Source organism: Lactuca virosa, chromosome 4 (genome assembly GCF_052849685.1).
Source record: "Lactuca virosa cultivar CGN04683 chromosome 4, Lactuca_virosa_CGN04683_v6, whole genome shotgun sequence".
NCBI classification, from domain to species: Eukaryota; Viridiplantae; Streptophyta; class Magnoliopsida; order Asterales; family Asteraceae; genus Lactuca; species Lactuca virosa.
Genome location: NC_136429.1, coordinates 35,177,753 through 35,249,841, shown reverse-complemented (window position 1 = coordinate 35,249,841; position 72,089 = coordinate 35,177,753). Strand labels below are relative to the sequence as shown.

Sequence of the window (72,089 nt, the reverse complement as noted above, 5' to 3'; positions counted from 1 at the left end):
TAATGAGAAACAAAGTTCATTGCTATAATTAATAAACAAGTGTGTTGCTATAATAAGTAACAAGTTTGTATGTGTATGAGCAAACAATGAGTTCCCAACCAAGCCTATGACTGATGCCCTATCAAGATCTATGCTTATCGTTCCATAGATTATATGGTATCATGCACTCAAGCAATCGGGCGAGTGAGGAGTTGTCAATTCCTAATAGCGCTATCCATAATGACCATTGGCTCAAAGAGTTAATGGTTGGAGTAAAGTATAAGGGAAGGGACTTAAGACGATAAGTTCTCATGTTCCGTGTTGCAGAGACATACATAGCAGAATATAGCAAATTATAGCAAAATATAGCAATCGAGTTTGATACGAATCAATTTAAATACAACGAACAATAAATAGTTTTTCGGACATGCTTTTCCACCCCAAAACATAAAAACCGAAAATAGGGGAGTGCGTGAATACTCACAATGCATTGAGATGATGCAAATGGTGCCTTGAACTACGTTCCACGTGTACCACTACCGATTCCTACAATAATGGTATTCGCTAGTGAGTCTCTAATCGAAATCTAACACTACTATACTTACTACTACAATAGAATTATGCCAATATTGTGTCAAAATTTAATATTGATAAGTTACAAACATTTTTCTGTGAAAATTAAATTTCAATGGATCAATTGTTATATAACAATTTAAGTGGAAAATTCTCATTATTGAAATGTTAATATTTAACATTTTAAGAGGTGTTCTAATGATTAAATATTCAAAAACTAAATAAATTTAGTTCTAAATTTCCCAAACTTTGTATTTCAGTTTTAATTGAAGTCAAAGACCTTAAGATAAATTTTCTTGAATTTTTGATTTGTCTAACTATTTCACCATTTAATTCCTTGAATAATCATAAAATCATGAAAAAATAGTAAATTATCATGAAAAATTCTTATAATTTTTGTGTAACTGTTTTACAGTGTACATAATCTGGGAAAAATATTAATATGTGTTTTCAAAAAGTTTAACACAATTTTTCTGATTTTTGTGTATTTATTCTATAAAAATAGAAATAAATAGATAACAGTTTCAAAAATTCACAAAACCTTTTTACAAGTGTTATTACACATACTTAAGCTGGGAAAAATATAAAAATGGATTTATAAACTGTTTAACCCAATTTTATGATTTTTGTACATTTAAGTGTATTAAATCTTGGGAAAATAGAAGAAAAATAGAATACAGAAGATAAAAATCATCAAAAATTTTATGTATCATCCTAACATATTATAAGAGTTTCTGGTAAATTGTCATGAACTTTGGATGAGTAAAACTATTTTTCCTGTTTTTAATCCATTATAAACACAAAAATCATGGAAAAATAGATATACATTTTGAAAAATTCCCAAAATATTTTTCTGAGTTTTAAATACAGGGTACAAGCTGCGAAAAAATAAGAAATAATATTTTCACATTCCCTAAAGTGGTTTTATGATTTATTAGAGCTAAATAAAAAAGAAAATTAAAAACCATACTAAACAGTAACAAAAATCGATGAAACTTCATGAGAGATGTTTATTAACTTAAAGGGACATCCACAAATATTTCCAGAATTTATTTACAAGTGTAAGTATTTAGATATCAAAATAAATAGAATATTTGAGACTTTAAATTATCTTATGGTATTATAACTCTTTTATAGTTATAAATAAAGTTTGTAGCTTATTTTATTGGTTTATTGGCATTCTATGCAGTGGTTTCGAGATTCACGCGAAATTAAAGAATCAAGTATACTAGTCTTAGTTTTCAACTTTGACTTAAGTTCCGACGAGACTCGGACCTAATTTCTATTACTAGGTCAAATGCATGATGTGTGTATATGATTCATGAAAATGTGTTCGAGTCAAAGAGTGACCCGAATATGGATAGTCTCTACAGTTAAGTAGTTGTAGAATTCACATACCAATGTGAAATCTAAGTACACTATCATTCGATCCTACTTGTTTCCAAGTTTCTAGTAGGTTATAACTTAGCTTTTAGTTACTAAGTCTATTATGTGTCGTGCCTATATGTGCAACTAAGTATAGTCAAATCTAGAACCAAATCGAATTTTGATGGTTGTCACATCTAAGGGTTTTGATCAACGACAATCGCACCCAGTTTGAAGGAAGTCCCTTCAAAGAATGGTGTGAAGAAAAACAGATCCATCGTCGGTTTACCTCAGTAGCACACCCCCAAGCCAATGGCCAGGCCAAGATATCAAACAAGATTATTGTCAATGGCCTTAAAAAATGCATGATGAGGTCTAAGGGGGCATGGGTAGAAGAATTGCCCAAAATGCTCTGGTCATATCGCACAACCTCAAGGTCCAACATTGTAGAAACACCATTTAGCTTAACATATGGCACGGATTCAGGTCTCCCACCTGAGATTATAATAGGATCACTATGAGTGACAGACTTTGAAGCAAACACCAACGAAACATGGCGACATCAAGACCTAGATATGCTTTACGAGAAACGCGAGGACACCCAGCTCCGTCAAGCTACCTACAAAGGTCGCACCGAAAATTAAAATAATAGCCATATGCGAGTGAAGAACTTTGAGGTAGGAGAATGTGTGTTGAGAAAGAACGAGTCCAGTCATGCACAACTTTATCCAGATGTAGATAAGAAGCAAAGTCTGTCTCCCTTGATATAAAAGATACCTAAAAAAGGCTTTAAAGGCTCATAACCTTTCCCTTGATATAAAAAATGCCTAAGTCCTAAACGCCTCGAGGTGACGATCTCTGTTTAACTTAGACAACTAGGGCCAGAGTGTAAATATCTTTAGCCCAAGACTTAGAACAAAGTCTTGAAAGGGTAATTGCAAACCTTACTAAAAAGGAATACCCTAACAAAACATGAACTAGTCAAAGTTCATATGCAAAGTCTAGCCAAAGCCTTGACCTAAAAATATAGGCCCATGACTCAAAATAAGAACGATACCCGAGTTTATTAGTGCGAACTCCCGGGCCAAAGTCAAAACATTATGGCTAAGAATAAACAACTCTTATTAACCAAAAGAGAGTATTCTTTGAGTCCTAAAATTTTTCCAAACAAATGGGAATCACACTCAACAAATTCCTAATGAGCTTTTTTTTTAATTCCCAGTGGGAAGAAACCATAACATATGCTACCTCAAAGACCAACACTAACCTTTGAGAAGAATTCAAACCTAGAATGGCCAACATAAACCCCTTGGGATCAGAAGCAAAGACACTTTAAAATAAAAGAAGCCATAACATAAGCACCATCAGTAGTGTATTGGTTGTCGGACATTTCACAGACTTAAACAAGACCACGCAGGTCCATAAACCAAACCAAGAATTATTCAAATGTTTGTTTCTTAAGCGTCAACCGAACAAGAGGATGGAAGAGATAACTTACCAAGTGGATTAGAGGAGGGCCCAGAGTTAGAGGAACTACCTTCAGGTTGGTTCTCCTCAACGCCAGAATCGCTGCATAATTGGCGAAGGCCTTCCAAATCAAGTTCATCTAGATGAAGATAAGAAGCAAAGTCTGTCTCCATGAAGGCTTTCACAGAGACATGCATTGCCTGGGTCTAATGCATGATAACACTTGACTATCCAGGGGTAAACTTTCTAGTGGCAACTTGATCCCATACCACCTGTTTGCCACCCTTAACGTCGGCGGCCATTCATACCACCCAGCCCACCACACGAATGATGCCTTTTTGGAGAAGCCAAGCCACATCCTCCTACAATACCTTCCTCCTTGAATCCTATGCAATCAAATGCTCGCCCAGTTGCTTCACTTTCGCCTCCAACGCTTCTTTCTCCACCTCCAAGTTCTCCATCTGTTGAGACAGGTGCTCCACCTCTGCATCCAAACCAATTACATGATTGATATTGCCATATTTATACATATTTTTAGGCAATATTTATTTACATTTTTACTGATAATTTGGTTATTTGCATAGAATAATGGTACTTATAAGCTAAAATTATATTTTGCAGCCAAATAGAAGCATTTTCGAAGATAGGGACTGAAATTGACAAAACATGGAACTTTGGAGGATTGAAGGAAAGAAGAATGGAAAATTCAGCAATTGACGTACTCACGACGTGAATAGTTCAGGATTCACGACGTGAGTGGAGAATTCTAGAAGATATACATCCGGGTGGAAGAATCCTTGTCGAACACGAAATTGTCATATTCACGACGTGATGCTTATCGACTCACGACGTGAATCCGACAAATCCAGAAAATATATAAACTCTTGGTCATTACGAATTGGGGACTTTTTGGATGATAGAAGGAAGACTTGGAGACGATTTTTAGAGGAGAAAAAGTTCTGGAATAGAGTTCACACCAAAGGAAGAGAGAGTACATAATTCATTCGATTGTTTGGTACTTTGACATGTTTATTACTTTGAATGTGACTTATACTTGTTTGAGTGCTGCTATGAGTAGCTGAATCCAGCTACTCCTGTTTAGCTAGATGAAGCTTATGACATATGGTTTAGTTTAATTTATCATGGATTGTTAGTTGGTAATTTTCTTGTGTTCGATTTGTTACTACCTAGGAAGTTAATAATTGTTTCTTTAGTTGCTTGAACTCATGTTTTGTGTAGTTAGTGAACATTAAACTGCATGAACTTGTTAACCTAGTGAATTAGTGAACACTAAATTGCTAGAGCTAGGATCGACCAAAATCTTAGATAGTAATTAAAGTAAATAAATTTAGCTGTGCTAGAGAACATAAATCATGACCATAATCGTGTTTGTATAATAAATCTTACATAGCATACCCATAATCTATAACTGGTTCTGTGTTTGATTGTGTGTGACCATGCATAGTTTTACATGAATTAGTCAAATATTAGTAAATTTTGACTTAAATTGCTAATAATATAATATTTGGTGACCAACTTGATAATCCATAATTGTTAACTAACCATAAGGAAGAAGTGGATTCGAACTAAACATGAGTGTTTTTAGTAATTGATTGAATTTGAGTAAAGTTCGTCCGATCTTGTAAAATCAGATAAAACCCTTTTAAGCTGTTAATAATTAGGCTAATTTAGTAGTAAGTAGATTAATTAGTTACACCGTTCCCTGCGATCGACACCCGACTTACCCAACTACTCTATAATTCGACTAGGTACACTGCCTAGGTGCATTTTAGTTAGTTAAGTTAGTTAGGTTATAAATTATAAAATTAGTGGGTACTTTTGTGCACATCAAGTTTTTGGCGCCGTTGCCGGGGAACGGCTTAGTAATTGCTAATTTATTTGCTTTAAATTAATCGATCCTTTTTTGTGGGGTAAAACCTGCAAAGAATTTTTTCTTTGAGTTTCAATTTTTTTCTGCGTCACAGAACTCACGACGTGAGCTTTACAGGCTCACGACGTGAATCCTGTAATCCCCGTTTTCTTAGTTTTTTTGTTTGTCTTTCTTAGTTCAGTTTTACGTTTTTTTTATTTTGTTTATCTTGTAGAAGTACATGACCAGAGGGTCCAACACACCTTTGGTGCCACCTCTTGAAGATCCAGAGTCTGCCCTTCACAAAAAGAAAGGTAAGAACGTGAAAGAAGATCAAACACCCAAGAAGACACCCTTATAAGAACTCAAGTCAGTGTTCTTAAAGAAGTCGGGGAAGAAAACGGGAGAGTCAAGTTCATCTTCAAAGGACAAGAGCAAAGTTGAGAGCATCGATCAAATACCGATCCCAAACGAATCCGAATACGAATCTGAGACCGAGTTTGGACTATTTACAAGTGAACCCGAAGACAATCAAGGAGAAAAGATGGCAAACATTGAAGAAATGTCCATGGGAGCTTATAAGAAGCGAATTCGAGACGATGTTGGTCCCGGTTTAGTACAACCCACGATTCCTGCCACTGCCACATTCGAGCTGAAGGGACATATCCTCACTCCACTTAAAGATGTACCGTTTTATGGGAAGGATCATGAGGATGCATTTAAGCATCTAGATGAGGTCAATGACATTACAGATTATTTCAATGTCCCAAATGTGAATAGAGATACCGTCTTGCTAAGGATGCTTCCCATTACTTTTAAGGGAGCTGCTAAGGACTGGTTGAAAGCACCTCCTCCTGGTACAATCACTACTTGGGCTCAAATACGTGAGCAATTGCTAGATCAGTTTTGCCCACTTTCCAAGATAGCTAAACTCAAGAAGGCAATAGCCAACTTTGAGCAACAACCGGGGGAGTCATTATACGAAGCTTGGGAGCGCTACAAGGGGTTGTTAAGAAATTGTCCTCAACATGATCTAAATGTTCAACAAGAGATGTCTATTTTCTACGATGGGGTCAATGTTATGACACGACAACTGCTTGACTCTCAAGGGCCATTGACAAAGAAGAATCAAAGGGAGGTCAAGGAGTTAGTTGAAGAATTCGCAAGACACTCTCGTGAGTACCACAACCCAATACAAGATGGAGCAAAAGGTAGTGGGGTTGCATATTTTGAAGAAATGGCTGCTATGATGGCTATGCTAAATACTATGGACCGGAGATTAACCCAAATGGACCAATCAATTCACGCAATTAAAGTTGGGTGTGAACGATGTAATGGACCACACTTGACTAAAGATTGAAGCTTGGATGAGTATGGGAACAAAAGGGCTCAAGTTTGCTACTCGATTGGGGATAAATACGATGAGGATTGGAGAAAACCAAAGAAAGAGTGGCTGCCATATGAGGAATACAAGAAGCAAAAGGAAGAGAAATTTAAGCAGACAGGCCGAGGCTTCTATCAAAAAGAGCAACCACCAGCTGAAAACAAAGTAAACTTGGAAAATATTTTGACCTGATTTATGGAAGCATCTGAGAAAAGGCATGATGATATCGATGCAGTGCTAAAGGAACACATGAATATGATGAAAGAACAGCACAAAATGATGATTTACCAGCAAGCTTCATTAAGAAATCATTAAGCATCGATCCATAATCTCGAAGTCCAAATTGGTCAACTAACTACTTTGGTGAGCAACAAATTATCTTCATAATTTCCCGAAAAGAATGCTCAATCCCATGTTATGATGATTGAGACTGAAGATGAGGCAATCTCTGAGTTCCTAGAAGCATTAGAAGTGGAGAAAAAGCAACCCGAACCAGAACCAGAACCAGAGAAGTATAAGATCGAAAATCAAAATTCTGCTGAAATAGCGAGCTCACGACGTGAGCCGTCTATGCTCACGTCGTGGGCATGGTCTGAACAAAAAACTTCAAAATCCGTTGAGGCTTATCGTCCGAATTTACCGTTTCCTTCCCGAGCTGATCTTAGTCCACTGGAAAGAGAGCATTTGGAGTTCATTAAGCGTGTGAGGGGTATCCCGATTCATACTCCTTTTGTTGAATCGTTATCCAAAATTCCCAAATATGAATTTTTTTTACAAGACTTGTTAGACACTCGTCAGCAACTAAAGAAGAATTCTAAGGTGATTCTAAGTGAACAAAGCTCAAAAGCTGTATTGGGAGAGATACCTAAGAAGATGGGGGATCCTGGACGCCTCACTCTTCCATGTGAGTTTGGGAATAATATGAAGATTTATGCTTTAGCCGATTCTGGGGCTAGCATAAATTTGATGCCTTATTCATTTTATCAGAAGTTGAATATTCAGAAGTTGAAGGCTACAAAAATGACTATTCACATGGCAAATCGTTGAGTGACACAACCCCGAGGCATTGTGGAAGATATTCTCGTAAAAATTGGGAAATTCGTTTTTCCAATAGACTTTGTGGTTTTGGATATGAAAGAAGATCCCGATGTTCCGATTATTCTTGGTCGCCCGTTACTTAATACTGCTGGAGCCTTGGTTGACATACGAGAATCCAAGCTCACCTTGAGAGTTGGAGATGAGAAGGAAATTTTTGGAATAGAAGATGGTTTCAAGGGGAGTGATGTTCAAAAAGAGGTTTACAATATTGATGAAGAAAGTGAACTTGAAGAATTAGAGAAGCTCATGGAAGAAGAAATCAAAACGATTCGACAAGTTAAACGACCAAAACCAAGAGCATTTGTCCCGTTTTTAGTTGAAGTCATTGCCTACACGAATCCAACATCTTTGATAAGTGAGGAAAGTGATGAAATATCGAGTGATGATGACAAAGATGAGGTAACTTCTAGGGAGACAAGTCCAATGGTGAAAGAAGAAAAGATTCCTATGGAGTTGAAGAATAAAGAGAACTTGGAAAATAAAGGGACCAAAAGAAAGCTTGACACAGACGAGGCGAAAGCTAAAAAGGAAAACTCGAAGAAGGCGTACACTAGACGAGTTTAAGCTTATAAGAGGCGATGGAAGGAGCAGAAAATCCAGCTGGTGAAGGACTCATCTGAAGATTCAACGTAGGAGGCACGGAGTCCGGCTCACGACTCCATAAAAAAGAAGCGCTTCTCGGGAGGCAACCCGAGTTTGGTTTATTTTTTTTTCTTTTTATTTTTTTTAGTTTTTGAAGTAATCGATCGTATCATTCACTTTCTGCAAAATAGGATATTAAGTGTGGGGTCAGTGGAATTTAGTGGTAATAAAATTAGGTGGTTTAATTAATTGAAATTTAAAATTTGAAGATACAGACGAACTCACGGCGTGAATCATTATGGTTCACGACGTGAGTCTAGTATGACTTATGGATTCCTTTTTAGGCCGATATATTACCAAATTCATTAGCCTGATAGTAGTCCAGCCCACTTAATCTTTAAATCGAATGGCCTATTTGTATAGCCCAGATTGGCCTCACGACGTGAACAGGTAGCAATTCACGACGTGAATTTTGAACAGCACGGGACCACAGCTTAAAGACAGAACCCATTTGACCTAGTTCATTTCTTTATCTCCCACGAAATGAACGTGTTCCCTCTGGTCCCCATCTTCGCAATTGCGGCCGACATTCCTCCCATTTTCTTCTTGTGCTTATTCACCATTCTAGGTAATTTGATCATCTTTTTATTGTTTATTGTTAATTTATTTACTAGATTTAGGGGTTAGGGTTTGAATCCCACTTGATTATAAAATCGATACCCTAAATCTATGAATTTCTTGCTGCATGTGTTTGTAATGAGTTTGAAATCGCCCAAGGAGTAAACCCCATTGACATTTTTGGCCCGATTTGATTCCTGCCTTGACCGATTCTACACTCTGCTTACGAATTCACGACGTGAATTCTTAGGGATTCACGATGTGAATCCTGGCCAATTACAGTTTCATTTTCTGTTTAATATTAATCTTTTGGGATATTTTTGTTGGTCTTGTTTCCTGTAGCAATGGCTCCCATAAGAGAAGTTCCGACAGGGGTGGCACGTTTGCACCCATTTTACGCTTTTCCAACCACCTTGCCACGAGACATTTTGACACGTTGCAACAACAGGCTAGGGTGGTTGTACAACAGGGAATTTGCTGTTGCCCCTACAATTAATTGGGCAAGGTTGAGGGAGGTCAGAATCTTTGATAGGCTATCTCCATTTCTCACAAAAATATTTTTGGGAAATGGGTTTTCGTTCACTTGCAAGGGCTGGCTTAATCTATTCGGTATCCAAGAAAGGGTATATAAGGAATTGTGTGTGGAATTCTTTGCAACGGTGGCATTCCATTAGAGTGTCCAAAACCCTACATTCCCGCAAGCCTTAGTTTTTAGACTCGGGGGTGAATATAGTGAGTGCAGTTTGATTGAATTTTCCTAGAGGATGGGGTTATACACGGCCCAGGAAGCTATGACTCCAGAATTTACTATGTTTTTGAGGGAGGCGGCTCGAGACTATGAAAATGGGGCCTCGGGGATCGAATTGTGGAACAACATTGCATCCGGAATATTCAATTCCGAAGTATCACCCGAGAGCAGCATAAGATCCCTCATTCACCGTTTGATACACCGATTCATCACTTTCTCCATCAATCATAAACGCCATGGGGATAAGGTCACGAAGCAAAATTTATTCTTTTTGTGGTGTATTTTGCAGCCGGGAGTGTGTTGCAACATTCCTTATTTTCTGGCCCGCTACTTAGCGGATTCTGCTACAAGTTCCCGCCCCGGAAGCCCTATCTGTGGGGGCCATTTCATCACTCGATTGGCCCGTTCTTATGGTTTAATCGTTCCCGCCATTACCCGCTCGTTGACTTGCATGGAGGGTAACGAGTTCACAATGGGATACTTGGAGATATTGAGGGTTGTTCGGAAGTATGGGTCTCATTGGGGCCTTGTGCATACTGATGATGAGGGTGATGATCGAGAGCAGCCTAGTGAGCAGCCTGAGCAACAACCACAGCCAAGGCCGCGGAGGAGGAATGTGCGCGGACGAGGAGAGAGAGGACAGTCGGTGCATCAACCCGCACCTTTTGGAGAAGCGTATTTTGGAGGCGATATGGCAGGTTATTTTGATCAGCTGTCATTGAGCACTAATTGGATTGGGGGTACGATGGAGAATATGGTCCGGCATTTCCAGATTGAGCAACCACCACATTTGGGTCACTATCCCATTTGCCCAACGTGGAGTTCTTATCAACATTCGAGGGGCGATGGGGCTGGTACGAGTGGAGCACGGGATGAAGAAGATGACGATTGATTATCTATTTAGTTTTTATTTTGTTTGGTTTGGTTTTATTTGATTTTGAACTTGTTATGGTTTGTAAGACTTGTAAACTATTGTGTTACTTTTGGTTGTCTTTTGGTGGCTTTATTTCAGCTTTGCTAAGGAGTCTCGGAAAGGAGATTGAGAGCGTATTTGTCTAGCCAAGGGTTGTCTAGAGTCTAGAGTCGCGAGTCGAGACCCACATTTGAAATTAAGTGTGGGCTAAGTCGAGAGAGAGGTCGAATTTAGCGAAACGTCAAAGAAATTATGCAATTAGAAGTGTTTTTATCCAAAAGGATATTGAGGTGGAATGCCAAACTTATTAAGAAGAATGGGTAGTTTTAATTTTCAGTTGCCCAGTTCTCACGTCGTGAGTTGGGTCACGAGATATTTTAGAATGCACATTTCCACGAAGTCACATCGTGGGACATATTATTCACGTCGTGAGTTTTCTGTTTTCACCACCATTTTATTTTGGAGTTCTTATGACGATTATTATGGCTCGTTTCCTCTGCCATACAATGTGGCGTCTGCTTTCCCACATTCTTATACACATTTTGAAGACTTACACCACTCTTATGGAAGATTGAAGTTTCAATTTGTTGCTTGATAGCACGATGGTTTATTTCACAAGATCTAGATCCAAGTTCTTATTCAGACGAGGTTCATTTTCGAGATGCACATTTTATCCACACTTATGGAGTTCGATCACGCCACTATTCCAGGGGAGTCTATTCCTTTTTCTTTCTTTTATTCCTTTTATTTAGTTTATGCATACAATGAGGGCATTGTATGTAATAAGTGTGGGGTAGGAGGTCGAAAAAGTAATTACTTAGATTGCTAAAAGTAAATTGCTAGAATTAGTAAATTTTAAAATTTTAGAAATAGATTTGAAATACTAATCTAAATAAAAAATTCTAGTAATAATGATAATCTGAAAACTTAAGTTGCTAATGTTGTGTGGGATGATCCGATGAAGGCTCAAATGTTTAGTTGAGCCGATATACGTTATAGTGCATTTGTGGCCTCCTTTATTGTAGTGAAATCATGGGACAAAAACATAACCTCGCTTAGTTTGAGGGATGCGATATGTTTAGCAGTCTGTACTTGAAATGTATCCAGGAAAACTAATAACCTTACCAATAAAGGTTGAAGTTAAGCACCCCTGCTTAAGCATGTAGGTTTTGAGTGGAAAAAGTGAGATATTGATATTAAAAAAAAGAGAGAAATTACTGAAAAGTTGAAGAATTTTTGGAGCTATAGAAGTATCAAAATTTGAAGATCAAAGATCAAAAATTCTGAAAAATTAAAAGTTGAAGATACCAAAAATCACACAAAAAGGTGGTGAATTCAAAGTACAAATTGAAGAACAAATGTCAAAGAAAGAAGAATTCCAGAGCTCCATTGTGGTATCTTAAAGTTGTAATTCTCTAGTTTATGTATGCTTGGGTAGCTTTACAAAAATACCTTGAGGTTAAAAAAAGGTTTTCTGCGGATGGATTCAGAGGGATGCATAAAATGAGCATTGTTCAAAAGAAGTGGGCAAGTGTGTATGAGGGTTGTGAGTATTTAGAATTGAGGGGGTTACTTAGGAAAAATTTTAGACACAAATGCACACGTTGAGGTCTTGGCATAATGGCTGAGTTTGAGTTGGATCGTTCTATGTGATGTTGGTGATGAATGTTTAAGTTTAAAAATAGTTAAATTTGCTTGAGGGCAAGCAAAGCACAAGTGTGGGGTATTTTGATATTGCCATATTTATACATATTTTTAGGCAATAATTATTTACATTTTTACTAATAATTTGGTTATTTGCATAGAATAATGGTACTTATAAGCTAAAGTTATATTTTACAGCCAAATTGAAGCATTTTCGAAGATAGGGACTGAAATTGACAAAACATGGAACTTTGGAGGATTGAAGGAATGAAGAATGGAAAATTCAGCAATTGACGTACTCACGACGTGAATAGTTCAGGATTCACGACGCGAGTGGAGAATTCTTAGAAGATATGCATCCGGGTGGAAGAATCCTTGTCGAACACGAAATTGTCATATTCACGACGTGATGCTTATCGACTCACGACGTGAATCCGACAAATCCAGAAAATATATAAACTCTTGGTCATTACGAATTGGGGACTTTTTGGCTGATAGAAGGAAGACTTGGAGACGATTTTTAGAGGAGAAAAAGTTTTGGAATAGAGTTCACACCAAAGGAAGAGAGAGTACATAATTCATTCGATTGTTTGGTACTTTGACATGTTTATTACTTTGAATATGACTTATACTTGTTTGAGTGCTGCTATGAGTAGCTGAATCCAGCTACTCCTGTTTAGCTAGATGAAGCTTATGACATATGGTTTAGTTTAATTTATCATGGATTGTTAGTTGGTAATTTTCTTGTGTTCGATTTGTTACTACCTAGCATGTTAATAATTGTTTCTTTAGTTGCTTGAACTCATGTTTTGTGTAGTTAGTGAACATTAAACTGCATGAACTTGTTAACCTAGTGAATTAGTGAACACTAAATTGCTAGAGCTAGGATCGACCAAAATCTTAGATAGTAATTAAAGTAAATAAATTTAGCTGTGCTAGAGAACATAAATCATGACCATAATCGTGTTTGTATAATAAATCTTACATAGCATACCCATAATCTATAACTGGTTCTGTGTTTGATTGTGTGTGACCATGCATAGTTTTACATGAATTAGTCAAATATTAGTAAATTTGGACTTAAATTGCTAATAATATAATATTTGGTGACCAACTTGATAATCCATAATTGTTAACTAACCATAAGGAAGAAGTGGATTCGAACTAAACAGGAGTGTTTTTAGTAATTGATTGAATTTGAGTAAAGTTCGTCCGATCTTGAAAATCAGATAAAACCCTTTTAAGTTGTTAATAATTAGGCTAATTTAGTAGTAAGTAGATTAATTAGTTACACCGTTCCCTGCGATCGACACCCGACTTACCCAACTATTCTATAATTCGACTAGGTACACTGCCTAGGTGCATTTTAGTTAGTTAAGTTAGTTAGGTTATAAATTATAAAATTAGTGGGTACTTTTGTGCACATCAATGATCCTCATTAGACGACCCTATCTAACAAGTCGTAACGCTCCTCAAACTTATACTTCTCGGCCTCAAGGCCCAACCACAACTCCCTCAACTCATCATGTTCAGAATTGACGACAGTAAATTCTGCCAAATATAAGCTAACGTGACACATGTGCCCGACCGCAACCACCAAGTATGGGGCAACCTAGGCCGCCTCATATTGCAGGTTGTTAGCAATATGAGAGTTAGAAAAGATCTCCAATGCTTCTATGGTGGCCGGAGGGAACGAGTGACGGATCCACTCATACTCAACTGATTGTTGCGTCAGTAGAGACTTACGAGTAAGAGTCCACTCTGGGAGAAAGATGTCGGGAGCCACCAAAGTTAAAGGGGAAGAACCTGCAACAACATTGTCTCTCATTGGAGACAAAGTAAATCCAGGGGTAGTTTGGAAGTCAACTTTCGACTTCTTCCCATATTCACCACCACCAAGGTCGGTGGCATCCTCCATTTCCTTCTTCGGCTCCTGAGGCGGTTCTGTTGCCTATTTGTTCATCCCCTCCACTAATGTGAAGCGTCATCATCGGGGATGTTGATCAATACGTCGGACTCCCCGAGGCTGGAAGTCCATGTTATGTCTCTTGCAGAGATGTTTGTAAATGGTACTGGTACCAATGTCTCCAGCAAGGGGGGAGTCTGTCCAAGCTATGTGCCGCTTGGTAGTTTCGTGGCCGCCGCCGACTATCATCTCCTTCGTTGGTTCATCTTCAGAATTCGTAGGTGAAGGATCGTTGCGAGAAATACCCTCAACGAGGTCATCCACCAAAGCCGGATCAACTTGGGGTCCAGACCCCTCGTCCCTGACAACAGGGAGTGCACCAAGCACCAGGGCTTGATTAGCGCAAACAAGTGGCAGAAGGGTCTCCACCAGAGGTACCTCACGGTACTGGAGATTGCCCTTATACTTTCCCTATAGAACTGTTTCAAATGACAAGATCCTTTCGATACCTACAAATACAAACAGTAAACACAATGGATAAACCTATTCCCTCAAAAGGTATATTTTTTATGGGGGGTGGTAGGAGAAGAGTACTTACCGTCCTTCTCCACGAACAAATGGGGCATCATCCCCCAAGCCCTCCAGGTGAAACTCATCCCTGCTGCGACTAGGATGTAATCCTCCCAATCTTCCCCTTTAAAGCAAATACTCATCATCGTATGCGTTATGGTTAGGCTAGCACCCCACATTTGTGGCGACCGGTCAGAATGGACGGTCACCCGGGGGTAGCCAAAACCAACCAGGTTGCAATTCAACCATAGCCACTTGTATTGCCAGTTTTTCTTGGGTGCTTTCTGGTTGACGATGAACGCATGGATGCCTCGCCTCTGAGAAAAGGTATGGACGCCATATTGGGTGGAAGAGTTGAACTAGGCTTTGAAGGCCCATAACTGAGGAAGCACTCCAAGGGATCGACAGGCCAGTTCAAATCCCATAATCTTGTTGACGGCGTTGGGATTCAGGTCATCCACGAAGAATCTATATTGATGCATGATTTCTTCAAAAAAATCAGTCATCATTAGCCTCAGACCTACCTCATAGATTGGAATGGGGACTCTGACCTTGCCTTCTGGTGGTTGAGAAATAGCCACCCCTTTCCTGGGAAATTGCATCCCCTGTTCAGGCATGAAACCTAACCAGGTCTGAAGAGCCTCGAACTCATCTGGGGTTGGCTCAATTCTGGATCGTTGTGTCGCCATTTTCTCTTAGAGCAAGAAAAGAAAGAAGAGAGGGTAAACAAAGAGAAGACAAAAGCAGTTGAAGAATGGGAAGTGTAAAAACGAAAACCATCCTTAATAAGGGAAGTTTAAATGCGAAACAGGAATATCGAAGAGTTAACATGATGAAACCACCTGCGCTGACGGCTCCATCACATCAGTAGACGTCAGGTCTATCTTCGCCAAACATGTGTCTTGATCAAGGCTAGAACAACTCAACTACGCTATGCCAAATGTTGACGTCTACTAGACTAGGGGACTTGTTAACATATCCCTCTAGAAATACGTTGAAGATAACGAAACTGCTATCTTTAGGACAACCTAACCAACGGCCGCAACCCATCCTAGTGTCAGACCCGGGCCCTCACCCTCGCACTAGGACCCTAATGCTTGGCACCCTCGCGTCCAAGGCCAATTCCTGACGACAATCTCAGGCTTACTATAAGCCAAAACACAGGTGGTCGTTTCTTAGAGCGACAAGTGTAGCACTCAGGGCGTTGTCCTCTATTTATCCTGTACCAATAACAGATGACCACTAGTGGTGCACGATCCTCCAATGGGACTGCTCCACATCCTTTCGGCCAAGACGGGACAAATGACACTGTTAGGATCATGTGCATAAAACAACAGGTATAAAAGGAACCCTTCTTCACCAAAAGAAGGGATCACCTCTCTATTCTCCAAAACCCTAATCACCATATTCTCATTCACATATTAACTAGACAGTCATAGCTTCGTCCTAGGACCCCCTCCCAGATGTTACTATATATATATATATATATATATATATATATACATATATATATATATATATATATATATATATATATATATATATATTATACTTATAATGAGGAATTAGTTGCCCTATCCTACCCGTTCGGCTAACGACCATCCACCAATCAAGGAAGTGGTGGGTGAGAGTGGACACCCATTAAATTGCCATTTTATAGGCAGCAACCTTATACCCCCCTTATAGATCGGCTTCGTGAATGAGGCCTACTAACGGTAAGACTAGCATTTATCTTATACATATATAATATATATTCATATAATATTATAATAGTATAGGGGTGAATTTTAAACTTGTAAAATTCTAGGGTTTGGAATTTAATTATTTCAAAATTAAACTTTTAATCAAAAATATAAATCCCAAAACTTGAGGGAAAATTTTGAAACATTTCAAAACTATCTAGATCAAAATTCAAATAATACAAATAAGCAATTAATTTGGTGATCATCTAATTTTGACCTAATCCAATTTCATGCAAGATAATTGATCAAATAATTCAAATAATCAAGGTTTATCACATAAGGCAATAATTATCTAATTAGATGATAAAATCTTTTATTTTGACAAAGATAATCACATAGAATCAATAAATTCGGATTTTATTAATTAAAAACAGTTATGGTAATTATCCCAAGTCAAAATAAGCAAAAATCCTGAAATTCCCTTTGTCTGACTCCCCGACTCGCCGAGTCCCTTACAGAACTCGCAGAGTTCATCTGACTCGTCGAGTTCACTTTGGGACTCGACGAGTCTGTCAGGCAGAAGGCAGAAAAATCGAATTCAAGCAATGAACAAACATACCAAGCATCAAATACAATAGAAACCAAGCAAGGTTCTGATACCACTGATGGGTTTTGAGCAAAAGAACATTCCTATGTGCACATGCAAAACCCTAAAGCTTTGGATCTAGGTTTCTGTATTGTACATGCAATTCATCCAAAGCTTGCAAACCCTAATCTAGCATACTATAAAAATCGAGATCTACAACTAATACAACTTTAGATGATTACCTTTTGATAGTAGCAAGAATATTCAATCTTCAAGAGCTTAGTATCACAATTGTAATACCTCTAATGGGTCACAAACACCAATGCAAGAAGATGATTGAGAAGAGAGGGAATGGAGGCACAATTTCGGCTATAGGAACACTAGGTTTTCTTCTGGTAGCCGAAATATGCAGCCCTAGGGGTCCTTAAATAGCTGAGCTTCTAGGGTTTCAGTCAAAACCCTAATTGGATAGCTTAGGCCCTAAGCAGCTCCAAGAACCTTCTGGAATAGCGCCCTTGGACGATTTATCAGTGGGCTTCCACCTTGAAATCGTCCAGTCCCTTAATCCATAAGATCCATAGCCCAAAACTCAATTATCTTATAATTGACAATTTCAGTCCCCTTTATTTAATTAATCTCTTTTAGTTCTTAATTAATTCTTGACCAATATTAATTAAACAATATGATTTCTCCTTTAATATATTATTCATATAATATATTAGTAAACCATAATATCCTCTCTCTCTCTATAGATCATCTTGTCCAGTTGCTTTGGTGAAGGCAACCCAAAAGGACCATGCAACAACCGGGTCAAGTACATACCAAATATAGTTATGGACTTAGACACTAATCCAACAGTCTCCCACTTGGATAAGTCTAATAACTAAATTTGCAAGTACGACTTCAGAATCCGGTTAGCAATCATAGCTCTCGAAAACCGCTGTCAAACTCTGATTTTATCAGTAACCTGTCCTTTAGATAAGGGATCGTACACTCCTCCGTGCTCAAGATATCGTGCGGACAAATATATGGAATATAGTCACACTTATTGTCCAATAGTTTGTTTCTCGATCTATGATTCGTCTAACATAGAACTTAAATTAACACATCAACTTAGTCCTGACCGGGCCCGACACATAAGTCAAACCAAATCATCGAGGGACCCAGATATCGCTTTTACCCTCTTAGGATAAAAGGAACAGATAAACTTCGACTTATATACATTTACTATTCACTCATCAAATCATGCACAACAATGCGTTTTATAACATCAAGTTACTGATGTGTTTACGTATTATCAATGCACAACCAACTCGCAAGCAATAAACCATATATCTAGGTTTAAAGACTATATGATATTATTGTCTTGCGATCACTCGTGATATATTCCATGAAGTGATTCCAGCAAGCGTGGGTTTAATCCAATGCTCAAATATTATTTCATAAGCACTCATGAACGTTGTAGCAAACTTTTGCTATGTCTAATACACTTTAGACAGTCTACAAACCAATTCATGACAATCTTTTTTCATACCTACTTCCAAAGTATGAGCGACTGTGGACTGTTCGAATAATCCTATTATTCAGGAAGTCAAAACATGCAAAGTGAAACAATACGTAAATAATTAACACAAGAAAGTAACTTTACTTATAAATAATCTCCTTTATTTAATCATCAAATGTTAATTACAATTTATCTATTACACATTTCGAAGCTATCTTATCTAAACTAATATCATCCTTCATCCCAATGCTCCTAGCGTGCTGCAAGTGCTTAACCTTACTCAGTCCCTTCGAAAGGGGATCTGCTGTGTTATCCTCTGACGATACCCTCTTCACTACAAATAGTCCCTTTTCTACCCGATGTCTAATAAAGTGATATTTCCTATCGATATGTCGATATCTGCCATGATCCATCGGTTCCTTGGTCAAGGCAACCGCTCCTTCATTATCGCAGAGTATTTCCATAGGCTCCTTTATGGTTGGCACAACTCCAAGGTCTCTGATGAAGTTCTTCAACCATATCGCCTCCTTTGACGCTTCGCTCACCGCTATATACTCTGATTCGCACATTGAGTCAGCTATGGTCTCTTGCTTGGAACTCTTCCAAGTCACTGCTCCTCCATTTAGGGTAAAGATCCAGCCCGACTAAGAATGGTAGTTGTCCCGGTCGGTTTGAAAAATGGCGTCACTATACCCTTTCACCCTTAAGTCATCACTCCCACCGAGGACTAGAAACCATTCCTTGGTCCTCCGAAGGTACTTAAGAATATTCTTGACTGCGGTCCAATGTGCTCTGCCAGGGTTCCCATGATATCTGCTGACCATGCTCAAAGCGAAGGCCACATCAGGGCGAGTACAAGTCATAACATACATGATTGAGCCAACTGCGTACGTGTAAGGTATTCAGCTCATCTCTGCTATCTCGGTCTCTGTACATCGGCTTTGAGTCGTACTCAGTTTGGCGTTGCTTTGGATTGGTAACTCCCCTTTCTTGGAATTCTCCATACTAAAATGTTTTAGTACTTTATCCAAGTAAGTATTCTGACTAAGTGCTATTAGTCTTTTACTCCTGTTTCTCACTATCCTTATTCCTAAAATATAGGCAGCCTCTCCGAGGTCCTTCATAGCTAAACACTTCCCAAGCCAGGACTTAACCTCCTGCAGGGTCGGGATGTCGTTTCCTATGACTAGTATCTCATCGACATACAATACGAGGAAGCTAACTATACTCCCACTGGCTTTGACATATACACATGACTCATCCTCGCTTCGCAGGAAGCCAAACCCTTTGACTTTCTCATCGAAACAAAGATTCCATATCCGAGAAGCTTGTTTCAATCTATAAATGGATTTCTCAAGCTTACACACTCTATTAGGATGCTTCGCATCGACAAAACCCTCTGGTTGACTCATGTAAACATCCTCAACCAACTTCCCATTAAGGAAAGCGGTTTTGACATCCATTTGCCATATTTCATAGTCATGAAATGCAGCAATGGCTAGCATCACCCTAATAGACTTTATCTTCACAACTGGTGAGAAGGTCTCATCATAGTCAACTGCTGGAGTTTGAGTAAAGCCCTTCGCAACCAATCACGTCTTATAAGTGTGTACCTTCCCATCCATGTCGGTCTTCTTCTTGAAGATCCATTTGCACCCGACCGTATTACGACCTGTCACGTTGTCAACCAAATCCCAAACTTGGTTGTCATTCATGGACTGAATCTCGCTGTCCATAGCCTCTTTCCATTTCGCAGACTCTGGGCCTACCATGGCTTCCTTGTAGCAGTTAGGCTCATCCAAATTTATTAGTTTACTGTCACTAATAAACGTATCACCATCCCTTGTTATATGAAAACCATATAACACATGCGGAACACTAACTCTTCTGGAACATCTAAGAGGTAAGGACTCGTCAATCGGTTGAACAGGAGTTTCCTCCTCAGGGATCAGGTTAAGCGCCAGTGTTAGAGGTTCCTTCATCGTTCGATTCTTGAAGCTCTTCAAGATCAATTTCCCTCCCACTGTCCCCTTGTCTTATGAGTTCTCGCTCTCGGAATACCCCTCTCCTCGCAACGAAGACAACATTGTCACTCGGTCTATAGAAGAGATATCCAAAGGATTTATGCGGGTAGCCGATGAAAATATATCGCTCATTACGAGGTTCGAGCTTGTCGTGAGCCTCTCGTCTTACGAATGCCTCGCAACCCCAAACCTTGATATGTGCCAACGAGGGAGCTTTCCCTGTCCACATCTCCTGAGGTGTTTTGGCAACCTTCTTTGTAGGGACTAAGTTGAGGATATGGGCGGCAGTCTCTAAGGCATACCCCCAGAATGAGATAGGTAGCGAAGCACGACTCATCATGGAATGAACCATGTCGAGCAAGGTTCGATTACGCCTCTGAGCTACACCATTCAATTGTGGTGTCCTGGGTGGCGTCAATTGCGAAACGTTTCCTCATTCCTTGAGGTAGTCGTGGAATTCAAGACTAAGGTACTCTCCACCTCGATCAAATTGAAGCATCTTGATTTTCCTGCCCAACTGATTCTCCACTTCTTGCTTAAACTCTTTGAACTTTTCAAAGGTTTCTGACTTGTTTTTGATTAAGTAGATATATCCATATCTGCTATAATCATCAGTGAAAGTCACATAGAAGCGGATCGCATCCCTTGTGGGGGATCTAAAGGACCCACACACATCTATGTGTATGAAATCCAATAAACCCTCACCCCTTTCACAAGTACCAGTGAAGGGTGACTTGGTCATCTTTCCACGTAAACAAGACTCGCACACATCATCGTCCATAAGGTCGAATGACTCCAACACTCCATCCTTTTGCAGTTGGGCTATGCGTTTCGTGTTGACATGTCCAAGAAGACAATTCCACAAGCATGCTTTGTCCGAATCATTGGAAGAATCGATATACAATACATCATTTCCTAAATTGTCTACAACCATCACAGTTTCATATATTCCATTACAAGGTAATGCTTCAAAATAGAAAACACCATTAAGAAAAGAATTAATAGAACCTTTTTCATTATCAAACGAAAATCTAAATCCTTGTTTATACAAACCATGAAAAGAAATGATGTTTCTAGCCATTTCTAGCGAATAACAACAATTATTCAACTCTAGTCCTAACCCACTACTAAGCACTAAAGAGTAAACTCCAATCTTGGTGACAGGCGATGATCTTCTGTTTCCCATGATTAGGTTTATCTTCCCATGCTCCACATCCCTATTTCTTCTTAGGCCCTGCAAATCATAACAAATGTGAAAACCACATCCTGTATCAAGAACCCAAGAAATAGCAAGCGATGAGTTATTAGATTGAATAGCATAAGTACCTGCGTAGGATGGTTTTATCTTTCCATCCTTGATATCCTGCAGATACTTTGGGCAGCTTCGTTTCCAATGTCCCTTCTCATGGCAGTAGTAGCACTCTGCATTCTTTGGGTTGGAGGTGGGTGTAGCGGGACCAGCCTTGGTTCCACTAGAAGAGGTGCCATCATGAGACTTTCCCTTATGGTTGCTCTTAGAAGGAGCCTTACTCTTCTTACCATTCCCCTGCCCAGTAGCCAAGATGGGGGCAACGACAGTAGGAGTTGATGTAACATATTTATCCTTGAGGTTGCTCTCAACAGTCCTCAACAGGCCTTGAAGCTTGCTCAACGTGACCTCCTATTTGTTCACGTGCTAGGTAATGCGGAACTGGTTGTAGCAAGGAGGCAGGGAATGAAGAATAATATCAATCGCCAACTCTTCATCGAAGTTAACATTTAACTTCAGCACGCGGTCAACATATCTCTGCATTTTCTGCAGGTGAGCAGTGACAGACTCTCTGTCCCTCATTTTGGTAGTGATCATCGAAGTGATGATCTCGTACCTTTCTTGCCTGGCACTCTGGTGGTACCTGTCTATTAAATCCTGATGCATCTCATAGGGGTATAAGTCCTCGTAGGACTTTTGTAGTTCTGCATTCATAGTTGTGAGCATGATGCAATGGACTTTCGTAGCATCTTGCTCGTGGGCCTCAAAGACAGTGATCTCCTCTGGAGTAGCAGTGTTGACATTCACCTCCTTCAGCTCCTTGTCGAGGACATATTCATTGTCCTCGTAGCGGGTAACCATTCGAATGTTGCGGATCCAATCATTGAAATTGGTCCCATCGAAAATCACCCTCCCACACAAATTCATGAGTGAGAACGAGCCTGAAGAGGTTGAGCCTGAAGCATTGTTGTTCTTCGAGTTACACATCTGAAAAGAAAAGAGACAAAGTTTGATTAGATAAGAATCCCCAATTAAACACCCAAATGAAAAATTAGGGCTAGGATCCAACAACATTATTTGCAATTTAGAAAAGGGATGTCGTAATCTAAACAACAAATAATTTGAAGGTAAGTGAATGATGATTCACTAATTTCCATCATCAAAAACGAAAAGGAAATTAAGTTTTAAATGTATTGAAAACCCCTAGATCTTTTGAGATTCTTTGAACTTTTCAATGGCGTGTTTAAATCTCGATATGCCCTTCAAGTTTGTGACTGGGATACCGAGGATCACAAACAAGGTGTGAATAACCATGCAAATGTATATGGTTCCCTTGATGTTACAGTCACCTAATCCAGGTGCCGGTTAGCCACACACGCTCCATTGATCTATGACAAACATCGAGTCACCCTTTGCCCCCTTTGCAAGACCCAAATTAGTGTGCCGGTTAACCACACACGCTCCACTAACGTCTTGGCAAGGGTACAAAGTGAAATTTCATGGAATAGCATCATATTCATATTGTTCCTAAAGTAACTATGATTGGGAATTTTGTAAAAACATTTAGTTACTATATATATATATATATATATATATATATATATATATATATATTATACTTATAATGAGGAATTAGTTGCCATATCCTACCTGTTCGGCTAACGACCCTCCACTAATCAAAGAAGCGGTGGGTGAAGGTGGACACCCATTAAACTGCCATTTTATAGGAAGCAACCTTATACCCCCCTTATAGATCGGCTTCGTGAATGAGGCCTACTAACGGTAAGACTAGCATTTATCTTATACATATATAATATATATTCATATAATATTATAATAGTATAGGGTGAATTTTAAACTTGTAAAATTCTAGGGTTTGGAATTTAATTATTTCAAAATTAAATTTTAATCAAAAATATAAATCCCAAAACTTGAGGACAAGTTTTGAAACATTTCAAAACTATCTAGATCAAAATTCAAATAATACAAATAAGCAATTAATTTGGTGATCATCTAATTTTGACCTAATCCAATTTCATGCAAGATAATTGATCAAATAATTCAAATAATCAAGGTTTATCACATAAGGCAATAATTATCTAATTAAATGATAAAATATTTTACTTTGACAAAGATAATCACATAGAATCAATAAAATTCGGATTTTATTAATTAAAAACAGTTATGGTAATTATCCCAAGTCAAAATAAGCAAAAATCCTGAAATTCCCTTTGTCTGACTCGCCGAGTCCCTTATAGAACTCGTCGAGTTCATCTGACTCGTCGAGTTCACTTTGGGACTCGACGAGTCTGTCTGGCAGAAGGCAGAAAAATCGAATTCAAGCAATGAACAAACATACCAAGCATCAAATACAATAGAAACCAAGCAAGGTTCTGATACCACTGATGGGTTTTGAGCAAAAGAACATTCCTATGTACACATGCAAAACCCTAAAGCTTTGGATCTAGGTTTCTGTATTGTACATGCAATTCATCCAAAGCTTGCAAACCCTAATCTAGCATACTATAAAAATCGAGATCTACAACTAATACAACTTTAGATGATTACCTTTTGATAGTAGCAAGAATATTCAATCTTCAAGAGCTTAGTATCACAATTGTAATACCTCTAATGGCTCACAAACACCAATGCAAGAAGATGATTGAGAAGAGAGGGAATGGAGGCACAATTTCGGCTATAGGAACTCTAGGTTTTCTTCTGGTAGCCGAAATATGCAGCCCTAGGGGTCCTTAAATAGCTGAGCTTCTAAGGTTTCAGTCAAAACCCTAATTGGATAGCTTAGGCCCTAAGCAGCTCCAAGAACCTTCTGGAATAGCGCCCTTGGACGATTTATCAGTGGGCTTCCACCTTGAAATCGTCCACTCCCTTAATCCATAAGATCCATAGCCCAAAACTCAATTATCTTATAATTGACAATTTCAGTCCCCTTTATTTAATTAATCTCTTTTAGTTCTTAATTAATTCTTGACCAATATTAATTAAATAATATGATTTCTCCTTTAATATATTATTCATATAATATATTAGTAAACCATAATATCCTCTCTCTCTCTCTCTCTCTATAGATCATCTTGTCCAGTTGCTTTGGTGAAGGCAACCCAAAAGGACCATGCAACAACCGGGTCAAGTACATACCAAATATAGTTATGGACTTAGACACTAATCCAACAAGTATTACTCAGGATTTATAGCCTAAGGGGATTGGATGCTAGAGTTTAATGATTTGTGGGATGCCTTATAACCTTGGGGGATTAGATGCAATGTATTACTCAGGATTTATATCGGCTTAGTTAATTTCTAAATGTATGTTTTAAAATTGTATACGATTAGGATCATATAGCCCTAGAATGATTGGTTTGGCCTTATTTCCCGTTCCTTGTCTAGTTGTGGGCTAAGGGTAGAATCATTTATCCCACAGTCTATGTGATCCCATTTTGTGTAAAATTTTCATGCATAAGGCAATCGCCAATGTTGGTAGAAGTTCCTTGTAGTGTAGGAGCAAGTGAGATGAAGATTCCTGAGTGAGTTTAGGAAATATTGTAGCGTGTTGTGTATGCTGATTTATATAGAGTTGTGTAATTTTCCTTAGTGGAGTGACTAAGAGGATTTGGGTTGGCCCTTGAGGAACGTACGGATATGTGTGGAAGGTAGTATTGGGCCTGTACTACTGAAAGCATAGGATTTATACTCGAGTCAAGGATAATCTCAAAGATTCTAAGGAGCTTGTGGTGTGAGAGACCACTCGAGTATTGTTTTTGATCGTTGTATGTATGTATTTCAGTATGGTGACTACTTGAGGAGTAGGTTATGGTTCCAGTTCTAGCTCTGGTGCAGAACCGATTGATGAGAGGATGTGTGGGTTCATCACGTCGAAGATTACTCGCGATATTATGGAGGCCACCACTGTGATTTTCGGTACCATCAATGAGGGGATCATGGAGATTTTGGATGAACATCTCGGGGCTCTTCGGTCCGAGATTGTAGCGTGACAGTTGGGTGCTCAAACTCCCTCTTTTCCGGAGTTCAAGGCTTGTAGAGCTCTAGAGTTCTTTGGGGCTAAGTACCCTATTGTTAGTCACTGATGGATCGTTGGCATGGAGTATGCTCAGCGAACGTACTTCTGCCTCGAGGTGTTGAAGGTGGGGTTTGCATACTGCCTTATGAGGGACCGAGATCGTGGCTGGTGGGAGGAGGTTGGACACATATTGGGGTCTACGTCCGTGGCTGCCATGACTTGGGAGGATTTGTGACGAGGTTATGAGCATATTTTACACCAGCGATCGAGGTGTAGCATTTGGCGAGGGAGTTTCAGGACCTTCGCCAGACCACTAAGACTATGGCGGAGATCAATCCCAAGTTCCAGGAGAGAGCTTTACTGGTTCCACAATATGCAACTGATGAGGAGATGAAGAAGATGATGTACCATGACATGTTGAGGGACGACATCTATGAGTTTGTCGGGTTGCAAAACCCTGGATGATATGATTGCTAGAGCCCAGGAGGGGGAGATCGATTTGGAGTTTCTGAGGATGCGGAAACCAGTGCAGACACCGACATCAGATGGCTAGGCTAAGAATCCTTATACTTCTAACTCGAGATCGAGGGGACATCATGGTTGGGGCCATTGTGTCGAGTGTGGGAAGAATCATAAGGGCGGTTGTCGAGAGAAAGGAGGAAGTTGTTTCAGATGCGGTCAGACAAGCCATTTCAACAAGGAATGCCCCTGTGGAGCATTAATATGCTTCCACTGCAATCAGACAGACCATAAAAAGGCCAATTCTCCAAGGCTGACAAGAGGGCAGTGGTGGCGCCTGCACCAACCACTTTAAGGATCATCGATGGCCGCCAGGGAAAGCTGGAGGCACCTGTGGTGAAGAGAAGGGCGTTCCAGTTGACAGCCGAGGAAGCACGAGCAACACCAAATTTGGTTATCGATATGTATCTTTACCATATATTTTACTGCTTCCATATTTATGCTTATGTTTTATTGAGCATGTATAGGGACGTTCTTAGTTAATGGTATGACTACGCATGTTCTGTTCGATTCAGGTGCTACCTTATCTTTTGTGTCTCTTGCGCTTAGCAAGAAGTTTAGCGAACCTCTAGGGACTCTACATTACCCTTTGGAGGTATAGATCGACGATGATCGTTCAATTAGTGTTTCGAGGGTTCATCGGGGTTGTGTTCTGAATACGTTTAGCAAGAGATATTCTATCGATTTGGTTATGATTCCTTTGTGAGGGTCGAAGGTTATTGTGGGTATGGATTGGTTGGACCCCAATGGGGCTATGATTGATTGTGACCACTAGTTGGTGAGTGTTACACCCTAAGTAGGGGAGAACTGGTTATTCATGTTGGGATTTTAATCAAAAACTAGTTTCAAAACATAATATTTAGAAACGGAAGACTTCATGATTTGAATAACATAAAACAAGTTTATAACCCACTAAGGATTTTCTTGCAAAGTTCGGAAAGAAAATAAACACAAAAAAAGAACAACAAATAACAACCTTTGTAGTTCTTTGGATCCTCTTGGGAGGCTTGGAAGTTAATGAAGAATGATGAACTTTAGAGACACCAACAAGTTGTCAGCTTGATTTAAGATGCTAGTCTTGTAAGAAAAATTCTTAATCTCTTAAGCTTGAAGTTTGTAACCAATATGAACTTCAAGAGAGTATAAGATGCAAGTAAACTTCAAAAGTATAAACAAAAGAGAGAGCAAGAGCACCATGCTCTCTCATGTTACGGTTTTGATGCATAAGAAGCCACCCAAATGAAAACCTTTGATGTTAGTCTTATAGTAGGAACAAATTCTACAAGTCCTTAACCATTTAGTACTTTTTTGACTTTAGACAAACATGTCTCCCATACTTGCCAAGACTAGCCATGCTTTCCATTACTTTTGATTATTTAAACATGAAAGCCATGCCCTTCCTCTTCCCTCTTCAATTCGAAAATAAGATGCAAAAAGAAGACAAAACCTTTATATTTTATAAACCACGTTTATAAAATATAAACTTTAACTTTTTGGTAAAAGACAAAAGAATTCATATATTCCAAAATGTTGTGCATGACTTATTAATTCATACCATATGAATTATGTATTTTTACTTGCTAATGAAAATTATTATTTCCATGACATAAATAATTTCCAATTAATTATAAGAGTTTATTGAATATTTATTAAAATAAATTTCTAATAAATAATAAATTTTATCAAGTGGTTGTTAGTGTGACCCATTTGTATCATATGTTAATTAGTAATATCACTTTAATATGACTCTTGAGCATACTAGATCTTTCAATCCCCCACTTGCGCAAGACTCATATTAGACCGATATAAAAAGTGGTGGACGTCTAGCAACATTTCACTACCCCCATCAACATACAACTTTGTGCCATTCTATCAATGCCCAATTCCCAAAAAGCTCAACGTTACAATTGGTGTATAAGGTAAGTTTACCAGTTATCCTTTTATCACATACATCATGTTAAACATGAGATATATATGGATCACAATCAATCTCATATTGTGTTCAACTTTTGGTAAGGCGCCTTAGATGTCTAACTCTCAACACATAAGAGGAACAAATCCTATCTTTACTGCATAAGCCTCTTGCATAGGTCATACCATACCTGAAAATGTATTTTATAATGCCTAGTTAAGGACCAACAATTAACCATATCAAAGCATAGTACTTCCTACAATTATGTCCCACTATGTATCTCAGGTGTTAATGATACAAAGAGAGTACCTTTTAATCAAGTATCATTCACGATAGCGATCCATGAAATGATCTTGATGCGGGTCAGTTGAATACCTGTTATTTGATAAGCACCTATGAAACTTGGTTAGAACCCATTGCTTACCTTCATCTAGTGAAAGTCAACCAATCCAATTCATATTAGTCTTACTTCATAATTGTTCCCACAATTATAACCAACTAGGAAACTTTAGAATAATAAGATTATTCATGGATTAAACATGTTAATATAGAACACAACAAGTACTGATGTTATGATCATATCCCAGTATATCAAAACATTATGCAATAGTTGTTGTTACTATGTTCCAATATCTAAATACTAAATGTAACACTCGGTTTCAGATTTTCCTTGTTGCTTAGGGTTGCGGCTCAATCATCAATTGTTATGCAGTCTAGGGCTTTGGGAAAGGAAGGATTTAGCCCATTTTGGATCTAGTTTCCATGGTTTAAGTGATCCTAGTATTCGGTTTCTGTTTTGGAGCCCAAGGGTATCGGTAAAGACGTTGGTCCGGGCCTTTTATGAATTTTGGAATCTATTCCAGTTGGTTTTTAGGCTAAATAAAGTTGATAGAAGTGTAGGGCTTCTCGTTACCTTTTCGTGAATATAAAGAACGTTGAAAACGGATAAGTGATGCAAAAGTTATGACCATTTGAAGTTTAAGGGGTTTTGGGCCAAAACGGGTACGCAGGGCGTACCCGGTAGGAACGCATGACGTTCAAAAAGGAAATTGGACGAGGACCATGTTGGGAACGTAGAGCGTTCCCCAAGGGAACGCAGTGCATTCGCTGGGCAGATTCAAAAGCTCGTTTTTAGGGTTTGGTCCCTTTATAAGCATCATTATGGACCCAAACCTCTTCCATTCTTCAGCCTCCATCCTCTCTAACCCTAAGAACAAAACCCTAGCAACCATTTGTGTATTTATTGAGATTCATGGGTATTTTTGTGTGTTTTAGTGCTTAAAGAGAAAGAAGGAACTTCTTGAAGAGTCAATACTTGACTTAGAGCTTTTGGATCCAATCTTTGTGCACCTAGATCTATCTTCTGTAGATATAAAGTTTCAACCTTGACAACTCTTTCATGTACATCTAGCTAGTTGGTTTTTGCTTATGGTTTTGGTCCCTTTATGGTGGTTCTTGTGAGTAGAAGTTACTCCAGAACCTTTGAGCTTCATATTTGGTCATTGTTGAGGTTATGGAATCATAAAGCTTGGATCTTGATAGGTAAAAACCTTCCATGCATGCTTTGGAAGTCATTTGATGAAGTTTGGAACTTAGGGTTTTGATTTGGGTTCCATTGAGTTATGCTAAGTCATAAAGTTAGAAAATTTATGACTTAAGAAGTCCTTTTGAATCAGATCTAGAATTTTGGACTAAGGTCTCAAGGTAAAAGCTTGCATCTTGGCCTCTTTATGGAGTTAGAATGCTTGAAATCATGATTGGGTCCTTTTGGACCATACAGAGGTGCCAAGTTGACAACTTTATGAATTAAGTCACTGATATGAAGCTATTTTGAGGATTTGGACGTTGGACTTTAGGTATTAAGACGTTTGGGGTAATTTTTGGACAATGTCCGGGAACGTTGTGCATTCATCTCGAGAACACGGTGCGTTCGGGCAAAGGGTCCCAATCTGTGGTCTGGCAACGAACGTCGTGCACTCCACCATGGAACGCAGCGCGTTCGGTTCATCAGTGGGCTTTCTGCGCTTTTGGTCATGGACTTGTCTTAGGGTTCGGGCTTGTTTCTTTGGGATAAGAATTATCTATTTGGGCTATGGTTGGGCCTCGAGACTTTGAGTGGACCTTAGGTTTGGTTTGGGCCTCGATTTGTGTTGTTGGTTCATTAGTGGGCCTTGGGCCAAGTTGGGTTGGACCGATTAAGGAAAGGGTAAAATGGTCTTTTACCCTAGGAGTCGGGACTTATGAGTTGAGGCCGCGGTTAATGGATTATGGCATAATTACTAATTGAGATTTATTTTTTGCTAGTGTGGGATTACCGGTTCGGCAGCCGAGTGTTATCAGATTTCAGCGGATCGAGGTGAGTTTCCTCCCGTAGGAACGGGTCTAAGGCACCAATGCCGACCCGTATGTATGATTGTATGTTCCGGATTTCGATCCAATGTCGGGCGGTTCCCGATGAATGTTTATATGCTTTCCGGACCACGGTTCGATGCGGGGCGATGCTTGAGGAATGTTTGTATGCTTGTTGTCTTCGTGATTCTTGCATGTGTCCGTGTTTATATGTTTTCCGGACTAAGGATCGACGTCGGGCGGTGCCCGATGAATGTTTATATGCTTTCCGGATTTAGGTCCGATGTCGGGCAGTGCCCGAGGAATGTTTATATACTTATGTTATGTGATTATTCTATGTGCATTTGTGGATATGTTTATATGTATACCGAGCTTTGCTTGATGCCGGGCGTGGCGCGATGAAGGGGTGGGGCCCATGATATGTTTATATGTAATTATGTGTATGGTATGTGGTAGTTTGGGGAGCTCACTAAGCTTCGTGCTTACATTTTTCAGTTTTGGTTTCTTGTACTTCCGGTAGCAAAGGGAAGAGCTCGGGATGACTGCATTGCACACACCACGATGTTTTAGCCTGGGATGTTTACTCTGATATATTGACAAATGTTTTTGATATGGATACTCTGATTTTTATTATTATGAATATATGATTCACGCTTTTGATGGAATGTTTTGATAACTACCGTTTATTTAATGATTTAAAATGAAATTTTTGGGACGTTATTTTATGAGTGTTACACTAAATCCAAATCAAAATCCCATTTCTAGAACAATAAAGTCTTATAGCTTAAGTGTGACCAGTCATATTAGCTTAAAAGAAGGACTTTGTTAATGGGTTCGACTAAACTTAATTTGTGTGAATTCTGCGAATACTATCATCTCCATATTGGACTTTACTCTAGGTATAGGTAAATATCTTGGAGTATTGGTGTTCTTTCGTGATATAGAGTCTCTTAGCTCGATTAAGTATACTCTCTAAGTCACAAAGATTTCTATGTGATCCTTGAATGACAGAGATCAACATAGTTTTTCAATAAACTCATTCATCCAATCATATTAGATTCAACTTCTAAAGTAGTGTATTCTTATTTTGCAGTATATTGTGTCATTTTGTTTTGCTTGGACCTCTTTCCAACTAAACTTACTCTTTATTCCTCAAGGAATTCATAATCCAATTATAATTCATAATTATATACATTTTTTAGAATCAGAATCTTATGTAGCTCTTGTAGTTACTAAACTTACTCTTTGTTCTAAACTATATGTATCAGATACATTCTTGTAGTTCTTCCAAAGTACTCTTAGAATGTTTCTATAGTCATCTGGTGACTTGAACATGTATTCAATTGGTATATTATGATATGCTCATAGCATGATCATACACCAAGTCTTATGCATAATATGGTATAGATGATGGATTCATTTGCCAAGCAAATTGAATATAAATCATTTTAGCTAGTTCAAACCTATGAGCTAGGTCCTTTTGAGGCTAGCTCAAAACTTAGTGCCATGTGACAATACCAATATTCCTCTAAAGGAATTTTGTATCTTGATCCCTTTCAAGATATTGTCCATATATGCATAAGGATTTAAAACTTTTAACATTCATTTTATCTATCCTTATAGATTTTACGTTCCAAGAATATATCTTGTCCTTCCTAAGTCTTTCATTTTAAAAACACATTTTGAGTCAAGGTGAAAAGGTCGGGCATGATCAGAATGTAATTTCTCATGATTCAGTATGTCTCATTCATACAAGATTAGGAATGTCACTATGCTTCCACTAGTTCTTAGTAAACACACATGTTCTATTCATTTTGATATAAAAGCATACCTTGTGGTTTTACATTAAAATGATGATTGTGACATTGAGATATTTTCTTTATATCCACAAGTGTATCTCAAGCTCTACATATTTTGTTAGGATAACATGGATTAAGAAAACCTCCAGGCTATTCTATATAGATATCTTCTAGTAGATGTCTATTAAGAAGAGCGATCTTTCTTGAAATCTATTTGCTATATGTCATATTGAGAATATGAATTTATAGTAAACAATATCCTTATTGATCTAATCATAGCTACTTGTGAAAAAGGTTTGATCATAGTCAATGACATGAGTATGAGAAAATCCTTTATAACAAGTCTTGCTTTAAATGTGTATAGTTATCCATGTAATGTATTCTTTCTAGAAGAATCACTTACTCCTTTTAGCCTTGCTATAGATAGAAAGTTCAATCAAGACCACACTTGATTATCATATATGGATTACATATCATGTTCATGGCTCTAAGTCATTAATCAGATACGAGATCTGACATAACATCTTGGTATTTGATGGATTTGCTAGAAACCATCAATAAAAGCTCATCAATGAGAGATTCCACATTTCTCAAGTCATAGATGATTTCTACCACTAATGTGAAGAATTTGAGTTTGTGAATAGCTATTATTTAAGTTTAACAATCCTTGTTAAATCTAGTGCCAACTGTAACTACATACGGTTATGGTTCTTGAGTTGTTTCAAGTTCTATGTACCTCCCACTTGCTTTGTTATTAGAAGCTTGCTTTCACCCAACTCAACTATCAAAGGAATAAGAAAACTTATTCTTGGTGTGTTTGAATATAATAATCTAAGCCACATTTAGAGTATTATATAAATATTTATGTAGTAGATTTGGGTTCTAAATCTTTTAGTCCAACACAAGCTTCAAATCCACAAAACATTTAATAAGATAGGGATGAAACCTTTCCATACAAGATCATATGAATAAAATGTTATATCTACTAATTAGTTGGTTTTTTTACTTAAGGTAAAAATGATAGTGTTCTAGGTGTTATCCCAAGGAAATAAAAGGAGGACATTTCTACCAATTAGAAAGCAAATCATACCAAGTAGGATTTAATTAATCCTTTATTATCATTAAGGCCTTAGATAGTTCTTACCGATTTGTATTTCAACTTTATATTTGAAAACTTAAACAAAGGTTTCACAATTATGTTTTACCATGTAAAATATAATTTATAACTACTATAGTTGTCAATAAAGTTGATTTGGTATCTTGTGCTAAATCATAGACATTCATTAGAAAGGAAGTCATACACCATAGTGTATAGTACCTTAATAATTATTTTCTCTACTACTTAGTGAAAATATCATTAGGAACCTTTTATATATATAAATAAGATTTACATATGTCAAATAAACTACATTATTTTCCTTCAAGGATCCCTTTTCTTGAAGTTGGAATATGTGAATGCCATATATATCATAAAGATAACAATGTCAAAGATGAGTTTGATTTAAAACAAGTTTAAGTCAAAAGTATTTTGCATATAGAACTTATTATTTATAAATCATTTATATTTACTTTATAATTCTTATTAAGAGATCTAGTCTCATAAAAGGAATTTTAATCATTTCCTAATATGAAGGTGATCGTTATGAAAAACGATTTAAGGAAATAATCAATCATTCATAAATTAAACCTCGACATATATTTAGGCAAGCTAAATTAAAACATACATTGTTCCAAAACAAACATTGTTTTATATTACAAGTACATAATGCTCCAAGCATAATTAATAAACTAAACTTCGAGAGTGTAGTTCCAACTTGATTGTGCTCAGCTGGTTACTCTTCTGTAAATATCTGCAAGTCATTTACAAATATTAGATTAACATTTAAGTACCAAGTACCTAAGTATTATATGAAAAGCATGAGTTCTATCTAGTAGATACTTGAAGTACTAGTCTCTTCAAGACTTTATTTTCCAGATGAGAGGAGCAATACCTCTTCTATTGTCCAATTTCTCCACAAAAGAAACAAGATCCATCTATGTGGGAATTATTGGATTTCTTGGACTTAGTGGTGTTCAATCCATAAAACATGGGCATCTTAGATAAAAAAGGTGACTCTTTTTGTAACGCCCCGATTTTCAGGTATTGAATTAATATAAGAATTTTCTTGATTTCAAGGGCTACTCGACGAGTTGGTTGCCCTACTCGTCGAGTAGCAACGGGTTGGTCCACGTGTGTTAGTGACCGACTCGCCGAGTCCAAAAAGGGACTCGACGAGTAGGAGCTCGCAGATGAAACCCTAAATTTCAGGGTATTGCACCCTATTTAAAGAATCATTGGCCTCCCCCAGCCTCCCCTTTACTGCTTCTTGTCCCTCTCAAACCCTAATCAAGTGTGTGTGCTCCATTTGTGTATTCTTTAGCTTGGAAGAGGATTTTTGGAGAAAAGAGCTTGGAGATCAAGTATCCAGAAGCAAGGAACTTGTGGGATCCAAAATTTATCTTATTTGACATCTTCTGGAAGGTATCAAATCGCTATCCTGACCTCATTTCATTTCTAGATCCCTTTTGGGCAAATTTTAGGGCTTTCCTAGTATGTTTGGAAGCTTTTCTTGTGTATAAGCTAAGATCTGAAGTTGTAACTTCGTATCTGAACTCTCTTGGGCTTCTAAGTCCATAAAGCTTCCAGCTCTTGCAAGGATGAGACTCTCCTAAGGTGTAAAGCTCCATTAGAAGTTTAGATTGGTCATTTAGAGCCTCTAGGGCCTTGCATGCACGTAAAGTTTGCAACTTTATGTGATAAACATGCCTTAGAAGCTTGGATCTGTAATCTGGAACATTGGCATGGCTTAAAAAGTGTATGTATGGATGAAGGTCTGAAGGGACTCGGCGAGTTGCATAGTCAACTCGGCGAGCCACATGAAGATGGCCATGTACTCGACGAGTTGGATTAACAACTCGGCGAGTCCGTTGAAGATTGCCTTGAACTCGGCGAGTCAGTCGAAGACTCGGCGAGTCGGCTAGGGTTTCTCTCAACCTTCGGACACGTATGAACTCGATGAGTTATAGGGGAACTCGACGAGTCGACCTAGGATTTCACGACTTCTCGAGTCCAGGAAGAACTCGACGAGTTGGTGAACTGCACTCGACAAGTTGGGTCAACATGGACTGTTGACTTTGACTGTGGACGTGGACTTTGACCAAGGGTTGACCAGTTGACCTCTGGGGTATTTTGGTAATTTGGAAATTTATGAAAAAGGGTTTTATGGTAACTATAGGTGGTGGAGTTCGTGTGGGCGATTCGAGATTTGAGCCTATCACTTCAGTGCGACATTTGGGAGGTGAGTTATTCTCACCATACTCAAGGGTCTAAGGCACCAAGGTCGGCCCTTTGGATTGTTATCTGGTTATGTATGTGGTATGGCCTGTTAGAACGGTATCCTAGAGGGTAGGATAATATTATGTGCTATATTTCATGATTCGCCAGATCAGTAGTTGTCTATAGACTGTTATGTGGTTATCTGTTATGTATGTGCACATGTTTGTTTGGCAGTTGAGGTTGATCTGCTTTGTGCGAAATCCAATAGACCTGGGCATTCCAATCTGTTGGTTGTGGGCCATGAGTATTCCATCCCGAGGATGATTGGACTCATAGTACGTGGGCATTCCAACCTGTTGGTTTTGGGCCTGGGGTATTCCATCCTGAGGATGATTGGACCCATAGTATGTTGGCATTCAAACCGGATGGTTGAGGGCCTGGGGTATTCCAACCCGATGGTTGACAGGACCCATAGTATGTTGTTTATGATTATATGTGTATTGTTGTGAGTATAGGTATTTTGGGGGAACTAACTAAGCTCTCGGGCTTACAGTTTCAGTTTATTGTTTAACGTATACCAGTGAATCGCGGCAAGGCGAAGGCGTGATCGTACAGCTCCTCATGTTTTGTTTATGCTTCTGGGAAAACTCTCATATGATACATTTTGAAAAAACGTTTTGTAATAGTTAATGGATTTGTAATGTTTTTAAAAAGGTTTAAATTGGCTTGAATTTTTGGGTGTTACACTTTTAGGCCTTGAACTATTCCTAGTTTGATGTTAGAAACATCTTTAGCATCACAATGATGCCTTTACTAGGTATCATGTTCAGTTTTATTGCTCACAACAAATAGTTTTAGGACTTGGACCTTTAAGTGTATACAATTTCATATCTCTCATGAGATTGTCTCTTAAGACATAAACCCATTCATTGAAGTTGTATCTAGTGAATGTTATTGTTTCATTAATTCATTAAATAAAATGACAATTTCATAGTAATGAGAATGAATTATTTAACTACAAAATTTTAACAAAATTCATTTAATATTTTCAATATTTAAACTCTTTAATAATTAATACCCTTTTAGTTTCATAAACATTAATTATCAAAGTCTAGGATCCAATTTGTAAAACAAATAAATGGTTAGGTATATTTTATCCCATCCATTTGAATTCAATCTGGTAGATATCGATTATCAATTATATCTTACTATATAATTCCTAGATTTATGGGATCGCTAATAAAAAAATTTAATTAGACCTGTTTGATCCTGATGAGATTATTCGGCTAATAGATCGACAGATTCTAAACAGATAAACAAATATAAAGTAATAAAGGAACACAAGAATGAATCAAACGAATGTCGAAGGATTAAATTATGCTCCACCTCAGAAGAGCTCGATGAAGAACTGTAGAGGTGTGCTAGGGTTTATAGCACAATGAATACCAATAATAATGGAAGCGTTAATGACAAGAATGCATGCATGCACTTTATATACTAAACCCTAGAAAGATAAGCACGGTTGGACAGGCCCAAACCGAGAATACAAAAAGGACCGAACTACTAAGGCCCAATGGCACAACCCTTTAAACCAAACAATCTCCCCCTTTGCGCCAATTGAGGCGAGAGACTACTTCGGTTGAGTAACTTTAGTCTTCCTCGCAATCTTGAACAGCCTGGGGATGATGGCAAGAAGAGTTTGACGGAAAAGAATATAACACCGAAGCATATCAATAAACATCTTTTTATCGGCTTCGCTGTTCTGATTACACCCGTGTATAATATCCAGAATATGCTCCAAGCAGGCGGTGGAGAACAGGTGTTTGTCAATAAGAGCGAACAGGCATTTTTGACCTTCGCCCCTAATGAACATGACCATATGAAATTTGGGGTCAATTTTACCCTTAATAATCACGTTGACATCGCTTGCCCTCCCTATTGGCTTCACAGTGGGCTTCTTATGTATGGAGGAAGCGATTTCCTGATCCATCTTTGCGACTTCATGAATATAGCACACGAGCATTCGCTTGATGTGATCTATAATAGGCTCATACTCCTTTTGATTAGTCAGCAAAATGTTGTTCATGAGAATCCAATCATGAGGATTCAGATTCGGCACATCAGCCAGGGAAATCATATGAACCGAGCTATCAGAGCCTCTGGTCACTTTGAACTTTATGTTGATGAACTTACCTGCCGAAGTGGGTTTCAACACCTTGACCGTTGTGATTTTATAATTACTCCAGGTCAGGTATTGCGGCTGAGCAAACTCAAGATAATACTCAAGCAGATCACGATCAACCTTCGGGTCTAGGGAAGGAATGCCAGCCGTTGACTCAAAACAGTGAAAAATGAATGCCTTTCGGGTGATTGGCATATCAAATTGTGTGTCCTTGGAATTCTCAAGTCCAAAAGAAAGGACCGGTTCGAGCCAATGAGTGCTTGGTGCATCGATTACCTCCCTCTAAAGCGTTTCCATAGACCACTCAGGAAACATAGGCATCCTTTGTTCTAGAATTCCGTTCGCTTTCCTCTCCTTATCAAGAAGTTCTTCTCTTTTCGAACCTTCGCCTCAATCTCTTGATCACTAGGCTTGACTTTAAGACTTTCAATTTTAGAAGCTTTTCCTTTTGTGTCAGTGTCATCGTCATTTTCATCCACATCATCATCACCAATCTTCTTCTTTCGCTTGTCCTTCATACTGCCCGAAGCTTCATTACCCTTCGGCTCAGTAGTGACTTTCGGTTTTCGAGGTGGTTGAGATTGACCCTTGCCCTGAGTAACATTTTCTCCCCCTTGTTTCGGAGGGCCAACTAGCTCCTGAACACCCTCAATTCTGCTCAAAACATCCAGAGCAGGTCTCAACTTCTCAGCCAAGTGGCGTTGAATTGAGATGGTAAGAATCTAGTCATGGGCTTCCAGAAGGTGTAGGAGAATGAAATGTACATCACCAACCGAACTTTTAATCACTTCACACTCAGATTTTAACTCTGCAATCTCCTTGTTTGCAGCCTTGAGCTTGAGATTCTGAACTTTAAGCTGAGAGGTGCGCTTATCCAGCTCATCCATAATCTTGTTTTCGACAGCAAGCTCAGCTTCGAGTTGAGTGAGACGAGCATCAACTGAAGTGTGAAGCTCAGTGTTAGCGGCCTTAATTGCTTGGTGAGCTTCCTCAAAATGTTTCTTTTCAGCTTCCAGTGAACGCATAAGATTATCAACCGAAGCGTTCACTGTTTGAGCATTCTTCTGAGCGGCAGCTTGGAGAGAATCAAGAAATATTTGCGCATCCGAAACTAGTTTTTCGACATTTGCGGTCGTCTGCTTGCAATCCTTGGTGGAGGCTTCGACTGCAAGTGAATCTTTCTGACAGGTGGAGGTTAAGGCTTCAATAGCTTTAACAGCATTAGTGATGGAAGTGTCATTCTCTTTGACAATGGTTGCCAACAGAGCCTTGATTGCTACTTCTGAATATGCACTGCCAGAAGAGGAAGAGAGCAGTTGGTCAAGTTTGTCATTCATGGCCTTGAGATGCTTCTTCGTCACAGGAGCGTCATCATCATCATCACTCTGTACTCGATTAGGACTGAAGTAAACAGAGTCGAATTCTATGTCTTCCCCGCCAAGAACAGGTTCAGATTCATGTGAAGGAGGTGGGCATAAAGGTGCTGAGGTAATGGGAGGATCAGAACCGAAAGTAGATGCCCCCGTATCAGATACGTTGACACGAACAGTAGGTTCGGTTGGAGAAGTAGTAGTGGTAGTAACTGTAGTGAACAAAGGGGTTGGAATGGGAACCGAGGTAGTAGTGGTAGATGAGATGGGTGGAGGAAAGGGAGCAATAGTAATAGGAACCGAGTATGGAGGAGAGCGTGGAGGTGAGTTTCGGTTACTGTCATTAGTTGGTGAGGGTGGAGGCGAATTACCTCTAGGCGGACTTTCAGTTTGAGTAACTTCGTCGTCAATTGACTCGGGGTCGTGCTATGTGTTAGAAGGAACATACTCAGAGTCACTGGAAGATGGGGAAGGAGACTTCGGTCTTTGAGATTTCATCTTGATCTTTCGTTTCTTTGGAGCAGTAGGCGCTGGTTGTTCAGACTTGCGCTTCTTGGGAGTTGAAACTTTTGAGGATTGACCGTCCATTTCCCCTTTTCTATCAGGCTCCTTCCCTCTTTTCACCGGTTTATCTGTAGCGTCTAGCGAGCTTTGCATTTCGGGAGTAAGCTGACGTGGCCCTGTAGGGGTTAGCTTCTTGTACTCATTGATTACCTTGCTTTCAGGAGAAACACATTTGTACATTGACTCTGGAATCGAACCGATGAAGAGAAATTTGGAGGGTTCTGAGACAAGGATCCTCGTCGTGTGGAAGGTAGCAATCGATGACATGACTGAATCCACCATTGTTGGAACATGAAACTTTTCCATCGCCCAATTAGTGACTATAGTCCAAAACCGAGCACATGAAATTTCTGAGTGCCTTGAAGAAGAACTTATACTCTGAACCGGTTGAGACCATATGATTGACCCATAATTCATATTAACCCCATGATACAGACCATATAGAAGGGTCATGAACGCCCTGCTCGTTCCATCAGAACCTGCAACCCTCTCCGATAAACCCTTGGAGAGGAGAGTAAAAAGTCTGTTCCACTGAGGAGGAAGACAGGATTTCTTGAACTTGGTGACAGTGGTGAGAAGCTCAGTGTACCCCATATCACAGAACATCGTGAACAACTGAGTAGTGGTAATGGAATCAGGGTTAATCATAGAATCGGTGACAGCAAGGTGCATCAATAAACAAAACCTAGCTTTTGAAATCGACTTCTTTTGATTGACGATCTCAAAGAAGATACGCTCCTTAGCTTTATCGTAGAGAGCAGTTGAGTAGACGTGAGAGAGCATCGACATTGGAACGCATTCAACCTATGTGAGAGCAACCACCAATGGAGAATACTTGAGACATTCAACCACATATAGCATGTACGAATCATAGACAAATGGATTCAGTTCGATGATCAGATTCTGATTGGGTTTGATGGTCAGAAGAGATGACTGAGTAGTTTGTTCGTAAACCGAGGAAGATTCAGCCATTGTTGCAGGTGTGAAGAAGAAGATGAACAGTAGAAAATCGCCGATTTGTTCTTGAGAGAGTGGAGAATTGGTAAATTAACCTAAGAGGTGTAATAAAACCTTTTATACCATCGCCAAGAGAGAGAAAAATCCGCTGTAATGATTCGACTATCTTCTGAATCGACGCCTGAAAAAGCATGATTTGGCAGCTGGGTTTTTCGAAGAAGACGTCATCAGGCGTGATATTAGGTGCCATTTCAAATTCACGCGCCTTTCCATCCTCATCTCCTGTTCAAATTTTGAACCGTTTCAAATTCATGCTGACTCACCCTTATTTTATTTTTATTATTAAAATAAATTAACACCACCATAAAGAACTGAAGCTATATGTCTGAAAATAGCTTATTAGCAATCGAACCAGAGTTTGGAAAAATCGTAAAAATTTTCGTGCAAGATAATGTGAAAGATAAAGAAATAAAGCAAAATTTATGTGGGATATTAGTGATGTCAATCAAGACATGAAGCAGTTGATCCCGGGCACGAATCTCTTCCTTCAAAGTCAAGAGAGACTTTGAAGTGCTTGTGTGGTTCCCTGTGAAAATACGATCAAATACTTGTTAAGAAGCATTGAAAGACATCTTTTTATGATAAGGCTATTGATGGTGGTTTAGCTTCAATCCATGCTTTGGTTCTTGACATAAGACCGAAAGTGGACGAAGTACTTGTGAGACCGATGTAGCCTGTTAAACAAGTAGGTTTGATAAGATATTCAGTGACTTGATGTATTTTAGAAATAAAAAAAAAATTAAAACTGGATCTTATGGGAAGAAAACGTCTTGGTGTTTAGACAATTTCATAAAGATTACTCAAAAAGAAAAAGAGATTTCAGGTGACATTCCACAAGAGTGGTTTCGTTAAATCATGGGTGAGAGCTAGAACTTTTGATTGTTCACCGTCAATTCATTATTGGTGTTGGATTTTGGGTTTCACTCAGCTCGTGGTAGAACGAAACTAAGATCATGAACACAGAAGTTGTGTAACCATAAACCTCAGTGGTAATATCTGAGAGTGTCAAGGGTTACGTTGATGAACCGAAAGCAAATGGAGAAATGAGTGGAGGTGGTTAAGGAACCGAAAGTACCTCTGCTATACGAAAATGAAAAAGCAGACAACTCTTTACTCAATCTGAGAAGAGGAATGTAGCTCATGACTTGAGTGATTTAAGCAGCCTGATTGGGAAGAAACGATTGGTGTTTATCGAATCATTAAGGCTTCACTCAGAGTTTTGGAGGCTTCGGTCTACATGCAGCAGCAATCTTCTAGGGACACCTAGCTAGTACAAAGATAAGAAAGTTATACCTGCCCCAACGTCATTTTGTGTAGCATCTGTGAACTTGAAACAAGATAAGAATAGAGAGAGAAAAAACTAAAACAAATAGAAATATTTTTGTATTTTTGTAATTTCTGAAAAATGATAAAAACATAAAATAAAATATTTTTGGATTTTTGCAATTTCTGAAAAAATGATAAAAACAGAAAATAAAATATTTTTGGATTTTTGCAATTTCTGAAAAAATGATAAAAATAGAAAATAAAGTCCATATTAAAGCAGGCGAAAGGATAAACAAGATATACAAAAATATACAACCGAACCCAATTCTGAGATAAGATGAAGCGAAATGGACCGAGCGTTCGGTTCAATTTGGTTCCAAAAATTCCAGAGCCGAAATAGACCGAGCGTTCGGTTCATTTTGGTTCCCGAAAAATTCTGTAGCCGAAATAGACCGAGCGTTCGGTTCATTTCGGTTCCCGAAAATTCTAGAGCCAAAATAGACCGAGCGTTCGGTTCATTTCGGTTCCCAAAAATTCTAGAGCCGAAATAGACCGAGCGTTCGCTCAATTTCGCTTGTTCAATTTTAATGACAAGAAAGGGGTTTCGGTACTGACTCAGCTTCCATCATTCCCAAGCCTTGGAGTATCTTATTAAAGCTTGCTTCAGGTAAGGCCTTGGTGAATATATCAGCCAGTTGATCAGCAGATCTAATGAAATGGACTTCGATATTACCATCTTCAACATGGTCCTTGATGAAATGGTATCTTAGTGCAATATGTTTCGTCTTGGAGTGTTGCACTGGATTGTGACAGATTCTAATTGCACTTTCAGAGTCACAGTAGAGGGGAATCTTCTTCATGCTTAGACCATAATCCCGAAGTTGGCTTTGTATCCATACAACTTGTGAAGTACAGGATGATGCGGTGATGTACTCCGCTTCGGCTGTAGAAAGAGACACACAAGTTTGTTTCTTTGATTGCCAACTGATGAGTTTACCATCAAGGAATTGGCACCCGCCAGTAGTGCTCTTTCGGTCAAGACCACATCCACCAAGGTCAGCGTCAAAGAAGGCTTGAACAAAGAAGCCAGATTTTGCAGGATACCAGAGACCGAGAGACGAGGTTCGCTTCAGATACCGAAAAATATTCTTCACAGCCATCATGTGAGGTTCACATGGATTTGCTTGAAACCTGGCACAATAACAGACAGAAAACATTATATCTGGTCGACTAGCTGTCAGATACATTAAGGACCCTATCATTTGGCGATAGAGGGTCATGTCAACAGCCGGTTGTTCCAGAGAAGGTGTTAACTTCGTGCCAAACGCCATAGGAACCTTTACTTTAGAGTCTCCCATCATACCGAACTTCGCTATCAGAGTCTTCGTGTAAGCCTCCTGATTAATAAAGATGCCTTCTGGTCCCTGTCTAATATTCAATCCAAGGAAAAAGTTAATCGGACCCATTGTGCTCATTTCAAATTTAGTCTCCATCAACTTCCTGAATTCGGCTGTTAAGCTAGGATTCGTGGAGCCGAAGATGATGTCATCGACGTAAATTTGAACTATCATTAAGTGTTCGCCTTCTTTCTTGTGAAAGAAGGTTGGGTCAACCGAACCTTGTTTGAATTTTGACAACTTAAGGAAGCGTCTTAGAGTTTCATACCATGCTCTCGGGGATTGTTTCAAACCGTAGGCTGCTTTATCCAGAATGTAGCAATGATCCGGATACTTCTCGTTCACAAATCCAGGTGGTTGCTTAACATACACAGTTTCTTCTAGTTCCCCATTCAAGAAAGCACACTTGACATCCATTTGGAAAACTTCGAAGTTTTTGTGTGCAGCATACGCCAGAAAGATTCTTACTGATTCCAACGTTGCCACAGGAGCGAAGGTCTCTTCATAGTCTATCCCTTCTTCCTGACAGTATCCTTTCACCACTAGCCTCGCTTTGTTGCGAATAACATTACCCTCTTTATCCATCTTATTTCTGAAAACCCATTTTAATCCAACAACTGATGCATCCTTTGGGGTGGGAATCAGTCTCCAAACTCGATTTCGTTCAAATTCATGGATTTCGTCTTGCATAGCTTGTACCCAATCGGAGTGATCAAGGGCAGCATTCACCGTCTTCAGTTCAATTTTAGAGACAAATGAATTAAACATGCAGAATTCTACTTGAGAAAATAAAGCAGTTTGCTTCGCCTTCAATTGAGAGCGTGTGAGAACTCCCTCAGATGATTTACCAATGATTTGAGTTTTAGGATGATCTTTTGTCCATTTTGTGAGAGGAGGGTAATTTGGATCATAGGCAGGATCCAGCTCAGCATTAATTTCTTCTTCCAGTTCTGACAGACCGCCTTCGTCATTTGCATTTTCATTCTCCCCCTCAAATGGCGAACCGAAGCCCATGTCAGGTTCAGTACTCTCTCCCTCGGTTGGACAACTATGGTTTATTGTTGGTGATGGATTCTACCCCTGGAAAGTAGAGTTTTCTTTTGGATTGTAATCTGAAGTTGGAGGATTGCTTGAGTCGAGTGGTTCGCTTGGGGTCTGCTTCTCGGTTGGATCTTGTGCTTCAGTTTCCATATCTTTAGCAGCTTCGTCGATAATCTTTTTCAAGTTATCGATTTCATTATCTACTGCTTTTGCTTCTGAGTGAATCGCTCTCTCGGGTTCATCAAAAAGCATCATGTATTCTTCAAAAAAATTGAATATGGGAACCGAGACTTAACCTGATTCAGGAAAGATTTCCTCCGTTGGGCCTTCGCTTGTTCGAATTTTCTTCATGTAGTTATCATCAAAAGTCACATAGTAGGTTTCCTCAATTTTCTTTGAGTGTTTATTCAGAACCCTATATGCTTTTGAAGTAAGCGAATACCCAAGAAAAATGCCTTCTTCTGCCTTGACATCAAACTTGTTTCGATGCCCTTTGGAGTTGAAAATGAAGCATCTTGAACCGAACACATGAAAGAACTTTACATTGGATTTGCGATTGTTCAGAATTTTGTATGGGGTGATGGAAAATCGCTTGTTGAGGAAGGTTCGGTTCTGGGTATAGCAAGTAGCGGCTATAGCATCGACCCAGAAATATAACGGTAGAGAGGCAAAAGTCAACATGGTTCGGGCGGCTTCACACAATGAACGGTTTCGCCTTTCGACAATCCCATTATGTTGTGGAGTATAGGGTGCAGAGAAGTTGTGGGTCACCCCCTTTTCAGTTAGAAACTCTTCAAGCTCTTAGTTTTTGAACTCTAGCCCGTTATCACTTCTTATATTCCTCACCACTTTTCGCAGTTGCACTTCCACTTGTTTGATGAAAATATTTAGCTTAGGAGTCGCCTCTTATTTTTGTTTAAGAAAGAAAACCCAGGTGAAACGTGAAAAATCATCTACAATAACAAGTATGAATTTACTACCACCGAAGCTTTCGATTGCTGAAGGACCACATAAGTCGATGTGTAGAAGCTCAAGAGGTTCGATGATCTTTGTATTAATGCGAGTAGGGTGACTCTTTCGGCTTTGCTTTCCCATTTCGCATGCAGCACATAAATGCTCCTTTTCGAATTTGAGAACTGGAAGTCCTCGCACGTGATCACCGAGCACCAGTTTGTTAATATCTTTGAAGTTTAGGTGCGAGAGCCTTCGGTGCCACAACCAACTTTCATCTAAATTCGCTTTCGTCAGCAGGCAAATTACTGGCTTCCCTTTAAATGGATTGAGATTTAGAGGATACATTTCCCCTTTGCGCTCAGATTTCAGCAGAACTTTCTTCGTTTGCTTTTCAACTATTTCAAAGCCTTCATCATCGAACTTAACTTTCAATCTTGTTCCCACTACTAGTTGAGAGACACTTATGAGGTTATGTTGCAATCCCTCCACGTATGCTACTTTCCTTATCGAGAATTCACCATTTGTGATCATACCGTACCCTTTGATTGTGCCATACAAATTGTTCCCATATTTGACACATCCACCATCCTTAAGGGACCAAAACTCCCTTAACTCTTCCTTTCTTCCTGTCATATGACGTGAGCCGCCACTATCAATATACCATTCGTCGTCGAACTGCTCGTCACTTATAACCTGCAAAATTAAGCAGATTTAGGAACCCAAAGTCTCTTGGGCCAACATGAGTCTTTTACAAAATAGGGAAGCGCAACAGAAAGATCAACAAAATATGTTCTTTTTATTAATGTGGTTTCATCTTTTCTTTTGATGGTAAAAACTTTAATTTTGTTATGCACTTGTTTTGGCTGAGGTGATTCACATGGTTTATTTTTAGTTGATTTGTTAATCTTTTGATCCCTAGGGTTAGCTAATGTTTTCTTAATGTTAGCTTCAGAATTCGAGATGAGCTTTCCCTTTCCTTTGATATCCTTCACTTGGTTCGTTTTTCAGTTGAGGATAGTTGGTTTTAGGACAGAAATTAGGTTTTTGGTGGTTGGGACCGAAACTGGGTTTTCGGTTGTTGGGACCGAAATTGGGCTTTCGGTTGTTGGGACCGAAACTGGGCTTTCGGTTGTTGGGACCGAAACTGGGCTTTCGGTTATTAGGACCGAAACTAGGCTTTCGGTTGTTGGGACTGAATCATTGGCAGTGACTGTTTAAAGGAGATTTAGCTGTTGATTTCTCTTTCATCTTGAGAGTAGAAGCCTTATTGGAGGGCACATAAGTAGGGTTTTGGGATTGCCAAAACTGTTTCCTCTCATTGAGATTCTTTAAGTATCTTTTGCTCCTATGGCGTTTCTGTTCTGCAAGTTGCTCTTGGGTCATGTGAATGTTGGCTTTGGGTTTTGTTTTCTTCTCATGAGCTTCGGTTGTTGTTGATGATTCGCTTGAAGCTTTCAGTGGTTCGTTTGGTATTTCTTTTGTACCACTTGTACTTGGTTTATCGAAACTTGAAGGATTGTTGATTGGTTCGGCCACGTATCTGCCCTTGACTCTCCATGAGGTTCGCTCCAACAGACCGACTGTTTCGTCAGCATTGTCAATGGGGGCGGACCAGAAGTAATTTTCGCAACCTTCAACATTATCCTTGTCCACCAAGGAAGTCAACTCCACTGTTTATTTCTTAGTTACCCCTGTGACGGCATACACTTGATTAGGCACAGTTTGCACCTTTTGATAAACAATTGCCTTTTCTTTGAGGACCTTGGATTTGTCCTTGGACAAGCGAGCGTACCCAACATAATTTTCAGATATGAGTGGTTTCATGGGCTCGGGTTCGGTCTTAAGAAACTCAGAACAATCAACTACGTCTTCTACAGAGATTTCACTCATCTCACTGTCATCGTCAAATTCAGAAGTGGTTTCCATATTAATCTTATGTTCTGAACTTAATTTGACATTCGATGAGTCAAATTTCTGTATGGTCTCGGCCTTGATTTTTAATTTGTCATTTTCATCCAAAAGATTCTTAAGCATGCTTTTGTGTTCTTTGGACTCAATAAAGGCCTTAATTTTGTCCAGTCCGTATTTGTAGGTTTCTGAAACCTTTTCTGGGGACACAATAGATTCACACTCATAACGTTCAGGATCAACTTCATCCTCCTTGAATTCAAGGAAGAGAAAAATCATTTTATGAATCTTTTTGCCTATCTCACAATCTAGATGCAACTGGGTGATATTTGTGTATAGACGTTTAGCAATCAAACAAAAAATATTCCTTTGGCTTAAAAACTTTAAATTGTCACGTTGCAAATAAATAAGTTCATCCCTAGCCCTAACTAACTCTGACTCCTTCTGCTCTATCCACATCCTTCTTTCCTCACTCTTGGAAGATACCCTGCTGAGTTGATCAGTTAGGTTAGCATTGGCTAGACGTGTTTGCATCAGACTTCCACTTAAATTAGAAAACTTGAATTTTAATTCGTTTAAGTCCTTTTCATAATTGGTTACTGGTATTTTAAGTGATTCGATAGTGGATTGTACCTTCTCGATCAAATGATCGCAATCGTTGATCCGTTCACTCACAGGTTTTGCAGCGAAACACTTCTCTTCCTTTTGCTACGCTTCATCATGTTCACCTTCGGTCACATAGCCCCTCATTTGTGATACTCCATCCGTCACCATTAAGCATCGTCCAGCATCCTTTTGACTTTCTTTCTTCGTCACAAAGGCTCTGCCATGCGAGGGCTTTCGTACTTCATCGTCTTCAGAGTCGGTAGACCAGACCTCCATGCCACCAAACTCGTCATCATCACAGTTTTCCTACACAATTAAAGCATTCATAGAACTGTTAGACGCTTTCTTCTTCTTCAGTTCCTCCAGCTTACGCATGTAGTAAGCTTCGTCATCTTCACCATCATTCTTTTCAGACATATTTCTCAACATGCAATCCTTAGCAAAGTGGTTCTTGCTGTGACAGTAGTTGCAATCATATCCTGAATCTCCCATAAGCTTGCTCTCTTTCTTTTCTTCGTCCTTCTGAGGAGTGTTCTTGGTCTCCTCTTTCGTCTTTTCAGAACTGTAACTTCCCTGCCAGTTTCGGTTCTTGTTGACAGGGAACTTTTTACGAGCAAACCTTTTCGGGTTAGTAACCATCATTGCATATTCCTCACTTGTCAGATCGCATTCTGACAAATCTGATTCTTCCTCTTCTTCTATCGTATTCTTGCTCTTAGAGACAAGTGCCAAGGATCCCACACCCAAAACTACTTTCGCTTCTTTTGACACCACGCTTTCATGAGATTTGAGAATACCCATCAGTTTCACCAGCGAATAGGATTTAAATTGCTCATGAGCCTTCACAGTCGATACCACTGCCATCCATTCGGGTCTTAAGCAATTCATGAATGTAACTTTTTGTTCTATCACCTTCCTTTCAATACCATGCTTGATCATTTTACTAAGCAGATGGTTGAAGCGATCGAACGTCTGAATGAGTTTCTCTTCTGGTTTTTGTTGGAAAGCACCGAACTCAGAAAGCAACAAGGTTTGGATTGAGTGCTCTAGATCCTCATCAGTGTAATACAACTCTTTTAGCCTATCCCATATTTCTTTTGCCGTAGTGCATGAGTTTACTAGACGAAAAGTGTCAGATTGCAAAGTGAATCTAATCATTCTCATGGCTTGTCTTTCTCGTCTTGAGGAATCTTCTCCACATCTATCAAGAGTTGGTTATACTCTTTTTGAGTCTTAATTTTTTTATTCGTTCCAGAGTGAACAAATGGACCCAGGGTAATAGCTTCCCAGATCAGGTAGCCATTGTCTTCCGATCCAACCACATAGTCCTCGAAGTGGTGCATCCATACTTCATAGTCTTGAGTGTAGAGAATGGGAATCCTTGTAGTGGATCCAATGTTGTTGGAGATGTTGATCAGATTGGGTTGAGAGTCGTTGTGAGACATGATGACCTTTTTCTTTTATCTGCTAGAATCAGACTTGTAAAGTTTGACTTAGGGTTTTATCAAACACAAGAAACACCGTCGATAAAGAAAAGTGGCTCCTATAAATTCGATAAAAGCGGAAACCCTAATGGATTCTTCAAACAGAAGAGATGCGTATGTATTACACAGTCTCCTGCTCTGATACCAATTGATGAGATTATTGCGCCAATAGATCGACAGATTCTAAACAGATAAACAAATATAAAGCAATAAAGGAACACAAGAACGAATCAAACGAATGTCGAATGATTAAATTATGCTCCACCTTAGAAGAGCTCGATGAAGAACTTCGACTGTAGAAGTGTGCTAGGGTTTACAGCACAATGAATACCAATAATAATGGAAGCGTTAATGACAAGAATGCATGCATGCACTTTATATACTAAACCCTAGAAAGATAAGCACGGTTGGACAGGCCCAAACCGAGAATACAAAAAGGACAGAACTACAAAGGCCCAATGGCGCAACCCTTTAAACCCAACAGATCCCATCTATGCCTCAGAACTCTCTTGCTTAGGTATCCTTTATCACAAAAGATTTCCGATCAAATCATCCAATTTGAAAAACTTGTGTAGTCGGCCTATAACTTGGTTATAGAAATCGCGAAGACACCCGACCATCAAAAGATAACACTAAGCGGTTAGGTATTCTTTATCACACTAGTGCATACAAGTGATGTGCGAGTGCTCTTCAAAATGGAGTGCATAGATTTGAGGTTTATAAAAGGGTCTTTTATATGTTTTATAATTCTAATTTAAAAAACATATGATATCATGGTTATTACATGCATATAATAAAGCATGGTACCAATTTTCAAAAGAAAATCACCTTTTAAAGGTTCTATATAAAAAGCTAGTTTTTATATAATTCGACGCAATTCAATTTTAATAACCGGTATTAAGTTTGAGTGCATTTGAACTTTTTTATATCTTTAATAAAACTTCATTTTATTACTTATATATTTGGATTTTGTATAAGTTATAAAAATCACCATTTTAAAACTTATATTCGAGTATTTCAAAATTTGATGTTATTAACATTTTTATAAAACCAGATTTTATTTTAAAGCTATAACTTGTTACATCTTATGTCCACATTATAAATTTTGAAAACCAAACTTCATGTGATGTTTATTTTGTCCAAAATTATTTTAGCATGTGAAAAAAAAAACTAATTTATCAACCACACTTAATAATTTCATAAAATAAACAACAAAAACATGTATAAATTTATATGTGCATAAACATAACCAACTAATGATAATTTTTGTGAGCCAACACAAAAAATGACAAGTCCATTACTAAAGGGACATTTTAAGGGACCAAAAATCTTCTTGTATTGTTGTTGTAGAAGCTCACACTTGAGTAAGCACCATTTGCTTGCAAAAGATTTGAAAAACTTCTTGAAAGCTAAAATTCAACAAATGTCGCTAAAAGTCCAACAGCCCTTTGTAAGCAGCTTTAGTGACAGTTTTAAGAAGTTGTCACTGAAAATCCTGCACACATTTTAACTTCGAAAAGGGCTCTTTTGTCTTCAAAAAATGGCTCCAACTTCATCTCTTGTTACATTTTTGTACAAATAAATTATTTCTAAAAACTAATCTATTACTTACAAAAATAAACCAAGAAAACTAATCTATTTAATTTATTATATACCATATGAACAACTAAATTATTACAACCATTTTTATAAAACAACAACACAACAAACACAATGGTCCACTTAAGCACATCACACATATCAACATACACATTAAACAACCTTTGTTTTTCTAAGACAACTTTAGATGACAAAAGATGCATGAAAACTTTTGTCATATAAAATAACAATTATAAAGTTGTCATAGAAAATATGTATGAACTTGTTTTTATACAAAACCAAGTTATCCATATTCTGCAAAAACCAAGCTTTACAAAAATAAAAAAAGTCTAACCAAACTTGCAAGGTGGCTCTTGATACTAATTGTTGGGATTTTATTCAAAAACTAGTTTGAAAAACATAATATTTAGAAACGGAAGACTTGATGATTTGAATAACATAAAACAAGTTTATAACCCACCAAGGACCTTCTTGCAAAGTTTGGAAAGAAAACAAACACAACCAAAGAAGAAGAAGAACAAATAAAAACCTTTGTAGTTCTTTGGACCTCTTGGGAGGCTTGGAAGTTGATGAAGAATGATGAACTTTAGAGACACCAACAAGTTGTCAACTTGATTTAAGATGCTAGTATTGTAAGAAAAACTCTTAATCTCTTAAGTTTGAAGTTCATAACCAATATGAACTTCAAGAGAGTATAAGATGCAAGTAAACTTCAAAATTATAAAAAAAAGAGAGAGAGAGAGAGAGAGCAGCAAGCTCTCTCATGTTATGGTTTTGATGCATAAGAAGCCACCCGAATGAAAACCTTTGATGCTAGTCTTATAATAGGAACAAAGTCCACGAGTCCTTAACCATTTAGCACTTTTTTTTACTTTAGACAAGCATGTCTCCCATACTTTCCAAGACTAGCCATGGTTTCCATTACTTTTGATTATTGAAACATGAAAGCCATGCCCTTCCTCTTCCCTCTTCAATTTCGAAAATAAGATGCAAAAAGAAGACAAAACCTTTATATTTTATAAACCAAGTTTATAAAATATAAACTTTAACTTTTTGGTAAAAGACAAAAGAATTCATATATTCCAAAATGTTGTACATGACTTATTAATTCATACCATATGAATTATGTAATGTTACTTGCTAATGAAAATTATTATTTCCATGAAATAAATAATTTCCAATTAATTATAAGAGTGTATTGAATATTTATTTAATTTCTAATAAATAATCAATTGTATCAAGTTGTTGTTAGTGTGACTCATTAGTATCATATGTTAATTAGCAATATCACTTTAATATATGACACTTGAGCATACTAGATCTTTCAATTCATGGTGAGGGTGCTCAGCATGGACCGAATCTCTGTTCATATGCGAGAGCTAGGAGATACCTTCGACATGGATGTTCTAGATTTCTGGCATATGTGATAGATACTTGAGTTGCGGGGGTGACGATCGTGGGCGATGTGCCTATTTTTGCAGGAATTCCCCGATGTGTTTCCCGGGGAATTGTCGGGAGTGCCTCCTGAGAGGTAGGTGGAGTTTCAGATTAATTTGATTCTGGGCGCATCGCCGATAGCCAAGGCGCCGTACCGTTTAGCAGCTTCGGAGATGTAGGAGTTGTCTACATAGCTTCAGGAGCTGTTAGACAATAAATTTATCAGACCGAGTAATTCGCCATGGGGAGCTCCGATTCTATTCGTGAAAAAAAGATGGTTCACACTGGATGAGTATTGATTACTGAGAGTTGAAAAAGTTGACGGTGAATAACCGTTATTCGCTCCCGAGGGTAGATGACTTATTCAACCAGCTTCAGGGTGCATCTTGGTTTTCCAAGATTGATTTGCGATCAGGATATTATCAGATGAGGGTCAGAGATGAGGATGTGTAAAAGACGGACATTAGGATTTGTTATGGTCATTACGAGTTTGTAGTGATGCCTTTCAGGCTCACCAATGCACCAGAAACATTCATGGGTTTTATAAACAGAGTGTCCAAACTGACGCTGGATCGGTAGGTGATTATGTTTATTGATGATATTTTGGTCTACTCCCAGACCAAGGAGCAACATGAGGAGCACTTAAGGGAGGTTTTTGAGATCCTAAGGAGGGATAGGCTTTATGCCAAGTTCTCCAAATGTGAGTTCTGGTTGTGCGAGGTGCAGTTGTTGGGGCACATCGTCAACCAGAAGGGTATATTGGTCGATCCAACCAAGATTAAGGCGGTGATGTGGCGGGAGGTTCCGAGTACACCCTATAAGATTCAGAGTTTTCTTGGTTTAGCGGTCTATTATTGGAGATTTATTCAGGATTTCTCCAAGATTGATGTACCAATGATCCGCTTGACGAAGAAGAATGTTACTTTCCGGTGGGGGCCTGATCAGTAGGCAACTTTCGAGACTCTGAGATAGAGATTATGTGAGGCTCCGATTCTCACTCTTCCGGAGCGTATAGATGATTTTGTGGTTTATTATGACATATTGATTTCGGGATTGGGAGTAGTGCTTATGCAGAGGGTTCACGTGATTGCTTACGCTTCGAGGCAGTTAAAGCCTCAGGAGGCAAATTACCCGACACAAGATTTAGAGCTGGGGGATGTAGTTCTTTCCCTCAATATTTGGAGGCATTACCTGTATGGGGTCAGATGCACTATCTATACGGACCACAAGAGTTTGAGGTATTTGATGGATCAGCCAAACCTAAACATGAGGCAGCACAGATGGTTGGATGTAGTGAAGGATTATGACTGTATGACTGTGAGATTTTGTATCACCTGAGGAAGGCCAATGTTCTAGCCGATGCCTTGAGCCACAAGGCAGCGAGTGCACCTATTTTATATTTATGTCTAAGGATGGTTATTGTCTCACCACTGTTAGAGTTGATCAAGACGGCGCAAGTTGAAGGGTTGAAGAAGGAAAATTAGAAGGAAGAGAGGATCAGGGGTCAGATTTCGTTGTTTGTTATGGATAGTCGCGGGTTATTGACTCAGTATGGCAGGGTTTGGGTTCCGATTGCTGGTGGGGTTAGACATAGATTAGTGGAGGAGGCTCATAAGTCAAAGTTTTCAATCCACCCGGGAGCCTCAAAGATGTACAGAGACTTGAGACTGAGTTAATGTTGTCCCTATATGAAGATGTATATAACATGGTTTGTGTAGTGGTTCTTGACATGCTGGAAAGTCAAGGACGAACATTAGAGACCCCATAGCGAGATGCAACCATTACCTATTCCCATGTGGAAAAGGGAGGAGATCACTATGGATTTTATTACAAAATTTCTGAGGACGGCACGAGGGGTTGATTCTATTTGGGTCATTTTGATAGATTAACCAAGAGTGCTCAATTCATCCCTATCGCTAAGAGCATATCTGCCGAGAAGCTGGTCGAAATCCACATTAGGGGGATAGTGGTTAGCCACAGGGCGCCAGTGTCGTTGGTTTCTGATCGTGATATTCGCTTTACCTCTAGGTTCTGGAGGAAATTTCATGACGAGTTGGGAACTCAACTACATTTCAGCACTGCATACCACCCTCAGACCGACAGACAAAGTGAAAGGACCATTCATACTCTCAAGGATATGCATAGAGTGTGTGTGCTAGATTTTGGCGGTAGTTGGGATACTTACCTTTCATTGGCCGAGTTCTCCAACAACAACAACTATCACTCCAGTATCGACCGACCACCCTTCGAGATGCTTTATGGGAGGAAATGTCGAACCCCAGTTTGTTGGGTCGAGGTCGGGCATCGGGGATATGGGGAGTACTAAGGTAGTACTTAAGACCACCATGTTGATTCAGCAGGTGCGAGGTCGACTGCAGACCAGCAAAGTCGCCAGAAGAGTTATGCTGATCGGCGATGATCAAACCTCGAGTTTCAGGTGGGAGATTATGTGCTTCTGAAGGTGTCACCTTGGAAAAGTGTCATCCGATTCCGGAAGCGCTGCAAGATGGGCCCCCGGTATATTGGTCCCTTCAGGATTATCGTCTGTGTGGACAAGGTTGCGTACTGGTTGGACCTGCCTGAGAATCTCAACCATATCCACAACACATTCCACGTCTCTCAGTTGCGGAAGTGCTAGCTGATGATTCCGCAGTGGTTCCTTTGGATGATATTTAGGTTGGTGAGCGCTTGAATTAGGTAGAGAGACCAATCGCGATCGTTGATAGGAAGATGAAGGCTTTGCGCAACAAGGTAGTGGGCTTAGTTACAGTGCATGCATTGCTTGGGTCTACTCCACTAAAACACTTGCTTCATCTGGATTAAATTTTCCAGTACCTACTTGCTCTCGCACCACTTGCTTGCCACCCTCCACACTAGTTTCCATACATTTTGCCTTCATTTGTCGAACCCCCAACGAGAACTTCAGGCTCTCGATAACCCGATCCACCACACGTACAACCCCCTTTTGGAGAAGCCAAGCCATGTCCTCACCCAAAATCTTCCTCATCGATCCCTCAGTTACCAACTGCTTGCCCTGATGCTCCACTTGAACCTCCAACGTTTCCTTCTCCGCCTCTAAGGTCTCTACTTGCCGAGACATGCGCTCCACCTCTCCGTCCAAGCTTGTCACTTGTTCCTCCACCGAAGCCTTCTCCCCGGACAATAGGTCATATTGCTCTTCAAATTTACGTTTCTCCTCCTCCAAGACCAACACCTTCTCCCTCAATTCGTCACACTCAGCTTTGATGCTAGTTAATTCCACCAAATCCGAGTTCACATGAAGAAGGCACCTAGCTGCAGCCACCAAGTAGGGGCAACCCGATCCGCCGCATACTGGAGGTTGTTCGCCATATAGGAGTTGGAGAGGAGCTCCAAGGCTTCTATTGTAGCCGGAGGAAACGAATGGCCATTCCACTCATACACAACGACATACAGGGTGAGTAGGGACCCAGGAGTGAGAGTCCAATCCAGGAGATAAATGCCCGGAGCCACCAATAGCGTAGGGGGAGCGCCAGAAATAATGATGTCTCTCATCGGAGACGAAGTAGAATTAGGAGAAGTTTGGAGGTCAACCTTCATCTTCTTCACATACTCGTCACCACCAAGACTGGTGACATCCTCAGCTTCTTTCCTTGGTTCACGAGGCGATTATGCTGCCTCTTTGTTGATCCCCTATGACTGGTGAGAAGTGTCATCATCAGGGATGTCGATTGCTGAGTTGGACCCCCCACGCAAAAAATCAATGTTGCGCTTCTTTCCAAGACGTTTGTCAATGGTATTGGGGCCATTGTCCTATGTAATAGGGGAGTCCATCCACGTTATCCGCCGCTTGGTGGATACACGTCTACCTACGATCAACGCCTCCTTTGCTGCTTCATCTTTCAGAGGACTGAACTATTGGATCGTTATGAGAAACACCACCAACGGGTTCATCCACAAAACCAGGGTCAACCTGACTGGTGGAACCCTTGCCCAAGACGGTAGAAGGAGCGGCAAGCGCCAATGCCTAATCGACACTAACAGGTGGAGGAAGGATCTCCATCAAGGGTACCACATGGTACTGGAGATCACCCTTGTGCTTGCTCCACATAACCATCTCAAGGAACAACACCCTTTCTATACCTGCGAATACAAACAACAAATGACTCATCAACCCCCTTTCGATTACCAACAACGTAAAATGGGGGGAGGAGGAGAAGAGCACTTATCGTCCTTCTCCACGAAGAAATGAGGCATAGTCCCTGGGGACCGCCAGACGGCGCTCATTTTGGCTGCCGCCAGGATGCAATCCTCCCAATCCTCACCGATGATGCAAATATTCTTCAATGCCTGCACCACGGTCAGACTGGCACCCCACAATTGTGTTGCCCAGTCAGAGATGGTGGTCACCTGGGGATAACCAGAACCAACCAGGTTAATATTGGCCCACAATCACTTGTCCTGCAAGCTATTCTTGGGCGTCTTCTGGTTGATGATGAATGCATGGACGTTTCGTGTCTAAGAGAAGGTATGAACACCAAACTACGTGGACGAGTTGAAGTAAGCCTTGAACGCCCAAAATTGGGTAAGAACACCAAGGGCTCAACAAGCCAGCTCAAACCCTACGATCTTGTTCACAACATTTAGGATCAGATCGTCCACAGAGAAACCATATTGACACATGATCTTGTTGAAGAAATCATTCGTCGGTAACCTTAGTCCCGCTTCAAATATTGGGACTGGTGTGTGCAAAAGATATTACCTTATCTAGCTTTGAATTTATAACCTAACTACTTATCTATTATTACACCTATAGGCAGTGTACCTAGTCAGTGTATAGCATAGTAAAGTTTAATTAATTAATTTAACTACTAAAAATTAACCTAAAAACAAGCAAAAGTTTAATTGGTTTTTATCTGATTTTCCAAGTTCAGACAAACTTAATCACTTAACTAACGATTCAATCAATGAATAAAAACACTTCCATTTAGTTCAAATCCACTTCTGCTCTATGGTTAACTATTGATTATGGATTATTAATGTTGGTTAACAAATATCATTTTATTAGCAATTCAATTCCAAATTTACTAATGTTTTCACTAATTCATGTAAAACTATGTATGGTCATACAGTAGCAAACACAGAATTAGTTATAAAATATAAATAGGCTATGTAAGATTAATCAAAATAAACACGATTATGGTCACAATTTATGTTCTCAAGCACATCTAAGTTGGCTACTTTTATCACTTATCTAAGATTGGGTCGATCCTAGCTCTATCAATTTAATGATCACTAAACTACTAGGTAACAAGTTCATGTAATTCAATGTTCACTAAGCTACACAGAACCTGTATTCAATCAATCTAAGTGTCAAATATTAACATTCTAGGTAGAGATAATCAAACACAAGCTCATAACCAACAATTAAAATCCATAAATCAATAAACTAAACCATAGAGTTAAAGCTTCATCTAGCTAAACGAAAGCTACTAGATTTAGCTACTCATGGCTGATAACACAAACACAAATTCAATAATAAAAGACAAAATCATAGTTTACCTAACTAATGTGTGAATATGTTCTTCAATCTTACAAACCTCAAGCAATTCTTCTTCAACGGTGTAACACCCATAAAATCAAGCCAATTTAAAACTTTTCAAACATCCAAAGCCATTAGTTATTACAAAAGGTTTTTAAAATAGTTTAATATCAGAGTATCCCAGAAACCATAAGTCCAAATCACGAGGATGTGTACGGTCACGCCTTCGCCTTGCGAAAATCATCAGAAGTACCTGAAACAATAAACTAAAACCGTAAGCACAAAGCTTAGTGAGTTTCCCCCAAAATACCCCCACACAAAACAAGCATAAACACAATTACTCATGCCTGGCCCAATCAGCCTCGGGCTGGAATACTAGTATGTCGAGTCCAATCAACCATCGGGTTGGAATACCCAGGGTTTCTTGGCCTACCGCCTCAACCCTACCGCTCCTCCCGAGCCTCCGTGCCTACGGATTACAGCCGACCCGCACCGGGTATCTTGGCCTACCGCACAAAGCAGGACCGCCTCAACCCAACCAAACAAAATATGTCGACATATAAACAATCATGATCAAGTAGGCACATAATACATGCAACAACAATCATACAGCTCACCACTGTCTACTAATCCTCTCACCACATACAGTCCCGCCACCAGCTACCCCCATAGAATGCATAACCATAAGTAACCAGAGGTGAGATAGCCACCCGAACAGATAGTCCTACTCTAGAGCCACAACCAAACAAGGAACAGGCAAGAGAGCCTAGACCAAGAGTTCTCAAGCTATCCTACATAACCACCGACAGTCCCTAAGGGCACTCCATAGATGATAACCAGCAAGTCCAGATAACATACAGTTCTACAGGTTATTACCACAAAGCAACATACTCAATACCAGGAGACAGATCTAACTGATCACTACAACATATCAGCATACTCAATACCAGAACACATATCTAACTGATCACTACAACATATCAGCATACTCAATACCAGAACGCAGATCTAACTGATCAATACAGCATATCAGCATACTCAATACCAGAACACAGATCTAGCAGATCACTACAGCATAACCGTATACTCAATATCAGAACACAGATCTACTAGATTACTACAGCATACCAGAATAATAAATATCAACAATCCAAAGAATGCATAACCGTATATACTCAAAGGTGAGATAGTCACCCGGACAGGTGACCCTACTCTAAAACCACAACCAAACAAGGAACAGGTAAGAGAGCTTAGATCAAGAGTCATCAGTCTATCCTACATGACTATATACGGTCCTTAGGGCACCCCTCTACTAGCAGATAATCAATAATAGTGGGTCGGCCTTGGTGCCTTAGACCCACGGGTACAGTGAGGCGAAACTCACCTCACACTGCTGACGTCTCGCGGACAAAACTCCAGCTGCTGCTTGACAAATTCCTGAGCTGTCAACATCAAAACAACACCTAATTAATAATTGGGTTCCAAGCCTGAGGTCCAACTTACACTCCATAGGCCCAATAGTTAACCAATTGACCAAAGCCCATCACGTGGCCCAATTTTCCAAATTGGGCCCAAACCCTCACATGGGCCTTACCCTAAAGTCCATCCAAATGTTTTAGTCCATTTACTTGTTCGTGGATATCCTACCAGTAGCCCAATCACCAAAGTCCAATAGAAAGGCCTAACTCAAGGCCCAAGTGAAATTAGGGTTTTCACATGAAATGACAATTAAGGTTAACTGTTTCTTACTTAACTCATTAAAGACTTAATCCATTAAGTCCACTATTGGACTAGGTTAATTTGCCAATGATTATTAATTAATATTTTAAGTTTATTAAATAATTCCCGTGCGTATCCCGATAAATCTCCAAAATTAGGGTTTCATGACATTAGGGTTTTCCAAACCCTAATTAGGGTTTCCAACCCGCATACTAGCCCATTAGTCAAATGGTTGGGCTTTTAGGTCAATTAGGGCTTCATTGGGCCCGGTAGGGTTTCACTAGGCACATTAGGGTTTCGTTAGTTGGGCACCACCCACTACCACCTTGGGTAGTGGTGGTCAACGGCGGCGGCCACCACCTCGTGGTGGCGGTTATGATTTTTCACTAGAAAATTTCCAAGCTTCCCAAACGAATCCAAACACAACAAGCACACCGCCACCCAACACGGCGGCTGGTGGCGGCAGCCACAACCTCATGGTGGTGGTTTTGAGTTTCTTTATTATACTAGTCTCTAATTACATTTTACAATACTTAACCCAAACATAACACATTTAAATAAAACACACACACACAGCCACCCTGTGGTAGCCGGCAGTGGCGAATGGCGGCAGCCACCACCTCACGGTGGTGGTGGTGGCTATTCTCGTGAGTTCCGGTCAAACGAAGCCTCATACAATACACACACAAAACACATACACAAACACTCAACAGCGGCGGCGAGCGGCTGCAGCTAGGCGGTGGTCGAAGTGCGAAATGGTGACAGCCGTGTGGCAGCGACTGCAATGCCCGGACAAGCTTCAGAAGGGATGGAGAGGTGTAAGGGAAATCGCAGCAGCAAAACACGCACACACAAACACGAGTTCCACGCAGCGCCGACGACTGCCGTGTCGTGCGGCTGAGGATGGCGACGAAAAAGAAAGAGAACGAGCGGAGAAGGCAGCGGTCGCTCACGTCGTCACCGGCGGCTAGGGTTTTGATGGTTCACAGCAGCAACTAAACCCCGACTTTCGTGCTCTCATCCCGACATAGAAAAGATTTGCTCCGGCGGATGGCTTCAGCGGTCCGATGGACGTAATGTCGGCAACTGTTGTTGTGGCTTGGTGGTTTCCGACCTCCACAATGGAGGTGACGGCGGAAGGAGGTTGGGGGTATAAGGGTGGCGGCTAAAGCATAAGATTAGGGTTAGGGTTTTTAGGAGGAACCATTTAAATGAGAAGGCACAAGGGAGGGGTGACGGGTTTCAGCTCCGCCTCCTCCAATTCAAACTTTTCCCTCTTTTTAACAAGTTCAGTCCCTCCATCCCCTTTTCTTTTCAAATTAAGCCCATTAATTACCAAACAGCCCCTTGCTTCTAGATTTCATCACAATTCAAGTCCCAACGTTACAATATAGCCCCCATTTTCATGAAATTATAACATTTAACTCCCCCGCTAACACTGATCAATTAATACAGACTTAGGGCTAAAATAAAATAAAATATAAAACATATCTCGAGACTTTAGGCTTATTATTTATTTATTTATCTACTTATTTTATTTATCATTATTATTATCTTTATTTATTTTATTACTTATTTTATTTTATTTTATTTATTTATTTATTTATTTTTAAACGGAATGTTACAAACGGATGCTTCTACGCACCTTTTCTGACCTTCAACACGGTTATCTCTCCAGAATAAATTACTTGTCAGCCTCCTAAAATCATGAAAGTGAATGAATATATATAGTTTTGGGAATATTCGCACTTCACGACGTGAACATGAATTTCACATCGTGATTTGAGATAAATCCTTATCGGGAAAGGACTCTGACTTCCAGTGCACTTATCTTCTAGAACACTCACTCCAAGTTGTGTACTTCATGGCCACGTCGTGATTTGGGCTTTTCGCAGGGGTTTCCTTCTTTTAATTCTTCAATCCTCCAAAGTTCCGCTTATTGTCAATTTTGATCCTTATTCTTCAAGATTGTTCCTTTTGGCTGCAAAATATAATTTAATCTTATAAGTATCATATATCTTTGCAAATAACCAAAATATTAATAAGAACGTATTAAAATATACCCAACGGAGGTCGACTGATGATAGCCCCTTTAATCAGAAACTGCACCCATGGTCCTGCATAAAACCGAAGCAGAGTTGCAAAGCCTCAAACACTTTCAGTTTTGGCTCAATTCCAGATTGTGGCATCGCCATTGTTTTCGAAGTGGAAGAACAAGAAAGAAGAGAAAGTAAGAAAAGGGAAATCGGAAGCAGTTGAGAATGAAAGAGTAAAAGGAAAACTATCCCTAATAAGGGAGGTTTAAATGAGGAACAGTAATATCGAACAGTCTCCTTGATGAAACCGCCTGCGCTGACGGCTCCATCACAACAGCAAACATCCAGACTATCTCCACCGAACACGTGTTCTGATCAAGGCCAGAACAACTCAGCTACGCTACGCCAATTCCGACGTCTACTATCGTAGGGAAATTTTTAACGTATCCCTCCAATAATACGTTAAATATAATAGAACTGTTATATTTTAGACAACCTATTTAACGGTTGCTGCTAGGCCTAGTGCCGAACCTGGGCCCTCACCCTCAAGGTATTATACTAGGACCTTGGCGCTCTAGTGCCCAGTTCAGACGATAATCTCCGGTCTATAATAAGCCAGAACACATCTAGTTACCTCCCAGGGCGACAAGTATAACCCTCAGAGCGTTGACCTTTGTCTCCTCTACACCAATAGCAGATGACCACTAGTGGTGCACGATCCACCAATGGGACACCTCCACATCCTATCGGGTCATAGAGGACAAAGGATACTGTTGGTATCATGCTCAGAAAAAAAGGTATAAGATAGAATCTCTCACATATTCATCACTAGGCACATTTATGCACCTCATGAACCATTTTTCTAAGTCATTTATTGGGTGATTTTTAGTATTGTAATTTGACGATATTTTGATTTTTAGCAAAACTGTTGAAGATAATCTCTCACATATTCGTCAAGTTTTCTCAGTTTTACGCGAGTAGAGGTTGTATGTGAATGGAAAGAAATGTTATTTTTTGGTTCATGAAGTTACTTTCTTGGGTTATGTCATCTCGGGAGAAGGGATCAAGATGGATGAGTCTAAGAAATGTCATTTTTTGGTTCATGAAGTTACTTTCTTGATTGGTGATAGTCCAAAACAGTGGGATCTTATTATTCCACAAGTAGAATGTGCTTATCATCGATCAATTAACCGTACTACGGGAAAGAGTCCATTTGAGATTGTGTATGGCAGAAATCCAATCACCCCGCTTGACTTAGCTCCTCTAGCTATTATTGATCGGTTTAGTGTTGAAGGTGACGAGCAGTCGAGTCAGATTAAAGAGCTTCACCAACAGGTTCGTATGCAGATTGAGAAGCATAATAAATAGTATGTTGATCGAGCCAATAAACATTGCAAGCAAATTGTTTATCATGAAGATGATCTTGTGTAGATAAATTTAAGGAAATAGAGGTTTCTGAATAGGCATTTTAGTAAACTCCAGCCAATAGCTGATGGTCCTTTTTGTGTTTTGAAGAAAATCAATGATAACGCATACAATATTGAATTATCGGGTGATTACCATGTGTCTACTACATTCAATGTTGCAGATTTGTCACCTTTCGTTGTGGATTCTGATGGTGAAGCAGACTCGAGGTTGAGTCCTTTTCAAGAGGGGGAGGTTGATGCAGGTAGTACAAGTGTTGATGCATGGTTTGATAATCTCATCACTAGTAGGAATGTAAGTATGATGACATCAACGCCAAATCTGCCGAAGTGATCAAACAGCTCAGAATTGGATGAATTTGCACACAACATGTAAAATAGGCCGATTAAGAAAACTCATCGCTTTGCCATGATGTGTGGTGTTTTTCGGCCACCCGGGATCGTTTAGGGCTTCAAAACGTGTCTTATCTGTTTTTTTATTTACGACAACTTTTTATTTTGATTTTTGATTTAAATAATTGATTATGGATCTTTTCCTAATCAATTATGATCTCGTAGGATTAAGAACTAATGCTTATGTTATCCTCCTTATAAGGATCCTGTTTTCATTGTTTTGAGGACATTTTTTTCGGTTGATAATTAATAAAGAATCCAACTTTGGAGTTATCTTTTTTCTTTGTGTTCATGTTGTTTGTAATTTGTAATTCAATCTGATCGTTTGGGCATCATCTTTGAAACATTTTGTTTTTGATCTACTATAAAAAAGCCATCGGTAGCTAAAGAAATTTAGTTTATATTATCTTATAGAGAATAGAAATTAAATGTACATGGCTTCAAAATTGATGGATTACAATTAGTCAAAAACTATTTTAACCGAGCGGTCTCGAGTAGTATTGTCATTTTTCGTTCTTAGGATAATCGGTTGAACAGTTTTGGGCCGGTTTTTTTTTTTTTTTGGTTTATTCTATTGATCGCCGGAATGATTCCAAGAAGATCACATTTTTTTAGAACAGCTGCTACGTGTAACAAATGTTCATTTTCATTGTTGCTGAATATGAGGATATCATCTACATAAACGCAACAAAAATTTTCAAAAGATCTGAATGCATTTTGCATATGTCTTTGAAATATGGATGGAGCTTGTTTTAGACCGAAAGGTACAACAGTCCATTGGTAATGTCCTTGGGGACATGTGAAAGTTGTTAAGAGTTGTGATTCAGCGTCAAGTAAAACTTGCCAAAAGCCAGATTTACAGTCGAAAGAGCTGAATATTGTTTTCTCTCTAATAAGGGTGAGAAGTCCATCTTTATTAGGGAGATTATGGCTGTCACCTATGGTTGCTTTGTTAAAAACTTTGTAGTTAACTACCATTCTTTTCTTTCCTCTTCTTATTTCTGCATCATTTTCGACAAGGAAAGCGGGAGATCTGTGAGGAGATTTACTTGGAATGATGACCTTTATTTCAAGTAGTTCTTTGATTTGTTTACTAAATTCTTCGACATCTTGAGGACTGTATTTCATAGGTTTAACTGTTATGATAGTGGTCGGGTCGATTAATTTTATGTTTGCTTTCATCCATTGTTTAGACTTTATTGGGTCTATAGGATTTTCTGAGCAAACTTTTTCAAGTAAACTTTCATTTTTGAAAATTTTTCTTGGTTAAGAAGAAATTTAAATTCTTCTTCATTCTCCCCCATTTTAAAAGGCAAAGTTTCTTCAATTTTGCTTTGAAAGATGTTGACAGGTTCTGGTTTTTTAATTTTTGAATTATTTTTCATTGATTCTAAAAATCCAGGTTTTCCATTTCTATAAGCGTTTGTGATTTTATCAATAATGATTTGAACACCATTGTTGTGGAAAGTAACTGTTTTGAGATTTTGTACAAATGGTCTATACAAAAGACAGAAGTTATTTTCTAGGATGAAATCTATTCCACATTCTTGTTGGTATATAGAGGGGATATGGAATATTTCTCCAGCAAGTCTTATCTGTAAATCAACACATTTTTTGTTGATAATTACAGGTCCGTTTGCTGTGGAAACCTTTATAGGTTTTGGAGTGTTAATCCAATGTTCTTTTGGAATAACATATTTACTTGCGATACAAAGACTAGCTCCTGTATCAATATAACAATTTAAATCAATCTGTTTATATCCGGCGAATCTAAAGGTACCTTTAACATAGATTGAATTATGATTTGTGATAGTTAGTATCACGTTTTTAGAGTTCATGACCTTTGAGTCAGTCTGAATCAGTGTCTGATTCTGTAGATGAAGAAGATGATGATTCATCTAGAGGTTCTTCAATCAATGTGTAGACGATTTGTTCATCTTGAAATTGTTCTTCTATAGGCCTAAGGTCCATAGATGATGCTATTTCAAGGAGTTTAACTTTTTGTGGGTAATCTTTCCTATTAGGACACTCATTGGCATAGTGTCCTTCTTCACTACAAACCCAACATCTGCAGTTCTTTTTATTTTTTGGACAAAATTTAATTTTGTCTTTTTTTTGAAAATATTTTGATTTTTGGAAATATTTTCCCGGTTTAAACCGTCTAGTATCTTTCTTTTTTGAAAATCTTTTGTTCTTTTTTGAATATTTATTAAAAGATTTCTTTGAAGAATTTTTTGTTTTATGGTTAACTTTGCATCCATACTCTAAGGGTTTTTCTTTTGTTAAATGACTACACCAATTTTTATTAAAACGTTTTAGTCTTTTTTGTGTGTTTGATAAATTACAAATTTTTTGAATCTCATCAATAACAATTCTCTTAGCAAAAGCAAGACTGTAAATTGTAGCATTTGTAGATTCAGTTATAAATCTGTTATGAGATTGTTGTCCTACAATGGGAATTTTTAATAGATATTGTTTGATCAACTCAGGATATAGATTTGAATCATTTATTTTGTAAAGATTTGTTTCATAGTCACACGTGTAATGATCTAGAAAGCAAATATCACATATGGTGAGATTCGTAAGTCTGGACTTTGCTTTTTCGATTTCTCTTTTTTGTTCATTGGCTTTGTCTTCTATAAGATCTATACCAAGGAACATCATGTAGATGGCATCAAGCATGTCTTGGAATACTTTCATTGGATTATGACTAATCCAGTTTGTATTTTTGATAAATTTTTGAACTATTCCTAATGTTTTATGGTCAAACAATAAAAGGATAGATTCTTTTGTTGCATATTTTTCTTTATTAGTCTAAATGATTAGACTTATTTCTGAAGTCCATCTGTCGATAACTTATTTTCTATTTGTTTCAATGTTGTCAATATTGAGAACGTTTGTTCCGAACTGGTTTGGATTTCCAGTGGGAAGATCTGGCATAGAGCCAGTTCTATGACCTTGTTCAGTTTTAGGTCTTTTTCTTCTTTCACCTTGAAAAGAAGATTCTCCAGGATGATCGAAATGTGGTTCGGTTTTATTCATCCCGAAGTTAGGCTCAATATCAGAAGAAAGAGATTCTACTTCTTCTTTTGAAATATATACAGAAGTTTCTTTATCAGATGTTTCTTCTATGACGTTAATCGTTTCATCAAAGTGAAAAAGTTGTTTAAGTTCCTCATAGGTAGAGATTTCTAAGTTTACTGTATCCTTTCCTTTAGATTCAGCAAGATCTAGTAACCTAAGAGCTTGATCAAGAATAGATACATTTGATCCATTGATTATTAATTCTTCATCTTCATAGTTATCCCAGAAGAATTTTTCTACTTTAGATAAATAATCTATCATGTTGACTTAAAGTAGTCTTTAGGCCATGACATAGAACTGGGATTCCTTGATGATCCTAGTTCTTCATTTCCTACATTATAATTAGGGTATGAGTACTTACCAGTGAATGACTTTTATCTTCAGTTTTAGGATCTAAAACTGTAGTAGTTTTATTGATTATATCAATAATTTCTTTATTGCAAGAACATTTTTGAAGTTCCTTTTGCGTTTCATTAATAATTTTAGAAGCGATGGCTTCTAATTGGTTTGTAGTTACTAAGCCTTGGTTAATCATTTGATCAATCTTTTTTGATAGTTCTTCAACTTTTTCATTTAATTGATTAAGTGATTCTTTAATGTCAACCATAGATGTCATCCCATAAGTTGTTTTATCTGATTTTGCACTTCTTTTAATCTAAGATTAAAATCTTTCATTTGGTCTGTAAGAACAGCTTTATGGGCAACTTCTTTTAGTAGATCATCGAAGTTTTTAGAAATTTTATTAAAAGTTTCTAGTAGTTTCGAGTTATGTTCTATTATGTTGTTCATTTTTTCTAACTGAGCAAAAATTCTTTCAAACTGATTGTTATCAACTTTTTCTCCATTTTGAAGGGCAAGACATAAATCTTTCTTAAATTGATTGAAAGGTATATTATTTTTTGATAAATCTTTAGAAATATCTTTTTGAATTCCAAAATAGTGATTTATTTTGAGTGTATTTAACCAGCATCTTGCGACAATCTGATTTATATTGTTACAAAGGTTAGCTAGGGTTTGAACGCCTACTTTTCCTGAAGAAGAAAAAGCATATTCTTTTTTCTGATTAGGATCATCAAGATTTTTAAGTCTCAATGATATACCCTTTTTGTAAATATGAGGAAGGTCTATCTTACTCATTTATTACTTCACTTAGTTGACTAATCGTTTGATTTAAATTATCAACTCTAGAAGACATACTTCTTATGCTTTTGAGTATATCTCTTGGAGTAGGTTCCAGAGATTTGGATATTTTACCTATATGAAGAGAATCTATTGAGATTCTAGGTGGTAGCTTTTCTCCTAAAGCTTTTTTGTTTCTGGCTATGTTTAAAGCCCAAGAGCTATCTTGAGGATCTATGTCACAAAATTGTTTATCTTTGACATGTCCTATTTCTGAGAATACATCTTTAAGTTCTATGTATTCTTCTTTTTTATAGTCTATGCTATGATGACTATTTGTCAATGCATATCCTATAAGGTAGGTTATTGTGAAGGGTTTATCTCCTGGATTCATGAGATCACTTCTTTCAAAGTGATGAATAAAAGATAAAATCTTATTTAAGTTTGCTGATTTCAGATCTAAGGCAAATTTAGGATAAACTGAAAACATGAATTTTTGGTAAGCTAGATTTCCTTTGGCTGCACCAAGAATACAATCTTGTCGATGATTGATTCTATCATCAATCAAGGCCATTTTTATTAGAGAACTAATTCCTTCTATAAATTGAGATTTGATTAGAATTTTTACTGCTCCGATGTGGACCATTCTAATTTTAGATCTTATTTTTGTGGGAATATTTTTTAGATTACTGTTTATCTGTTCTTTGGTTAATAGTGGTAGATAAATAGATCATGTAGTATCTTTTATGTCGACTGACATTTCTTTTGTACTAACGAAGTAAAATATTTCGTTTTTTCTTTTTAACGTATTCAAAATATTAAATCTTGAGGGAACGTTTCTGAATATATTTTCTTTCTTTATTTTAAGATATGTTTTCTTAATTTTTGAAAGAAGTTCTTGTTTAATCATTAGGCTTCCTTGAAAACCATCTTCATTTTCAACGAAGCTTAACGTATGATCTGAAGGTTGTTCTTCAGAATCTCCTCTACCTTTATTTCTTAAGGATAAATCCATAACAAGGCTCTGATACCAGGAATTGGAATTCGTCATAAACCAATTAAAAATTGTAAGACTATTTATGTCTGAACATAAAAAGGAACTTTCTTCTCCTTCCTCTCCTATGAGTCAAGAAGAAAATGTAAGTGTTCAAAAGAACATCGAACAACAAGAGGTCAATGTTTCACCTCCTTTAAAAAGAAAAGAAACGTCTAGTCCTGAGCAAACGGCTCCAGGTAAAGACTCAACAAATCCGTTGAAGGTTGTGGATTTACCAAAAATCCAGACAGGAGTACAAACTCCAATAACGTTGGTTACACCGTTAGACTTTAGTCTAAGACCCAACGGGGGAATTCAAATCCCAAAAACTGAAGGTTCATCTTTAGGATCAGGAACACCTGATAAGGGAATTCAAATCCCAGAGGAATTGTTACAAATTCCTAATAGAAATTCAAAACCATACTACGTTGTATTCAATGGACCCAACGCTGGTATATTTGAAGACTGGAATATCACCAAAAAGGCAACAGAAGGAATTAAAAATATTAAACATAAAAAGTTTAATAACTTTCTTGAAGCCAAGATAGCTGCAGATCAATACACAAGATCTGAAAGGTGCTCAGAACTACACCTTATTACTGCAGCAGAGACCTTAAGGCCTAACACATTCAAATTAGCCATAAATTCTACCAAAAGTTCCAAAACTGTTCTTGGAAGCCTTCTAAGAAGAACTCCCAAAAATACTAAGGAAGTCACACCTGACCTCCCAGTAGAAATCAAGATAAAAGACTTTGAGTATTGTTACAGGTATGCTCGAAGTGCAACGGAAGAAAATTTTGTAGAAGAAAAATTCTCCACTATTGACGGGAAGAATTTAAGCCACTACAATTTCTACAAAAATGCTAACTCTTTACAAGTGTATGAAGCATTTCAACTAGGATTGGTAAAAACCATCTATCCAAGTCAAAACCTGTAGGAAATAAAGCTTTTCTCTAAAAAGCTTTACAAAAGCAATAAAAACTTTCAGAACAAGATGCTGCAAAAAGGATCAAGACATTTTTCTAAAATTCAACAGTAGCATCCCATACTGGAATGATAAGGATGAAATAAAATATCATCCTCATCATTTAGTACAGATAGGCATCTGCAAGCAAGAAACCTATCTGCCCAGCAAAGCCAAAGGAAATCTAGCTTACCAAAAACAAATGGTCCACAACAACCGGACCTGTAATTATCAACAAAAAATGTGTTGATTTATAGATAAGACTTGCTGGAGAAATATTCCATATCCCCTCTGTATACCAACAAGAATGTGGAATAGATTTCATCCTAGGAAATAACTTCTGTCTTTTGTATAGACCATTTGTACAAAATCCCAAAACAGTTACTTTCCACAACAATGGTGTTCAAATCATTATTGATAAAATCACAAACGCTTATAGAAATGGAAAACCTGGATTTTTAGAATCAATGAAAAATAATTCAAAAATTAAAAAACCAGAACCTGTCAACATCTCTCAAAGCAAAATTGAAGAAACTTTGCCTTTTAAAATGGGGGAGAATGAAGAAGAATTTAAATTTCTTCTTAACCAAGAAAAATTTTCAAAAATGAAAGTTTACTTGAAAAAGTTTGCTCAGAAAATCCTATAGACCCAATAAAGTCTAAACAATGGATGAAAGCAAACATAAAATTAATTGACCCGACCACTATCATAACAGTTAAACCTATGAAATACAGTCCTCAAGATGTCGAAGAATTTAGTAAACAAATCAAAGAACTACTTGAAATAAAGGTCATCATTCCAAGTAAATCTCCTCACAGATCTCCCGCTTTCCTTGTCGAAAATGATGCAGAAATAAGAAGAGGAAAGAAAAGAATGGTAGTTAACTACAAAGTTTTTAACAAAGCAACCATAGGTGACAGCCATAATCTCCCTAATAAAGATGGACTTCTCACCCTTATTAGAGGGAAAACAATATTCAGCTCTTTCGACTGTAAATCTGGCTTTTGGCAAGTTTTACTTGACGCTGAATCACAACTCTTAACAACTTTCACATGTCCCCAAGGACATTACCAATGGACTGTTGTACCTTTCGGTCTAAAACAAGCTCCATCCATATTTCAAAGACATATGCAAAATGCATTCAGATCTTTTGAAAAATTTTGTTGCGTTTATGTAGATGATATCCTCATATTCAGCAACAATGAAAATGAACATTTGTTACACGTAGCAGCTGTTCTAAAAAAATGTGATCTTCTTGGAATCATTCTTTCCAAAAAGAAAGCACAACTTTTTAAAAGTAAAATAAATTTCCTTGGGTTAGAAATAGAACAAGGAAGTCATCGTCTTCAAAATCATATTTTGGAAAATATTCATAAATTTTCTAATAAAATTGAAGATAAAAAACAGTTACAAAGATTTTTAGGAATCTTAACATATGCTTCAGACTACATTCCTAAACTTGAAAAAAATAAGAAGTCCCTTACAATGCAAACTTAAGAAAGATGTCCTTTGGTCATGGTCTGAAGATGATTCTAGCTATATGGCAAAAATAAAAAAGAACCTAAAAGAGTTTCCACCTCTGTATCATCCTCACTTAGATGATAAATTAATTATCGAAACTGATGCTTCAGATAATTATTGGGGAGGAATCCTTAAAGCAATAAATTCTGAGGATCAATCCAAAGAATTAATTTGTAGATACACCTGAGGATCTTTTAAGGATGCTGAAAGAAATTACCATTCTAATGAAAAAGAATATATTGTCGTTAAAAGAGTAATTGAAAAGTTTTCAATCTATCTAACACCTGTAAATTTTACAGTAAGAACAGATAACAAAAACTTTGCTTATTTTTTAAGAAATAACATTTCTGGAGATAACAAACAAGGTCGATTAGTTCGATGGCAAATGTGGTTTTCCATATGTAGCTTTGAAGTAGAGCACATTAAAGGAGAAAAGAATATCTTTGCAGACTTCTTAACTCGAGAATTCCAACAGAAAAACTAATCAGGTTTGATACTCTTTTCATGCAGTAATCAAAGCCATTCGGCGTTATACTTTGGTGGTCTAACGACCCAAGAGGTTTTAACCTCAGTCCATAATTTGGACTACAGGTACATAGCCTTTCTCAAATGGAGAAAGAACAAGAGCTTATGCTCAAACAAGCTCTTCTTGAACAAGAATTGGAATTCGTCGGAAACCAATTAAAAATTGTAAGACTATTTATGTCTGAACATAAAAAGGAACTTTCTTCTCCTTCCTCTCCTACGAGTCAA

General features: G+C 38.5%; 1 long non-coding RNA gene and 1 other non-coding gene across 2 annotated transcripts; both read right to left on the bottom strand.

The window, feature by feature from the left end:
* Window positions 1–6,182: 6,182 nt before the first annotated feature.
* LOC145110141 (small nucleolar RNA R71) lies at window positions 6,183–6,289 on the bottom strand. The gene has a single exon (XR_013709521.1). It is a non-coding gene; the product is annotated as a small nucleolar RNA R71 (small nucleolar RNA).
* Window positions 6,290–57,914: 51,625 nt separating this feature from the next.
* LOC145109670 (uncharacterized) lies at window positions 57,915–60,950 on the bottom strand. The gene is made up of 3 exons (XR_013709127.1): window positions 60,457–60,950; window positions 59,424–59,481; window positions 57,915–58,292 (listed from the first exon to the last, which is right to left on the bottom strand). It is a non-coding gene; the product is annotated as an uncharacterized LOC145109670 (long non-coding RNA).
* Between the last annotated feature and the right edge of the window lie 11,139 nt (window positions 60,951–72,089).